Consider the following 72,089-nt stretch of genomic DNA (forward strand, 5'->3'; position numbering starts at 1 on the left):
TTGAATTTCTGTAAAAAATTTTAGGGGCAGAGCCAAGATGGCAGCTGGAAAGCAGGGACTAGCATGAGCTCCACGCCGAGTCCCTCCAAAAACCTATAAAAAATGGCTCTGAACCAATTCTAGAACCGCAGAACCCACAAAACACCAGAGGGAAGCAGGGCTCCAGCCCAGGACAGCCTGGATGGTGTCTGGGTGAGGTCTATCCCACACAGAGCTGGGAGCTGGGAGCTGGGTGCTGGGAGCAGAGCAGAGCCCAGCATGAGCGGCTGGGACCAACCAGACCAGGAGTCAGGCAGAGTGGGCCCTAGTGCCGTGAATCAGTGAGCTGCGGCAGTTACCAGACTTCTGAACCCACAAACGCCAAAGACAGCAGAGAAGGTTAGTGGGAAAAGCTGTGGGAGTAGAAAGAGTTCTCAGTTCGGCCACCATCCCCGGGGCAGCGGAGGCGGGGCAGCTACAGCTGGAGTTGCTTCTGGCCCCAGGCCCACCTGGTGGGAGGAATTAAGTGGTGGGTCAGAGCAGGAGTGCACGGCCTGCTGAAGATCTAAGCCCAGCCCAGGTTGGGGGTTCTTGGGGAAGGAGGAGTGCTGGTGTGGCAGAGCTGGCGCATCCCCCCCAAATGTGGAACATAGAACTCTTTAGTCTACAAGCAATCATACCCCACTGAAAAACTCAAGGGTCAAGTTAGTTGGCTGGGAATATGGCCAGGCAGCAAAAACACACCCAGATTCAGTCTCAGACTTTGGATTCTTTCTTTGGTGACAAAGAAGACCAAAACATACAGCCTAAAGAAGTCAACAAAGTGCAAGAGCCTACACCAAAAGCCTCCAAGAAAAACATGAACTGGTCCCAGGCAATGGAAGAGCTCAAAAAGGATTTGGAAAAGGAAGTTAGAGAAGTAGAGGAAAAATTGGGAAGAGAAATGAGAAGGACGTGAAAAAACTATGAAAAACAAGTCAATGACTTGCTAAAGGAGACCCAAAAAAATACTGAAAAATACACTGAAGAAAACAACAGCTTAAAGAATAGACTAAACTCAAATGGCAAAAGAGCTCCAAAAAGCCAATGAGAAGAAGAATTCCTTGAAAGGCAGAATTAGCCAAATGGAAAAGGAGGACCAACGGACCATTGAAGAAAATACTACCTTAAAAATTAGATTGGAGCAAGTGGAAACTAGTGACTTTATGAGAAATCAGGATATTATAAAACAGAACCAAAGGAATGAAAAAATGGAAGACAATGTGAAATATCTCATTGGAAAAACCACTGACCTGGAAAATAGATCCAGGAGAGATAATTTAAAAATTATTGGACTACCTGAAAGCCATGATCAAAAAAAGAGCCTAGATATCATCTTTCAAGAAATTCTCAAGGAGAACTTCCCTGATATTCTAGAGCCACAGGGCAAAATAGAAATTGAAAGAATTTATCAATCGCCTCCTCAAATAGATCCCAAAAAGAAATCTCCTAGATCCCAAATTCCAGAGCTCCCAGATCACGGAGAAAATACTGCAAGCAGCCAGAAAGAAACAATTTGAGTATTGTGGAAACCCAATCAGAATAACCCAAGATCTGGCAGCTTCTACATTAAGAGATCGAAGGGCTTAGAATACAATATTCCAGAGGTCAATGGAGCTAGGATTAAAACCTAGGATCACCTACCCAGCAAAACTGAGTATCATACTCCAAGGAAAAAATATGGATTTTCAATAAAATAGAGGACTTTCAAGCTTTCTCAGCAAAAAGACCAGAGCTGAATAGAAAATTTGATTTTCAAACACAAGAATCAAGAGAAGCATGAAAAGGTAAACAAGAAAGAGAAATCATAAGGAACATACTAAAGTTGAACTGTTTTGTTTACATTCCTACATAGAAAGATTATGTGTATGATTCATGAGACCTCATTATCATAGTAGCTAAAAGGAATATGCATATACATATGTGTATGTATATATATATATATATATACATATATATATATATATATAAGTGAATGTGCATGTATGTAGAGAGAGAGAGAGAGAGAGAGAGAAAGAGAGAGAGAGAGCGGACACAGGGTGACTTGAAGTTGAAGGGAAGATATCTAAAAGAAATAAAATCAAGTAATCAAATTAAGGGATGAGAGAGGAATATATTGAGAGAGGGAGATAGGGAGAGATAGAATGGGGTGGATTATCTCGCATAAAGGTGGCAAGAGGAAGCAGTTCTGTGGGAGGAGGGGAGAGGGCAGGTGAGGGGGGAATGAGTGAATCTTGCTCTCATCAAATTTGGCCTGAGGAGGGAATACCATACAAACTCAATTGGGTATCTTACCCCACAGGAAAGAAGAGGGAAGAAGATAAAAAAAGGGGGGGATGATGGAGGGGAGGGCAGATGGGGGTGGAGGTAATCAAAAACAAACACTGTTGAAAGGGGACAGGGTCAAGGGAGAAAATTCAATAAAGGGGGAATGGGTTGGGAAGGAACAAAATATAGTTAGTCTTTCACAACATGAGTATTGTGGAAGGGTTATACATAATGATACACATGTGGCCTATGTTGAATTGCTTGACTTCTTAGGGAGGGTGGGTGGGAATGGAAGAGGGGAGAGAATTTGGAACTCAAAGTTTTAAAAACAGATGTTTAAAAACAAAAAAAAAAGTTTTTGCATGCAACTAGAAAATAAGATACACAGGCAATAGGGCATAGAAATTTATCTTGCCCTACAAGAAAGGAAGGGGAAAGGAGATGGGAGGGGAGTGGGGTGACAGAAGGGAGGGCTGAATGGGGAACAGGGCAACCAGAATATACGTCATCTTGGAGTGGGGGGGAGGGTAGAAATGGGGAGAAAATTTGAAATTCAAACTCTTGTGAAAATCAATGCTGAAAACTAAATATGTTAAATAAATAAATTTAAATTAAAAAAATATAAGACAAAATCATTCATTTTATCTCTTTTGAACCTCTTCATCTCTTGTTTAGTCATGAACTCTTTTCCTATTCATATATCTGACAGTTATTTTTTTCCATGAACCCCTAATTTGTTTTTGATATCACCCTTTATGTCTAAATCATGTACCCATTTTGAGCTTATCTAGACATATAGATAAGTAAAAGCTTAAAAGTCAGTGTCCAGGGTCACAAGGGCAGGTGTTTAAGTTCTGATCTGAGGAGGAGAATAAGGACATAGTGCAAGTAGCATGGCTTCTCCCCACCTCCATCTCTTCCTTCCTTGTTTCTTTCCTTCCTTCCTCCCTTCTTCCTCCCTCCCTTTTTCACGTCCTCTTCCTTCCCTTCTCCCTTCCTCCTTTTCTCTCTCTCCCTTCCTTCCATCCATCCATCTGTCCCTCTTTTTCCCTTTTTTTCACTCTATTTCAGACATTTGTATACATACCATAAATATTTCAATTGAAGACACCACCAGCCCTTCAATCACAAGGCTCAAAACTGCAGAATCATATTTTATTTTTCCCTTTCTCTTTCAGTTTCCCACACATGTAATCAGTTGCTAAGCTTTGTCAATTTTCCCTCCCTGGCATCTCTCACATCAATCCCCCTCTCTCCACTCACTTTACTGTTTCTGTAGTTCATGCTCTCACCACTCTTTGTCCTAGACTATTATAGGATCCTCCTGATTCATCTCCCTACTTTTAGTCTCTCCATCTCCACTCCACCTTCCACACAGCTTCCAAAATAATCTTCCTAAATAAGGAACAGGTGTGACCATGGACCTTCCCTGCTCAAAAAAATTCACTTGGTCCCTAATGCTGATCAGATAAAATTCAGTCTCTTTGTGTTTAAGACCTTCCACAGAAGGGTTCCAACTTACCTTTTCAGCCCTATGTTACCTTCCTCCCCTTTATGCTTTCTAAATTTCAGGCAGGCTAGATGACTAGCTTTTCTCCAAATTTGACATCCTCCTTTCAGCCATTAATTCACACAGACTGTCTCTGATGCCTGAAATGATAAGGATGATGATGATGATAAAATTAGATACCATTCATGCAGCACTTTGAGGTTTTCAAGGCATTTGATATGTGTGATCCCATTTGATCCTTAAAACAATCCTGGGGGAAGAGGAGGGAGGAGGAAGGGGGAAAAAGAACAAAGTAAAAAGTGTACAGCGGAGAACAAAAGAAAACCTACAAGAAAGCAAAAATGGACAGTTCTTAACATAACACATAGTATTTAATATATAGGCTTTTTTGAAATAGAAATTTATTGCTATATTTTTTGAATCATCTCTTACCTTCTGCTATGCACAAAACATTTTTTCTTATTTTATGTTTAGTTTTAATGTTTATAATATGTTTCTCTTTATTTTCTTATTATGTATTTAAGTTTTAATTTAAAAAAAATTTTTTTAAAGTCCTGTGATGTAAGCACAAGTAAGATCCACATTTTATGGATAAGAAAACTGAGGCTGAGATGTGAAGTGAATTTTCCAGTAACACAGCAAAGTAGGTGTCTAGGGCCCAATTTGTATTGAAGAATTCTTGATTCCACAGCCAACTTAGTATCTACTATCACACCAAGATTCTTAGATTAATGCGCTCTTTACTTCCTCTTCCCATTTCAGAATTCTCCTAAATATACAGGTGTGATGGCATTGGGACTAGAGTGCTGGATCCAGAATCAGGGTTCAAATTCAATGTCAGAGATTAACAAGTTATATGAAAATAGATAAATTTCTCAAATTATCTAAACTTCAGCTCATCTGTAAAATGGGCGTAATATATCCTCAAATATTTCTAGAATGTGTTGTTTGAATCTTTATTTCCCCTCATAACTCTCAATCTTGTAGTGTGTGTGTGTGTGCGCGCGCGCGCGCGCGCGTGTGTGTGTGTGTGTGTGTGTATGTGTGTATTTCTGTTTACATGCTGTATCTCACCCCCAGGATAATGTAAAGTCCTTGAAAGCCAGGGCTGTGTGTGATCATCCTTCATCTTTGTATTCCCCTCAATACCTAGTACAGTTTCTGGTACATAAGAGTTTGTTTTTTTAGGGGTGAGGTGGAGAATGTAACCAAAACCTTTTTTTTTCCCAATTAACAAACATTTATTTTCTCTCTCCCACACACATTGAGAAAGAACAAAAAAAAAAAAAACCTTTCATACACAGTAGGCTTTTCATTAACGTTTGTCAGACTGAATTGATTTGTCTGTATCCCCCTTGACCGCATTCTAGTGTCACTGCCTTGAAAATAGAGACTATCCATCCCATACGTCATTCAGCAGCTAGCAAGATATCTTACATAAGGTAAATTCTTTGTACATATTTATTGAAATGAATTCAATTGGGTTTTTTTGTGTGCACAGTATGGTATTGAGCACTTTTGGCAATAAAAGAGAAATTGTAACTCACATTTATGTAGCATCTTAATATTTTCAACATGAATTCTTTGAAGTTGCTCTCTACAGATAAAGAAACTAAGGTTCAGGCTGTTTAAGTGACTGGTTTAAGGTTAAATAGCTGGTGGGTATTGGACCTAAATTCAAACTCAGATCTTCTGTGGTTCAGAATGCCACGTTGCTTCTCAATATGACCAACCGAAAAAAACATGTTATTGGGAATCAGAAGACACCAGGTCTAGACACCAGTTCTGCCTCTAACAAACCATATGATCCTCAGATTGCAAGTCCTTTTGGCTCTCTGTGTTTTTTCATCTCTAAAATGATGAATATCTCTAATGTTCCTTCTAGCTCCAAAATGTATGTTTCAAAATCTCTCTCACTGTCCCTCTGGAAGCTAACAACCTAGTTGAGAGGACAAACACACCTGCACACAAACAAGAAATCACTAGAAAAGAGTCACAATGCTACATATGAATAAATGCAAACGAATAGATTGTCTCCATAAATGCAAAAGGTATTAGAGGTCAAAAAAGAGCTCCCTTCCTCCTCTCTTCACAAATACACACATATGCAAGCATATCTGATATAATAAATAGTTCTATGTCGCTAGGGAACACAGGCTATCATAGCTTTAGGAATGATAGGGATTTGAGAGATTAGTTAATCCCATCTCCTCCCCCCACACCTTTTATATATACATACATACATATATATATATATATACACACACACATATATATGTGTGTGTATGTGTATATATGTGTATATACACACACACACACACACATATATATATATGAAGTGACCTGTCCACAGATACACAGCTGAAGTATTATGGCTAGGACTAGAATTCAGATCAGGAAATTTCTGAGCCAGTGACATTCCAACTAGTCTTGCTGACCAAAAAATAAATAAATTAAATTTAAAAATCCCAATCCCTAGTCAAATGCAGCAGAAATACCTCCCTAAATGGATTTCTCCCTGTTTTGTTTTTTCTTGGCAATCATATACCCTCCTGAAATTTCATGGAGATTAAAAATATTATAGTCCCCATTTTAGGGATGCGGATGCTGAGATCCAGGAAGGGAAGGTGCATTCTTTAATTTTTAACAGACTACGAACTAAGGTTATCAGTCTCCTGGTGACCTCTGCTAAGGCCTCATTGTATCTCTGTATAGAATTTGTGTGGGATAGTAGGAAATAATGATGTTCGTGTGCGTATGTGTTGTGTGTATGTGTATGTGGAAATACATGTGTTTCTGCCATGTGTTCCATAGGAATCCCTGCCTGAGGACAGACCCATTTGTTGTTACCATGATGAAATCACTGATCAACTGAATACTCTTTTCAGTCCAAGGCTGAAGGCCTTTGTGGGAGAAGAGGGGATGCTGTGCTCAGAGCTGGAGGAGCTGACCCCAAAGACCCTGCCAGCTGTGTCCATCCAGCTTGCTCCTCCAATCGACCTGAGCTCTGGGGAACCACTCGGATGTTTAGTCACCGTATCCCATGGCAATCTGTTTGGGAAAACAGCTTCTGCAAGTGCTGAGGGCTGTGTCTGCTTTAGAAAGCTGCTGCCATCTAGGGATGAAGAGATGCTGCTTCCCCTCACGCTGGCTGTCATTAATGACTGCTGCCCAGGGAGAAGATGCTCTGCTTCTTCTCCCCCTTGCCCCCAACAGCAGTTTCACAAGGTCGCACACGCACACATACACACACACACATACACACACCTTCATACTGGCTGAAATCAATAATGGCACCAGGTTGTTAAATATCTGCCAATCTCTAAGTAAGGGGCGGGGGGAAGGAAAGGGAAGATATCAGAAAGAGGGGAAGGGAGAAGGAGAGAAAAGAGAAAGAGACAGGAGAAAGCAAGACAAAGAGTGACATAGATACATGAAGAGAGGAGTGGGGAGAGAAAGTGTCTATCAGAGGGATGAGAATGGGTTTTGATAATGTGTTGTGTGTGTTTATTGAACCTTTTCGCTGTCATCATGCTGGCCTCCATACACTAGCTTAATGAGATCAGCTGTATCTAGCTACTTTATTATCCATCCCAGCTCCTTCTTCAGAACCACCCCCCCCACACACACACACCTTTAGTATGCTTTATATAAGGAATCAGGAATGAAGGAGCGTAGGGAAGACATATGGAGTTAACTCTGTGGCATTATATAGTAAAGCATCCCTTTCTAGTACAAACGAACAATGCTGCTTTCAGAAAAGGGAAGGGGAGAGGGCTGGGGGGTGGAGTGGGGAAGGTGGGCACAGCAGTGTGGAAGGGGTCCTGCTGATAACCATGGGGCCCTGCTGGGAAATTTCAAATCAAATTCTTTCTGAAAGGAAGTGTTATTAAAAGTAACTTTAATCCTTCCAGCCAGACGGCTCGTAAAAGCATACAATTAAGTCAAACAAATGACAAGCGCATTCTCTCTCCTACCTGTTTCCCCCTTCTGAGAGTAATTACTACAGGCTAGTCTTGTCTCATTTTGTGCAAATAGAGGTAGAGTGTTCCATGGAGGTGCCAGCTTCCCTCCCCTCCTCTCTTCTTCCCCTCCCCCCTCCTCTCCTCTTGTCGACTCTCTTTTCCTCTCCTCTCTTAGACTCCCTTTTCTTCTGTTCCCCTAGACGATCCTTTCTTCTTCTCCTCTCGACTCTCCTCTCCTTTCTCTTCCCCTCCCTTTCCTATCCCATCCCGATTCCCTTCAGCACGCCAACTAACAGGCCTGCACATCCAGCCAAGAACAAAGGGGTGAATTTCAATATTTCCTCTTTGTGCAAGGTTAATTGAAAATCAAAAAGTCACTTTTCAAATGTCATATTAAAACCGCCACTGCATCAATTTCCTTTCGGCTCCCATCTCCTCACAGAGAGAAAAAAGTGTTTGGGGGGACAGGGGGAGGGAGGGAGGGCTACTGAAAGGGAGAGGGGAGAAAAAGAAGTAAGGAAATTAAAAAAAATCAGAGAAATACACACAGTTGTTTGATTGCAGATATGCTAGTGTGCAGTGGAAAATTGTTTCCCAGAGTGTCCTCAGTCAAAGGCATCCTTTGTATTTGATGTTATGGTGCTTGATTTTTTCAGGGATGGATTGTGTCCTAAATCTGCTGCAGATTCGATCCTCAGATTTTAAGTAATGGATCTCAATGTGAGTGTTAAGACGTCTTTAGATTATAAGCTCACACATGGGTAGGAACCGGGCCTTGTATAAATAACTTCAATTTTTTTTGCCCAGACTGTCAGTGAAATGGAAAGGGGAACAATCTTTCTGTGATTTCAATAGAAACGAAAGATCCATCTAGATAGTTGATTCTCCCAAACCCTCTATTTCCTCTTTACCACATTTTGGCTTTGAAATATCTGGTATCTTCTTTCTGTTCTCTAGCTAGAGAAAGGAGTATGCTCCATGCAAACTATAACACTAAATAGATGGTACTGGATGGTGAAGACTGTCAGAGTTCATTAAGATATACAGGCAGAAGCAAGGGGACTTCACGATTTAGCAAGCTGTGTATGTCAAATTTCCCTGGCTGCTATTGCTGGATGACAATAGCCACTGGTTCAAATTCTAGTCATGCTGAGACTGATCCTAAAGGGTTTTTCCTTGGGGCTCTGTCAGACTCAGGTAAGAAGAATTGTGGATATGAGTCTACGTCCACAAAACACCCAAACAACCAGGAGATCTATTTAGAAAGAAAAAAAGTCAGTCAAATTATTTTGTTGGTTGTTGACTAAACAATCAGATGATTTTTTCTGCATTATTTGATACCCTAGCCCACTTCCATAGAAAGAACAATCGGTATTAACCCAGATGCCCTACTTCACCGGCCCCTTCAGAGATGGCAGGGATTGAATGGAAAGGATGCCCTGCTTTCACTCCTCACCCCTAAAACTGATCTTCCTAAGAGGCAAAGGGAATCTCATGAGCCAGAAAACTTAAGGTGAAATCTCTATCTGGCATTCAATGTTCTTTTTCTTTAGTAGGAGACTTTGATCATGATCCCAGGCCTCCCATCGGCCTTTCTCTGTTCCATTCCTCTGGGGTACTCATGCTGGGTGGTGCTATATGCATTATCACTAGAAGACAGCTTCTGATGCCTGGTGTTCCTTCCACTTTTTTTTTTATTCAAAAACATTTTCTTATTTATTTATTCATTCATTCATTTACTTATTGAGAAGCAGAGAAGCAAGAGAAGCAGAAGGAGCCACCTTAACCCATTAACTATTTATTAGAAAGCTAAATTTCTTGAAAACCAGATGGGCTGTTCCTTAGTAAAATATCACTGTCAGCTAACATTTTAAAGCTTGCAATTTATGTTGAATGAGCTAATTGCAATTTAATTCAAAGGACTCAGGTACTTTCCTGACCCGTTCAAGCTCTACCTAAGGCTACAAAATTGTCACATGTCTCTGGTTGGTAAAGTATATAAGATAATTGTACCTTGTATTTTAGATATCTATGGAAATTAGCACCTCCTCATGAAAATATTTTGATACCATAACCTCTTAATCTCAGGACTGCTGTTGTTAATATAGTCTTTTATGTGAAAATCTTAGTCTAACATGCCATTTGGTAACCTTATGACCTCAAAGGTCATCCCAGTGGAATATAAACTCCAAAAAGTACTGCCAAGCTAGAAAGGCTTTAAATATGATGAGCCTGGCAATAGATGGACAGTGTCTACTCTTCAAGGATTAATCTAATGAAGCTCAGGGAGAATCATCATGCTTAAAGTACAGGCACTGGGTGATAATCTACCCATGTCCCTACCTTGGTGACCCACGAAATGGATCAAAATACAAAATGATCCTCAGTCTGGTGTGCCCCCTTCCATTTTCTCACGACTAGAGGCAGATTGAAGAAAAGGTGTTGGTGTTGAGAATCACAGAGTAATTAATTCTATTGCCTTCCTGCTCTTGATAATTTCAAATTTATCCTATATATAACCTGTTCATATATAGTTGTTTCCATGTTGATTTCCCCATTAGACTGTGAGCTCCTTGAAATCAGGTACTGTCTTTTAAAATCCTTTGTATTCCCAATGTTTAGCATGGTGCCTGCCATAGAATAGGTGCTTAAGTGTCTATTGACTGCCTGAGTTCTTAAACAATTGGATATTCAACTAATTTAATCCCTATGATATTCAATCATTGTGAAATGTTCCATAAATTCATGTTGAAGGAACTCTATTGCATATTTACTCTACTAGGCCTTAGAGGGCTGGACTTATAGTAAGGAAGATCTAAGTTTAATTATTACTTCAGATATTTAACTGTGTCAGACCCTGGGCAAGTTGCTTAACTTTTCTAAGCCTCAGTTTTCTTACTTGTTGTTGGAAAATATTTTATTATATTGTTCAGAAAACCTTATTATTATATTGCTTGACCTTAGCTTTATGTGGCTAGAAAAATATCTAACCAAAAACTTTTAGTAGAAGTGAGGCTGACCTCAGAGATGCTTTGGGGAATGCTTAGATCCCACCTGGGTTATGTTTTGGGTCCTCCCACTAGTGTTTTGGGTTCTCCACATCTGAATGTCTATATTTACCTGCTTCTATATATTTCAAACTTCCCTGCTCTGGAAACAGCCTACTGCCTACCAACTAGCTTGCCTGCCCCAACGGCCTGAGCTTTTCTAAGGAAGTTAAGATGTTAATTATTGGTAAATTTGTACTTTACTAATAAATTGATCATGCTCGAAGCTTTGTGCCTCAGTTTACCTTAATTTTGAATGTAACACAGCCAATCAGGAAATGTCCTTACACCATCATCTGAACTCTATATAAGGTAAACTCTCAAAGACTCAGGGAAGGAAGCCATATGTTTTTCTGGCTCTCTCCTTTGCCAAATTACCTAGTAAAATTCTTTCTAAAACTATTTCAGGTTTTTAGGTTTGTTCTCATGTCTAACACTGCAAAATGGATATAATAGCATCTATTTCACAGGTATGTTGTAAAGATCAAATGAGATAATGTATGTAAAGTGCCCTTTAAACCTTAAAGTGCTATAGAAATGCTTGGTATTATTATTATTAACATTGTTGTTACATCCTTCCTATTAATGAATTGAAAACAAAGGAAATTACATGTACCTCCTGGGCAGATAGCCCACCAGTGTTATTTGGAGAAGACAATAAGAGTGAGTTTCAAAGTGTATTCCAAAAACTTCCCAAAAACTTCATTTCCTGGGACATTTGGTCATCTTGTCTGTTAGTCCACATAATTTCCAAAAGGAGTGTCACAAGATGATTGTGGTTTATATACAAATAGCTATTGCAGAAATTGAAGACATAAAAATCCCATAAAGAGCTTTTAAAAAAGATTTTCTGAGGTAAGTCAATATATGCCACGATAATTGGTATCATAGACAGAGGATATGGGCAAAAGGAGTTCAATTGTTCTCCCTAGACTATGGGTACTGGTTCACACAGCTGTCTGCTAGTGCTAATAATACCTTGCTTGACTTGCTTATGTAGGATGAATAAATACTTATTCTTTTGTTAGAGTATGGGTGGCAGCAGAGAACAAGAGAAGGAAAGATGTTGTGGTTAGATTGAAATTGAGAAAAGAAATATGAATGAGAAGGGGAGAGAAAATAGTACCTTAAAGTGGAAATGAGAAGTAGAACCCTAACACACGGTAACCTCAAAGTAAAAGTTGTCATAGGGCACAAAGGGGGAAAATAAACCTGTTAGAAAAATATTTGCTGGGACCTAGAAATAAAAAAGGCTAAAGACATATGCAGACCATATAGATAAATTAATTCCAGTTCCTTCCCTTGATTATTTCAAATTTATTCTATATATCCTGTTATACAAAGTTCGATATAAGTATCATGCTTATATATCACGAACAATTTCTTTAAGATGGGTCAGAAGGTGATGGATATGAGGAGCACTGAATGCAATTTTTAAAATAAATTAAAATAGATTATCTTTTAACAGAAAGGAAAAAACTAGTCACAAACCTGAAACTCATTGCAGAATAGAATTTGCTCTTTGTCTATAACAATATTGGTAACTGGTTAGAAAGGAGGTCAAAATCAATACCATATTAGAAGAAAAGATAAAGGCCAACAGAAGACACTGACTTCAATGACAAGAGCTCAAGCTCTCTCTACTTAAAGAACCCACCAACTCAAAACAAAAGAAGCAAAAAACAAAACAAAAAAACCAAAGTAAAGACATTGGATTTCTATCATAATTTTTCAGCAATTTTTAATAAATATAAAACAATCAAAACAATATAGAGACAGAAAAATTCAAGAAACTGCTGAAGACGTGATAGGCAAGGGCAATATTTGTTGCTCACATGCAAAACATAAAGATCAAGGAGAATTATGGAATAAGAAAAGCAGTATCTCCTCACAAAATACTGAAATGAATCTGAAAGGAACATAAGCTTGCTCTCAGAAGCTCAGCACTAATAGTGAAAAAAGGAGAGTCAGATGGCCCTGAAAGGACATAGGCCTGCATAAGAGCATAGGACATAGCCTCAGGTTTTATGCTGGTCAGCTGAGAGACTGTAACAATAAGGGAAGATTCATGACCTTGAAGACAACCATGAACATACCTGTATAGTTTGCAATCACAAAGTATAAGAAATTCTCTAGGTAGAAGGTAGAGGAAATAATAACATTTATTTAGACACCAGAGGATCAAACCCCAAGACCAATAACTACAATTTGACATAATAGTAATTGTATTCCAGAACCAATAAGTCCACCTCAATGTAACAACAAGGAAATCATAACACAGCATTACAGCAAGGAACTAAGTCATCCTGTAATTTTCCCCCCTGCTGGGGCCTTCCCATAAACACTCATGAATCCCAACTCTCTGCTTGCCTTCTCTGTCTCCACCCTCAGTAATATGGTCTCTGCAGCTCCCTGGTTTCCACTCTCTGCTCTGCACTCTCTCTGCAGGTCTGTCCACTTAGAGTTCTTACTCCTTCTCCTTGGGCTGAATTCTGAATTCTAACCTTACAATGGCTACCTTCTGGGTGTATGTGTGTATCTATATATCTATATCTATCTATCTATATAGATATAGATAGATAGATAGATAGATAGATAGATAGATAGATATACCATAATATATATCTATATATATACACATTCTTTTTAGGGCCTAAGCACTTCATGCCCAATCAGCGAGGCCTGGGCTTAGTGCCTAGTAAGTAACCTCTAATCAAACTTCCTTTAACTGGCCCCACCTGATGGAAAAGGTCTTTAATCACTGATTGGCATCACAAGGTGTAGGCCTGCCTCTAATCAAGCTTCCCTTAACTGGCCCCACCTGAGGCCTGTTGAATAGGAGGGAAAGATCTTTAAACACTGATTGGCATCACGGAGACCAGCCTGAGATCAGTGAGTGAAAAAGCCTGGAAGAATATATTTTCTGGTTGTTGTGTGGAATTATAATTGTGGGTTGAAAAAAATATAGTATCGTTGCAAAGTGAATTTGTGGTGAAAGCATTTCAGTGGTTGTATTCAGGAAAATGAGAGAGTGAGTCAGTGTGTGCCCATGTAAATGTGGAATTGGAAAATATTTGATGTAAAAGAGTCTACGTGTGAGGGGGAGGGTAGGAACGTGGCTTGGTCTTAATGTACCTTTCTATACAGATCTTTATCAGCAAAAACTGCTATGATAAAAAGTTAAAAGGCCAGATTCTATCCTATTCAGTATAGCTGAATCATGACTTTCTGAAGTCCTCCTAGTTACATTCCAGGAAGAGATTTGAGAGGGAGAAAGGGTAACCTAATCACACAATATTCCCAACAGTAGTATAACAGTAGTATCAGAATTAGTTATGGAGATAGATCCTCACCTGTCATTTTGAATAGATGAATTGCAGTAGTGTAGAGTTTAGGGCATCAATCCTGGGAGTTCCATATACATACTGTTTATCTCTTGGAGAGAAAAGGTTTCCAGGACAGTTCATACTACTTTTCCTGATCCAATCTACAAAATATAGCAATCATGTCCCTACCAATTTTCCAAGGGAAGTAGTAGAATATCCTGGTGTGTCTGAAACAGTGCCTCCTAAACCTACTATTTAGGCTATACGCCTTGCTTACAGGCCAAAGTATAGACCCAAATGGCTTCCATTGTTGGCAAAATGGGAACTGTTGCTTTGGAATGGGAAGTATCCCTGATGGAGGAAGCTTGAGAGCCCATTGTTAGAATGCTAGTAGCATTAAGTATAAGAAAAAATAAAAAGAATATACATAATATAATATGTATATATATATAACATGCATACACACACATACATATATATAAACTCTGTGTGTGTGTGTGTGCATGTGTGTACAAATTTACAAATTCTTTGCCACACACTTTGCCCCTAACAACTTGATGGACATTTTCAACTACTCAGACAATGACCTGAAATACCAGAACATGAAAACAGGAGCACCCATAGAATGGAGGTCTTTAGACAAGAAATAAAGTCCCAACCATATGCACCTAAGGACTATCTGAAAAAAGCATGTGCCTCAGTGTTGATAATAAAGGACATACTATGACCTATACTTATAGTATGGAACTTTCCCTCATCCAACCCTCTGGTGTTGTTGGTTTGGGGCTTAAGACTGGAAAGAGAAACCTGGGAAGTGGCAGTAGAGAATGCAGAGACAACCACTAGGAATGAGACAGAAACCTCACATAACCAGATCTTGCTACACTGATTCCTTCTAACCCATGCTTCAGTGTGGGAGTCTCGAGCATATGGTACACTGTAAGCAGCACTTGCACTTGCTGTAAAATGACCTTGGACAAAACTTTTTTCTGAGACTGCATTTAGAGTAGTGGGGCAAAAATATTTTCCTCCACTTTGTTCCAACACAGTAGTATGGTCCCAAATTCCAAGGTGACCAGAGGGGAGTTCTAAGTTCTAAGAGGGGAGTTGCAAGTTCTAAGAATGAGGAGCAGAGGCTGGGGATGGGTGGGTGGGTAGGCAAGGTATGGATGACATCTAAACCTTGAGGAAAGAACTAAGGGAGAATATCTTGAGATCCAAGATGGAGAACCCAGGGGACTGGCCTTTATAGTTAAGCTTCCACTGTGGGAGAGCCTAGCAAGATCATAGGATAGTTGATTTAGGGCTGAAAGGTTCTCAGACGCCCTCTAGTCAAATGTCTTCATTTTTCAGATGCAGTAACTGAGGTCCAGGCAGTGTAAGTGATTACACCACAGTCCCACAGCTAATAAATGTCAGAGGCAGGATATGAACTTAGGTTTTCTGAAGTACAGATACGGTGTACTTACTACATTTCCACATCTTCTTACAGAGATGGCTGAGAAGAGTGAGTTCACCTGAGCAGAATTAAGTCTTCCATGAGAAGAGCAGTATGAAGCAACAACAGGAAGAAATTAGGTAATTTATTAGTCCTAAAAGCACTTAAAAAAAGCAGTCATCACTTTTTTTTTTCCCTAGACAACCAAGTAGGACCTAGACAGTTTTTTCTCTGAGGCCTCCAAGAGTTGGTCCCTGACACTCTTCCCAGGAGAGAAGGCGGTGAGACTGGTGTTTGGGGGTGGGAGGAAAGAATGCCATTTCAGTGTAGAGTATGGTGTCACATGTGAGACAGGTCACTCCATTGCTCAGCTGGATTAGCTCCTTGCAGTGTGTGGTTTCTCTGTTGGACCAGCTAATCTGCTTGCTGGCCTGGGTCAACTGACATCTCAGCAGCTGCACTGGCTCCTCATCATGCCCAGCAACTTCTGGATGAGGTTAGGCGGGTCACTCTGTGGATGGAGAGCAGCTGCCAAGGAGACCAAGATATAGCTGGGCTGCTGGGATCAGCCTGGGAAAGGAAGGTTGTTCAGCCCCTGAGCTCTTCTGTGAGTACAGCATTCTGATGGATCAAGCTGATCTGCAGAGCATAGTGGGTTTGGTCTTTGATTAGTTATAATATGTTTAGTTCTGTCTGATTCTTCACAACCCCGTAGACCATACTGTCCATGGGGTTTTCTTGGCAAAGATACATTGCCATTTCCTTCTCCAGTGGATTAAGGCAAACAAAGGTTAAATGACTTGCCCAAGGTCATGCAGCTAGTAAGTGAGACTGCATTTGAATTCAGGTCTTCCTGATTGGAAGATCTATCCTTTGAGCCACTTACCCACCCCTTTTGATTAGTAGCTATAGTCTTTTCCTCCTTCAGACACTGACTTGCCTATGTGGTACTATACTCATTCATCTAAAAAGTTACTGTACTATTTTCAGAAGGACTGCATAGCTGGGTCAAAGACCCTTAGCCTGGGACCAGGAGAGGCCTCTTCCCTTGATACCCTCAGAACCTCAACTCCCATGTTGTTTGTCATCTCCAGACAAATCATAAATCATGGGAGAGTACTTGCCTCTCTAATTCAACAATCTTTCATGGCTCACAATTCCCTTCTCCAAGTAAGCTTTTCCATCATGCCTTAGTCCGATCAGTTTCAATTCATCCTGCTTAACCTCCCATAACTTCAATAAAGGTATGAATACAGTCTGTGTCCTGAAGACAACTTCATAGTCTCACTAGCCTTTTCATATGTAATTGATATATTCATGCCTCCCTAACCCTTTCAAGGTGGGGAATGTATCTATTTTGCATCTAAAGGGCTTTTCTGTCCTTTAGCCAATCAGACCCCAAGTCTCACTGAGCAACCCTTGTCACATCCTCTCCTCAGAGAATAATTTGTAGTCCCTGCAAATCCTTGGAGAGGAACAAGGGCATCTGTGAGTGTACAACATATTAAAATTTCACACAGTTGCCTAGGTTCTATGCAAACTATTATGTACCTTAAGCATGAGATTCACCATATATAATCAAAATAGTTATGCTACATACATGTATATAAGCCATATGTATACTACCATATAATGCATATATGTATGTATATATTTGCAAATTAAACAGTTACCAAACTATATTGGTAAAGGCAGTTTTTTTCAGTGGTATTTCCCTATCCCAATAATTCAAAGGTCTGGCTATAGAAACATATCTTTCTATATCTGTATCATCTGTGTCTATAGATAGATATAGATATGTACCTTTTGTACATTTATATTTATGTATACACACACTCATAAACATATATTTGTGTATGTGTGGGTAGGTGGGAGACAGCTCCCTTTTACCCACTTCTCTTGGACACCTGGAATTCTATTACTTCTGAGAATGGGATTTTTTTTGGGGGGGCATATTTTAGCCATGGGGGTAAGAAGGAAGAGGAGGAGGAGGAAGAGGAAGAAGAGAAAGAAGGAGAGAAAGAAGAAGGGGAGGAGGAAGAAGAAGAAGAGAAAGAAGGAGAGGAAGAAGAAGAGGAGGAGGAAGAGGAAGAGGGGGAGGAGGAAGAAGAAGAACAACAAGAACAAGAAGAACAAGAAGATCCCTTTACTGCAGTGAGTACCTTGGGATCACTGAATGTTGTGAATAATTTCCAAATTAGAATCCAGGTTGATCTCCAATTCATATTAAATCTGATCTCAGATCAGTCTGTGGTGATGTGCTGAAGATATACAAAATGAACATACAAAATGCATTATATGCATGCTGAATGTCTAATGCCTATTGTTTCATATGCATATATCACCTCGTACCCATCTATCTCCCCATGTGCATGCATGTATATCCAGTGTGTGAATGCATACACGTGGGTATAGGTATTCAACAGACATTGCACATGAGCAATGACCTGAGCCAAGATTTTCATAGAAATGGGAAATCAGCCTGGATTTCATTTAGAAATTGCTCAGCATTTTCTCGTCTTCACCTGGAACTTTAGGGCCAAGAAATGGTCTGTGGTTACAATGAATATGTGTAAACTGTTCCTACCAGCCCCATATGTGTGTCAAAATTCTGATATTTATTTTAGTTTAGTGATATATGTGAATTAACTGGGCAGGGAGGGCGGGGAGTGGAGGGAGTGGTACAGCAAGGTGGAGAAAGTAATAGAATGAGATCGGTTAAGCAGCCCAGCATAGAAATAAAGATTCTAGGCTAGAAGGAGCCTCAAAGACAACTCCATCCCACTTTTTCGTTTTATAGTTGAAGAAACCAGGGTACAGATAAGTAGACTGATTTGCCTGTGATCTCATGTCTGGTTAGGACATTAGAGCTACATGGGATCAAAGAGATCATTGGTCAGTCTAACACTCATTTCACCAATGACAAAGAGCAGCTCAGTGGCTTACCTTGGATTCAGGTCTTCTAACTGATGAGAGGCAGCACAGCCTTGTTGTTGTTCAGCTGTTTCAGTCATGTCTGACTCTATGTGACCCCATTTGGGATTTTCTTGGCAAAGATACCGTACTGGTTTGCCTTTCCTTTTCCAACTCATTTTACAGATGAGTAACTGAGACAAACAGGGTTAATGACTTACCCAGGGTCACACAGCTAGTAAGTGTCTGAGGCTGGATTTGAATTCATGAAGAAAACTCTTGCTGATTCCAATCCTAGTGTTTTATCCACTGTGCCACCTAGTTACCCCTAAGTTTCCTTTTCTATGAAGTCAGGGGGTTAAAGTAGATGGTCATTGCCTTTGCTTCCAGCCTGAAATCTATCATCCTATGAGCACTAAGTCCAATGCTCCTTTGACTAAATCATTCTTAGTTGAATTCAGCTGTGCCTCTTAGTACTAAGTCTTAGCAGGCCATAATAACAACCTTTTAAATCCATGGCCTTTAAACACTGTCACATTTAAGATATATGCTTACTTGTGCTTAGTGTTTTTTAGAGCACTCAAAGCATATTAAAGAAATAACATGCTAGCCTGATTCTTTGTGTTCACAAGCTCCTTAAAATGTCGGTGCTTATAGTTTGGACTAATACTCAGAATATGATGCAGCAAATATTTGAGTTCTGGCTACGTCACTAACTAGCTTTATGATCTTGAACAAGTCACACTAAGAGTTTCTGCGTATTCATCTCTAAAAATATAAAAAATAATTACCTGCTCTACCTAGTCTCTCTCTCTCTCCCTTCCTCTTTTTCCCTTTCCCTTTCCTTTACTCTCTTCCTATTGCAAATAAATTTTGAGATATTTAAAATGTGTATTTAATCCATCCAAGTTGGTAGTCTCAAGTGTCAAAGCGTCTGCTTAATGCTGAGTTAATGCTTGGTCGTGCCAAAGCTTGAAGCTTTCAACGCAGACCCGAAACCAGCTGCAACACATCACTAAAGCTGAGGCTCTGGCTCCAGAGACTGCTGACTGGATTGAGTAAATGCATCATTTTTTAAAGCTTTGTCAGTATAGTCGAAAGTCTGTGTTGAGTGTGAATGGGGATTCTTTAAAAAAAAATTAAAAGATAAAGAAAAAGAAGGAGCTGAAACCATTTCAAAAGCATGATCCAGGAATGCTGTCTGATTTCACTGCCCCAGAAGGAGGCCATTTCATTTCCGGCAGTTTCAGCTTCTGATCTACCTTGATTTCTCTCCATCTTCCTCTCCTCTATACCTACTTGGGATAATTAAACACAGGAGAGGATTTTTTTTAAACTTGATGGAATTCATTCATCCATTTATTCTTTTAACAAATTTCTTTTAGTGCCTACTATGTTCAAGGCATTATGTAAGCACTGGATATACAAAGGTAAAACGGACAGTCACTGTTCTCAAAAGTATTAGTCTGCCCTATGTTTTCAGCCGTCCTGATAACCATAGAATATGAAAATTAGGAAGGACCTTAGAGTTAATTTAGCCTAGGCTTCCTGCCCAAGAAAGACTTCTACATTCATCCAGTCCTTGCTTGAACATATAACCACAAGAAGGTATTGCTGGCCATTTGCCTGATTCTATTGAATAATGAGTACCATTTTGGGGGAATCTCATGTTCATTTTTACATGCTCCACTTAACATCAGAGGGTACTAAGGAAAACAAACAAACAAAAGCCAAACAAAGCAAAACAAAATTTTAAAAAAGACCTCTATCTTTCTCAGAGGACCAACTATCTCAGTCTTGTAACTCCACCCTTTTTTGGAGATGGTAGTTCATCTCCTTAGTGTTGAAGTATGGTCTGGATAGATTTTTCCAATTAATCTCTTAGCTCAGGAAAACTCCATCCTTTGTTTCAATGAAATCATACTAGCATAGCACAGAGCATAATAGCATTGATCATGCAAGCATGATTTAACTGTAACTAGTTTTTACTCATACCCATGGAAGTAAAGTTAATAAAATTCAATATGTTAAAATAATTACCCTGACAGTTGCATATCTAAGGCTCCTTCCAGACCTAGACAGCCCTTAATGAATCAAACCTAGAGCATACTTGCTGTATTTGTACTTGCATCTTCCTGATAGCTGTTTCTACCTCAAACTAACGGGTGGTCCAGTGCTTCTCTATTGTCAGATTCCTGATGGGCAAAAGACCATGCAGTTAATGGAAATCAGAACTTGATATCATGGGTTCTTCTTTTGCTACTTTTCCTTTCTATCATTTTGCCCCTGATTTGGACATTCATTCTTCCCTTCTGAATGCATCCTAGGACGGTTGACTCATTAGCTAGGTGTATACTGAAAAGAACATTCCACCCTGATCATCACAAGTGGTGATGGAATAACAGAGTGAACTCCAAGATAGGGTCAGGCATGTAGAGAGATTTCTCTCACACCTTCTATTATTTCCCCCTTGTCCTTAAATCCTCCATGATTTACTGCTTGATCTATGTCACTTCCTTTTCTGTCTCTGGCCTCTTTCTGTGTCCTTTCTCAGTAGATAAAACTTTATAGTTCACCCCTCCATCCCTATCCTTGTCCTCTCCTCACAAGTTCAAGCCATGTTCCCATCCCATTAGTCAGGGTAAATTGGGATGGAGGTGGAAGTGGTGATAGGGAGGGAAGAGTGATGAGGATGAAGGGTTCTATAAACACTTCCAATAATAGGTTGCTTACTACTCACAAGGTTATTTCATTCTTTGGGGGTGGAGGGAGGGACAATATTGTTTAAAAAACTGTTTCTGGGGCAGCTGGATAGAGGAGCAATGGTTAGAGCACTGGCCCTGGAGTCAGGAGGACCTGAGTTCAAATCCAGACTCAGACACTTGACACTTATTAGCTGTGTGACCTTGGGCAAGTGACCCAACACTGATTGCCTTGCCAGAAAACAACGGAAAAATAACCGTTTGTTATGTTGAGCTCAAATTAGCCTCCTTGTAAATTATAACTTTCCTCTAGCGGATCTTAACCTACCTTCTGAAGCTGTATCAAATAAGTCTAATTGCTCTTTCAAGTAAACTCTAAAATTGGGATCCACAAACCTTTTCCCCAGAATTTCTCCCTCCCCTGACTTCCCTATTTCTCTTATTTCTCATTCCTATGTTATTTTCCCAATAACCTATGCTCATAACCTCAGAATTTTCTTTAATTCTCTCAGTATCCAAGTCTTTTCAATTCTATCCTCAAAATTGCCAATATTTATCTCCTCTCTTCAGCTCTCTTTGCCAAAAAGACTTTGAGCCTGGACTACTGCAATTGTCTTAATCCAGTTTCTGGTTCCAAATACTGCCTCTAGATACAGCTCTCTATCTCTCTTTTTTTTAAATACTGTGATAGCCTCATTTTCCTATTAAAAATTTAAAAAAGCTTTAACAGCCTCCTTTTGTTATTGATGGAGTACTAATTCCTTAGCTCATCTTTCCAGACTCTTTACAACCTGACTCCCAGATTCCTTTTCCTGCCTTATTTCATGCTACTAGTCTTTGATTACTCTTTGATTACTCAACATTCAAGCCAAATCTGAAATTTCCTATTCCTAAACATGTCTTATTTTTTCCTATCTGCCATTCCTTACATCTTATTCCCTGTCCTCAGAAATGACCTCCACTTCTATTGAAACCCTTCCTATGCTTCATGGGGCAACTGAGATGTCATCTCCTCCTCCATGTAGACTTTCCTGACCCCTCTAATTGGATATGATCTATCTCTCCTTTGAGCTCCCACAGCATTCTCTTTGTAGTTCAAGTCATGCATATTCACATACTTTTGTATTATTATTATTAACTTTCTAGGAGCAGAAACTATGTTTTATTAAGGTTTGTTATCCTCCTTAGTACTTAGCACAGCAGTTTTCACTTAATAAATGTTGAATCGAAGGAGAACAATCTTATAGCATTTCAAATGTTTGAAGATAACTATCGTGTTATAATGCCTTTCTTCTTCCCAGTTCCTTCAACCTGTCCAATCAATATATAATTTCCAAATCCTTTGTAGAGCATATAGTAGGTGCTTAACAAATGCTTTGACTGATGATGGAGATGCCCCCTGGCAACCACTCCTGCCTGTGTTATAAGCCACTGCTACTGAAGACCAAGAAAAGGAAGTTCTCCCCACCAAGGTCCTTGATGTCCTTATTCAGTCATTTTTCAGTCATGTCTGACTCTTTGTGACCCTATTTGGGATATTCTTTGCCAAGATACTGGAGTGGTTTGCCATTTCCTTCTCCAGCTCATTTTACAGTTGAGGAAACTGAGGCAAACAGGGTTAAGTGACTTGCCCAAGATCACACAGCTAGTAAGTGTCCTAGGCCATATTTGAACTCAGAGAGATGAGTCTTCTTGACTTCAGGCTGGGTACTCTATCCACTGTGCCACCTGGCTGCCTCATCAAAGTCCAGTGGTTCAACATCAGAAACTGATGTTTTATCATGGGACAATAATTAAAGAAGAGTCATTAGCATTTGCTTTGCTGCTGTACCCTAAGGACCATGAGACCTTTCCATTTGACTTGTAGCTGAAACCTTCCCTATGTTTGTCTCTCCAGAAGGTCAGCTGCTTTGAATCAAGGACAGTCTTACTTTTCCGTTTGTATACCTACTACTTAGCACTTAGTAAGTACTTAATGAATACATTTTTCATTCATTCATGCTTCATTCAGAGCCTTTATTACTCAATTAACTTTCTATGAAATAACAGATCTTTGAATTTGGGAATGTGTGCATGGAGGCAAATTTTAAACCGTGTAGACTCTAACCTCTTAGGAGGGGAATAAGAGAGCTCATCCTGGGTCTGATAACCAACTAGATGTACCTTCTTGACCAAGGCCATGTCAGTCACTCCTCAGGTTTGTATTTCAGGTTTTTCATGGGGATATGAGGTGGAAAGGAAAATCCAGGGTGTCCCCAAAGCCTTAGAGTAGTCTTCAGCTTTTACAGCTAAAAACTTAACTAAAACTTTGGAGTACCTTGTATAAGGCAAGAATCTCCCATGAGGGGAAAGCCCTTCGTGCTGCTCCCCAAGATGCTGGCCAATAAGGAACAGAGATAACTCCCTTTCCAAACATAGTATTTTCATTCTTTTCAGTAGCATTAAATTTTAAAATAAAAAATAAAAAGGAAAAGAAACAACAAACCTCTGAGATTAAATAATGATTTTCTCATTTTTATACCCTATACTTCTTATTTTATAGTACCAATATAGATAGCAGATGAAATAACTCCAGAGCAGCCTTCTCCAGGGGAATACAATTCTCCTGACTATCACAGGAATATAATTAACACTACCACTACTATTAATCAACAATTATACAGTATATTGATTGTGCTCTTCCCATCTTCCATCTTGTCCAAAATATGTAACTGGTGGTATATAAATTACCCTCATCCTGTCCTCTTTGCTCGACATAAACCTTTACAGTCAAGCTACTCCCTCCTAGTAGCTTTGTCACAAATGCCCATTTAAATCATAACAAGTTCTGTGTGTGTAACAAAGTGAGAGATGCCTCAAGATATGAACTCTCTGCATAGGAGGCTGAGGTCTGGGGGGAGGAGAGCGCAGAGACATCAAAAAGGAAATGAGAGGCCTTTGCATCGTTCTTTTGGGCTTTGCTCAGCTTGTTTATCCCTTCTAGCAGAAATAAGAAAGTAGGAAATGCCTGCTCTTTAATAGAAAGGGAAGATGAAGTTTGGGACAATTGCAGATTTTCAAAAAGCTTCCAGAGACAGAGCAGAGCAAGTAGAGAGCTGAGGTTAAAAATGAGAAATCCTCGGCAGTGGGGCCAGCCTTCATGACTGCCAAGGATCATGTTTTCTATTAACAGCACAAGGTGAACCAGGGATCATTGGAGTTCTAGGCTAATTTATAATTTACTTGGTACAACACACAGGAGACAGCCTGTTGGGGAGATGGTGCTCAAACTCCTTGGTAATCAAACATGGGGTGTTTTGGTTTTTATAATACCAATGATGTAGATGCTGATATAGGCAACGTTTTTCTAGTGTTTTAAATTTCTCAAGGAGCTTTTATATGTTGCAGTAAAATTATATAGCTTATATTATACTTCTGACTTGATTAACACACTGCTATATTTTCATCTCATTTGATTCTTCCAACAAGCCTTTGAGATAGATAGAGGAGGTATCATATCCGTTTTATAGGTGAGAAACCTATAGTGATTGTCCGTGCTGGGACTTGAACCTGGTTCCTCTCACTCATTCATATAGAGGGAAGTGGCATGGAGATCTGGCAGTCACTCCACTGTCCAGATAGTTTGCCCATAAAATTAAAAGAATCAAAAATTTACATAGAAGCCTGAAGTAAAAGTTTTTTATAGTGTTCCAATTAATCTGTTAATAATCAAATCTCCACCTCACTCCACATCACAAAGAAGAAACAAAAATGGAGGTTACTGGCCTCATAGTCCTATGAAGCAATACCCTAGTCCTAGCACAGCCACTGATCCCTAACTCTTAGAACTATAAGGCACTTTAGATATCAACTAGTTCAAAATCTCACTTCACAAAAGACAAAACTATGTCTCTGATTAGTGAAGTCAATTCCTCAATATCCAGTGGTGTGGTTGTAAATGTTTAACAACCAGATCTTTAAAAAAAAAACACACACACAATATACTTTTTCATTTAATAGTATTTTTTCCAATTATATATAAAGATAATTTTCAACATTCATTTTTGTAAAAATTTGAGTTCCAAATTTGCCTATTTCCAAGATGAAAATGTTCAAACTGAAAATTTAACAATTGACTCTCTCAAGTTTGTTTGAACTGGCTCTGGCACATCCCTGAATATCAAGCAGTTATTATGCGGCAGAGTCAAAAACACATTCCCAGATTCTCCATGTCCAAATCAAGTACTTATTATATTTTTAGTACATTATAGTCTTATTCTATCTCACTCTGAGTGATTCCGTTCTCACTAAAAGGTCCTGTAGCCTTTCCATGGGAGATGACAAAACAAGAAAGAACAAGCTGAAATAGTGGCAAGAGAAAAGGCAGACAAAACAATTAAGCAGAATGTATATTCCTTGAGGACAGAATGTGTTTCATTTGTGTGTGTGTGTGTGTGTGTGTGTGTGTGTGTGTGTATACTTTGATCTTCAGCTCTTAGTATTCTGTGCCCTCATCCTTTATTAACCGAGGTGAGAGAATGGGGTGGAGAGTCTGGATAATGGCAAGGATTATTAAACACTAGGGTAAGTTATCAAATGAACACAATACTCAGGGGAGTTTGGCAGATATGAATGAAACCTGAGAACAGTATCTTGAGTGCTGTGGGTACTGACAAAATTTCCAGATGTCATATCTCTAGAGCTAGGCAGCAGGACCTTTTTATGATCAAAGTAAAAATTGGCTCTGTTACGCATGATGAGCTTGTAGAATGGGTTGACTTTACATATGACAATATGGAATTTGTGTGATGATAAGGAAGTCATTGGTTAAGAAACAATATGGTGGTGGGAACCATCCAAATGCAGAAGATCCCCTAGGGCATAAGTTTTCTTCTAGAAAAAACTGAAGGTAGGCTGATTTCTGGTCCTCCAAAACAATAACCTCTCTGTTCTGACCAATAGTTGTATCCAGGACTTGGCATTCTGATCCAGGTCTGAAAGAAGATACAGTTCATTCACAAAATAACATCTCAGAACAGAGGATAACAAAATACTCATTACTGGTTGTCTTGGATTATATTTAAGTGGTCCTAGAGCCTTTTCTATACTTCAATTCTATTCAATTTATTGATCATTTACTAATCATCTGTGTTCAAGCCACTCCATTAGGCAGTGGAATTAGAATGGCAAAACAAACAGTTTCTGAACTTGGGGACCTTATGTTCTGCTGAGGGGACACAACTTCAAAGGCCTTTATCACTCTCCTTCACTTGACTAAACTTCAAAGTCCTGTCAGTCCAGTCTTTACTACCTTAAGCTCAGCAAAACCCTTCATCCTTTTGTAGGCAAGCATGCTAATTATTCCCTCAGTCCCAGAATCTCATTCCTAGGCCTGAATCTTCCTTCCAAGCTGTTTGGTATATAAAGAAATATCATTCAGCTTGTAGAGCCATCCCTTTTTCTCAATTTCAGCAAATACTACTATTATCTTTCCCTCATCTTTCCTTTTGGTTGGAAGAAATGAGATGGCTTCTTCTTGCATACCCTATCGAGATAGAAATCTTCCACATAGCTACACCTCTGAACTTATCCTTAATGTAATTTAACCTTAACATACACACCACAACTAAAGTTGATTAATATCTAAATGATAGACCTATGAAATAGAAAAGGTTTAAATAATGTTTCTGTGAACATTAAAATTCCAAAAGTTCCTTTTCTTTCTTTTTTAAGGAATTTCTGTCTTGATTTATCCAGCCCTAACTTCTTTCCTGAACTCCAGTCTCTCATTTCCAACTGCCTATTAGATGCCTGAATGGGATGTTCCACAGATTTTTTTTTTTTTGGAGGAGGGAGGCAAGGCAATCGGGATTAAGTGACTTGCCCAAGGTCACATAGCTGGTAAGTGTCAAGTGTCTGAGGCCACATTTGAACTCAGGTCCTGACTCCAGGGCTGGTGCTCTATTCACTGCACCACCTAGTTGCCCCTTCACAGATATTTTAAATGCAACTACCCAAAATTTAGGGCAGCTAGGTGGTACAGTGGATAGAATATTGGTTCTGTAGTCAAAAGGTCACAGAGAGTTGGACGAGACTGAACAACATCCCCAACTTATTTTTCCTCAAAAATGTTCCACTTCTTAAGTTTCCTATTATTACTGAGGGCAGCACTAACCTCTTGGTCACCCAGCCTCTCAATACAGGGTGATCTTTGACTTCTCACTCTACACACACACACACACACACACACACACACACACTCATTCACATGCACTCGCCCCACCCCTCTCCTTATCCAATCTGTTACCAACTCCTGTAGATTCTACCTTCAAGCTATATGCTATTATTCTATATGATATATAATATATATATATATTATATATATAATATACAAACACATATACATGTGTGTGTATATATATATATATACATATATGTATATATATATATATATATATATATTCTACCTGTATGCTCCCCTTTCTCCTCTGACACCACTCTGGTATAGGTCCTCATCACTTCACATCTAGATTATTTCAATAGCTTCTTAATTGGTTTACTTGCCCAGTCCAGTCCATATTACACTCAGCTGTCAGGTTAATTTTTCCTAAAACTCAAGTTATTCCATGTATTCCATGTCACCACCTATTCAATAAACCCCAATGCCCCCCTATCACCTCCAGGATCAAATATAAAAGATTCTGTTTGATTTTTGAAGCCCTTCCTAACTTGCCCTCTCCCTGCTTTTCCAGTCTTCTTACACTTTGCTATCCTACACGTACTCAATATTCCAGCAACACTGGCCTCCTTGAAGCTTCTCCAACAAGACCTTTCATCCTCGGACACTTGCACTATCACTAGCTATCTTCTCCCCTTCCCCCCAAACCTGGAATGCTGTCACTCCTCAGTCCCAAATCCTGCTTTTTTTTTCTACAATTTTAGCTGAAATCCCACTCTCCACGGGAAGCCCTTCCCAAACCCCCTTAATCCTAGAACCTTCCCTCTAACATTACCTCCTATACATAACCTGTTTGTACGTGGTGTAACAACAATGTTGCTAGCAGCTGTTGTAGGGGTGAAAGACTGATAACACCAGCACACAGGAGAGCTGCTAGCACATGTTCTTTGATCTGCTTTTCTAAGGAAAGCAACTTAAAGGGGTTTACAATCTCACTTTAATCGAACATGCATATATCATTCACTTAGTTCAGGGGGAAAAGCCAGCACCCTGAACTTCAGAGAAAATACAAGCAGAAGTTACAAACGGAGACAATGTAAACAGATCAACATTTCTGTCTAACCAAATCACAATACATAGTTACCACGGAAGCACCAACATCTGGATTTTCAAAGCAGGGGGAGCTGCTTCAACGGCTTACCCAGTCTTGTCACGAACACTCTTTCAATGAATGTGCCCCCAAAGGCAAAAACACCATCCTCAGAACTCTTACATTCTGCTTAGGGCTCTGAGGCCTCAGAGCCTACTTAGCAAAAAGGTATGGGGCCTGGGGCCTCCCACCTAGTTAGTGAAAGGGTGTGGCCTGACTGTAATCAGGCCTCCCTTTGTTGGCCCCACCTGAGGTCTATTGAGGGGGTGGGAAGTCTTTAATCCCTGATTGGCATCACAAAGGTGTGGGCCTGCCTCTAATCAGGCCTCCTGTGGTTGATCCCATCTGAGGCCTATTCAATGGGCGGGGAAAGATCTTTCACTTACAGATTGGTCTTACTTGTAGTTGTCTGCATATTGCTTCCTGCATTAGACTGGAAGCTCCTTGAGGCATAGAACCTTGTTTTCCCTTCCTTTGTGTTCCCAGGGATTATCATAGTGCCCAGAATGCAGTAAACTCTTAATAAATGCTTGATTTTTAACCAGTTGTGTGATCCTGGGCAAGTCACTTAAGTCAATTTCCTCATCTGTAAAATGAACTGGAGAAGAAAATGGCAAACCACTCCAGTATCTTTGTGAAGAAAATCCCAAATGAGGTCACAGAGAGTTAAACAGGACTGAAATGACTTAACAACAACACTAAGTAACATAATCAAGGATATTGTCACCCATTCTTAAAACCTTTGTTCAGGAATATAAAACTGACATTTAAACCATTATTTTAAGTCCTTTAAGAATGGACATTTCTAGTTTGTTCTGAATCTATGAGTTGCAGACCATCTCCAGTGAGCTTTTGTAGTTATTTGATTTCTGCTCTCTTCCCTGGCTTTCACAATGTGTAGGAAGGTTATCGGGAGGAATAAGTTGTACTGTCATATGACACCACTCTCCTCCCACTATGCCTTCCTGCTAAATCCCTAGTTATCCAAATTCTAACTTCAAGGCCACTTCCCTTTATTATGAAATCTTCCCTTATTATGCCAGTCCATAATGACATTCTCCCACCCAGTTCTCACAAAGCACATTGTGTTTCTTTTATACATTTATTCAGAAAAGAAGAGGTAACAGTCCTGCTCCATTCTGCCTTGGGCCAATTATACCTACAGCATCATATTTAATTCTGGAGCATCAAATTATCCATCTGAACAGTATACAAAGGAAGGTGGATTGATAGCGAGGAGTCATAAGACCATGCTATAGGAGGAATGGTCAGGAGAAGCAGTACCGTTTAGCCTGGATTGATGGTAAGCATGATAATTTTCTTTGTGTATTTTAAGGGTTGTCATTTTTAACAATTTTTGTTTTGTTTTTTGCCCCAGACAGCAGAAACAATTCATGAAAATTACAAAAAGACAGATTTTGGCAGGATGTAAGAGGGGAAAATCTTTCTAACAATTAGAACTATCCTAAAACGAAATGGATTGTTTCAGCAAATGGTGTGTTCCCCTTCAGTAGAGATCTTCCATAGAATCTGGACTACCATTTGCTGGATATGATAGAGAGGGAACTTTTGTCAAGTATGGATTAGACTAGAGGATCTCTGTATTATTATCTCTGGATATAGCCCATCTAGACCAGAAACTCCATAAAGATTGGGACCATTGCTTGTCAAAACTTTGTATACCCATCAGGGCCCATCTAAGGTCTCTGGACGTAGAAGATTCTTAATACTGGTTTAAAATGAATTAGATTGAATCTTACCTTGTTAATTTTATTTCTGACTCTTTCTTCACAAGCATCATGCCTTCCAGACAAACTAGTTTCTGCTCCATGTTCCATTCATCTTTCAAAACCTAGTTCAAGTTTCTCCTTCTCCATATAATTCCCTCCCATGTGCAGTGATCTCTCCTTTCCCTTATCTCCCAAAGCTCGTATAAGCCATTCCAGATTTAATACTTGAATACACACTTAATTCACTAGTTTTTGTACTTGTTCACCAAAAAACAAACAACAAATATTAGAAACTAGATGGCAGGATCATATAACACTATTTTCTATTTCCTGTAGTAACTAGCAGAAGACTGAACAACTGAGGGTTTACTTAGTTTTTAGTTAATTAATTATCATGTATAATACGTAGACTTGTACTAGGCACTAAGAGCAATGCAAGGAAATATAAGGTACGATGAGGAATATAATAAAGTGGAATAAAGTAAAATAAAAGAGTTGGACAAAATGACCTCTAAGATCTCTTCTAGTTCTAAATCTATAAAGCTGTCAAGTTCTGTTCTCCAAGAACATGTCATAATGGGATCATAGAGTAGTGGAAAGCTCTCCAGACTTCAAACCTGATGACCTGAGTTCAAATTTCTCATCTTCCATATCCTAGCTGTGTGACCTTGAGTAAATCACCTAACTGACTCTCATAGCCCTATCCATAAAATGGAAATAACAGTTATTACTTATATTAATTTTTAATATAATTTAAACTATTAATTTAATTAATATTGTAATTATATATTTATATAATTATGTAATACAATAATTAATAATGATTGATAATTAATTTTATTATGTATTATATTATATGTACTTATACTGACTACCTCCTAGGGTTGTTATAAGGAAAGGTCTCTGCATACTTTAAAGCACCAGGGAAATGTTGGCTATTGTAATTTTGTTGGAAAAACAAGCCATAGGCATATGAAATAATTCAGTAATAATGAAAAGCGATATATGATTGAATATCAAAATGGGTAGGGCAAATAGTAATTGCTAAAGGGGCCCTGCAAAGAGAGAAGTATGGTCAGGGAAGGCTTCATGTAGGAGGCTAGAGTTGAGCTGGACTGTAAAGTTTGGATAGCATATCTAGAGTTGAGATGAAGGAGACAAGGCAGGACATGTTATTCATGGGGAATATTATCAACTGAGGCTTAGAGAGGGAATAATAGGAATATGAGGTTAGTAGAACATAAGTTCCTTAAAGGTAAGAGTTGTCCTACTTTTGTATTGGTAGCCCAGGCAATAGCACAGTGCCCTCCACATAGTAAGCATTTAATCAGTTCTTGCAGAATTAAATTGAAGGGACCATGGCATTTGAGAAAAAAAAAAACAACAAACTCGATGACTGGTTGACTGATCCACTGATTCTGTAGCTACTGCTTCAAGTGGGAAACTGTTGCAAAGTTACTGATACTGGTTCATTTGGGGCTCAAATGAGTAGCAGCCAAGAAGTTTTCCATTAAGTTGTTGAAGCCATGACAGTGTGACTCTTACTTCCCCAAGCTACCTATTAACAGCTTAACCTAGAGGCAATTAGGTGGCAAAGTAGAGAGAATGGAGTGAGGAAGACCTGAGTGGAAATTCCTCCTTAAAAGCTATACACACAATAATGTGAAATATACATATGCACATATTTGTATACATTCATGTATGCATGTACTTTTGCATACATACAATACTTATAACAATGGAAGTATGTTGAACACAAATAGGTGGGCAAATCCATATGAAATATGTGTACATCACATAAAAACATGTCACCTATATGTCACATAAATTAATATGCTACATATATTTATATATATAAACACATGCATAAATAGGCATATACTGGCATACTTATATGCACATATATCTGTATATGTATATGCAATCTTCTGTGAAGGAACAATAGCTCAGCTCTCTCCCCTGTAGCTTTTAGAACACTATTATGTAGAATGAACAAAAGAGAATTGTTGCTATGCATTCATTTGTAAATCAAGCCATACAGAATATATTTGGGTTATTTTTTAAAATAATTGTAAATAAGCAATGCTGTTGGAGTTACCTTTATTAACATGGGTCCCAGGACTATTCCTGCGTTTATTTTCTGGGGCACAGCCAATACTGCCAGTTCCTTGGAGGCAGCCATTGGAGGCAAACAGAGCGATGTGTGGCTGAGGGCAATGGGCGGGTTTCCAAGGGCTTTGCATCACTGCTCCATCTCACTGGAACTTCTGTAACAGAGAGAATTAGATGTTATTGAAATGGTTCTGAAAAGGTGGTGGGGGGAACGTCTCCTCAAAGGGCCTGAGTGTGGGGTGGAGGAGGACTATGTAAGAAATGATTAAAAGATCCATTGAGGCCCATGGTCATGGAAGTAGTAAGTGGCCACTGGATGCATAAGGCACCCCAGAGCCAGGTGTGCAAAGAAGATAGGGCCACAAGGGAGGCTTCGTACAGCTGCTCTTGAGAGAACTGAAGCAAGGCAATGGAATTCAGGCCCAGAGGAAGAAAACTCTAAGGAGAAGCTAAAGCAAACATTCAAACTCTGTGTGTGTATATGTGTATGTGTATGTGTATGTATGTATGTGTGGTGTGTGTGCGTGTGCGTGTGTGTGTGTGTGTGTGTGTGTGAAAGAGAGAGAGAGAGAGAGAGAGAGAGAGAACCCCTGGCTGAGCAAACACAGCAGCTGCCAATGTCCAGGTCTTATGTTCATGCCAAAAATGGAATGGTCAACTTACTCGAGAACAACATGAGAACTTCCTCACTAGAGGAAGTTATGGTGTATCAGGACTTGATTTCAGGTCCCCGTTCTATCCCTAATGAGGTATGTGAACTTGGGAAAAACTGTTCCTCTCTCTGAGGATGTTTCTTTCTTTTTTTTAATCTAATAAATGAGGGAGTTTGGCTAATAAATCTCTAAAAGCCCCTTTTTATGATTCTACAGGATGGTATAGATAGGTTGGGATTTTGGAAAATGGCTAGTGGGTGTTATGTCTAATGTCGGGTAACTAGCCTTTCCAGATTGACCGAGACAGTTCTGTGTTTTGATAATCTTCACTGGGTGGTGAGATACCCAGGGAAATTTCCCAGGCAGGGCAGTTTCTAAGACAGGTACCCCTAAAAATCAATTGGAAAATCCCCATTACGGTTCTGTGAATTAACAAGTCTAAGCTAAACTGATGATTGGGCAGTTCATAAAGTCTTCTAGAGTATTTAGAAACCATTTCCCTAGAGCACAAAATTGGATGTTTAAGTAATGAGGATGATGATGATAATTACAAATCATTTAAATATTACTTTAAGGTCTATGGAAAGCATTCAAAAGATTATCTAATCCAGGGTATCTTATATTATTTTTGTAGATGAGTGCATCATGGAACCCTTTAGAAAATTGATGAAGTCTATGAACCCCTTTTCAAATTTTTTTAAAATCCATAATTGAAGAAAATTCTAAGTTTCATTTAGAGGTTAATAAAAATGATTTTTTCCCATTCAAGTTCATGGAACCCCTGAATTCTATCCATGTATAAACCCATAGAGGTTTATACACTCCATGTTAATGATCTCCTGATCTAATCCAACCACTTTGTTTTACAGATGAGGAAAGTGAAGACCAGAGAGGTGAAAACCACCACCAAGGTCACACCAGTATTAAATAGCAGAGATAGTATTTGAACCAAATTTGGTGATGCCAAATCTCTTATGTTTGCCCCTATACTACAACTTTCCTCACTACAAATGCTTGTCTCACAGTGACATTGTGAGGTAGATGGTACGACACCATCATTACCATTTCACAGATGAGGAAACTGACATTTAGACTTGTATAACTTACATAGGATCATACAGCTAGTAAGTGTCAGACACAGGATTCAAACTTAGATCCTTTGACTTTATATCTTGTACACTTCCCAGTAAAACACTCTGTCTCTTAGGAAAAGGTCTTTCTAAGTACATGGGCATGAAGCTGCTTTGATTTAGGAATACATGTATAATATAGACCTGTGGGGCTAAGAAGCTTCCATAGCTGGGATTCCTTGGTCCTCCTGGGAGTCTCTCTTTCTTTCATTGCAGCTTTAGGACTTAATTATGGGCTATTGAGAAAGAATAGGATTCAGCTTGTAAAAATTCCTTTGCACAAGCTCTATCTTCCCTTTGTCTGGCTCTCTGGTCAAAAATATTTTGACTTTAGTCCATGATAAAGGTCATCACATTACCCTTTCAGGATTAAAACTCAAAGTAACCTATAAGCCATCTAGATGATCAAAACCAAGTCTGTTCTGGCCAGCACAAGAGAATAGAGATCAGGACTGTGCTTATGATTTCATTAGTAGAGGGAAATCCCACATGAGGAAACGTCCTGTATCAATTCAGGCCAACCAGGAATTCTAGTTTGAAAGCTGGAATTGAATAAAATGTCAGGATCTTAGGTAGTAACAGCCAATTTGTGATTATACATACTGGGCAAAGGCTATTTGTTGTACATTGGTTGGTCTTTTTTTCTCCATCCATAAGAAATAAACGCAGTCACTATCAAAAGTGCCAGCCCCAAGTTTGAAGTCCATTGACACAGAAAACACTGAGTAAGTCCAGTGAGGCCGGACCCTAGTTCTTAAGGTGGGGAGGCTGGAGAGGAGCTAGTATAATTTTATTCCCTAAGACCAAACCTTTTCACAATCCTTTCACATATATTTAAGAGCAGAGGACATTAAGAGAAAGCAATATAACAAGCAAAACAGTGAAAAGTAGAATTTTGTCCACTCAGACACAAGATAAAGGATAGACTATAATATAAGATTCAAAGATGGGGGGACTGTATCTTAAACTTCTTCTTCCCCTTAAGATCCCCAGTCTACAGTTGAGTAGAATAGCTTGGCAATAAATATTGGTTGATTGAATGAACCAAATTAAAACAATCCAAAATTAATTAACAATTTTACTTCCTTCAATCCACTTCTGTGTCAAAACAACAAAAATACAAGGTTGAGAAATACAATGCTGATCAGTTTTGCTTTATTACAGAGAAAAATTCAATTCACTAAGTATATTTATATTAGTTACCTACCATGTGACAGAGATTGTGCTAGATATAAGGGACATAAAGACAAAACATAAATAGTTCCTCCCTTCAAGAAGCTTTCATTCTCCTGTACCTGTGAACAAATTTCAATATGAAATACATGCAAAGCAATATAATATAATTTCAAGAGCACAAGAATCTCTCCCTCCTCAAAGTCGTTCTTCCTTTCAGCTTCCAAATTGTTCCTGCGTAAGTACAGGTCTGACCACGTCACTTTCATGATCAAGAAGCTTCAAAAGTTCCCTATTGACTGTAAGGTAAAATTCAAATTACTCTATTTGACACTCGAAAACCTTTCATCTACCTTTCTAGAAACCTTGGCCTCAAGGAGGTTACACTGTAATATACTGGTCCTATCAATTATAGCCTTAAATGTTAAATCATAACACATTAACAAAAAAAATCTAATTTAAAAATTTTAGTAGAATATAGACATAGTTTTGTAGAGACAAGTCATTGACAGAGGAAGTGAAAAGGAAATTTAGGTAAAGTTGTGTATAGCTCCCCAAGGAGCAAGCAACCCCAATGGGACAGCAAGTTCATTGTCACTACCTTCCACACTGGTATTTTGAGGAGGACCTCAGGGACCAACGGTATCCACAAGACCTTTCTTCACAAATAAACCAAAATCATGTGGTACGACTTTCCTTCCATGGGTCTAGGACTGGTTCTGGTGCTAATCATGTTTCTAATATAACAATGTCAAACCATTTACTTCAGAAACGAATGTATAATCAGTCTCTCTATCATTGGTACTGCACCAGTGAGAATCCTCCTATTCATTCCAGTGAGCTCCTTTGTTTTGGCAACGGCAAAAATTACCTGGTGGGGCATTGGTTTCAATGGGTCTGGAAGAGAACAGATCCTGGTCTGAGCTTCACGAATCTGAATGGCAGAGCAGACTAAAAGTTTCAGACATCCACAAAATACTGAGAGGTAAAATGTTAATATAGTTGCAACTTAAGCTGGACTTGATCCAACAGGACTTCAGGAAACTCTGACTCTGAGTTGGTCCACAAGCAAGTCACATACAGAGTTCACCATGAATGTGGAACAGGTGAAGAAAACTCATCAGGGAGTCAAGGTGAGGAAAACCCAGGAGTTTGGTGGATTTTACTTTTTAAAAAGTAACCTATTAAAAATGAAAACAAGGTAGGGCCTTTGATCTGGACTTGAAGCTCCAGAGAGCTAATATCAGAAATGGGATTCGAATTACATAGTTTGAGAATACAGAGTTTGTGACCAAATTCATAATCCAAATGTGTTTTTTTTTTCCTCCTTGCTCAGCCCAGTGCACTTAAATCCACAAATCAGTTTCCTTTATGTTACGACAGATTTTACATTAAGCCATTCAAGTCTCCCAAATTATATCATTAAATCAGTTACATAAAAACAATAACTAAGCCATTGACATTAACTTTCTTTATAACCAAAGTAAAGGGGAAAGAACTGAAGCTTGAATAACTCTCAAATTTACACCTATGTCGTTGCATGTTAAACTGTCCTTTTCTTTCACTATATTTGTCCTATTTTAATTCAAAAATTAAAGTTGACTGTCTAATATTTCTATACCCATAAGTTTAGGCAACTCAACATAAAAGGAAAAAGGCTTTATTTATCATCATCTAGGAGGCTATTGTGTGGCTGTATTTTGTTTTCATTAGTAAATTATACCCAATACCCAATGATCCATGAATGTGGGGCTGCCAACCCCATCTAAGCATGCTTCTGTCTGCCACAGTTCCACTGCTTCCCTTTAGGGAAATCCCAAAGGTGGTATAGACCTACACTGCTGAAGCTCAGATAGAGGAATACAAATATATTCTCAGAACTGGAAGGGCCCCTGTATCCTAACCCATACTTGAGCAAGAATTCACTATCTAGATTCAGGGAAAAAAATTCGGTGAAAAAATGGAAACACTCACAGATAAGGTAGAATTATCACAAAACGCACTCAAGAAGACATCATCAGGGCAGTAAGGTGGCTCAGTGAGTAGATCACGGGCCCTGGAGTCAGGAGGACCTGAGTTCAAATGTGGCCTCATACACTTGACACACTTACTAGCTGTGTGACCTTGGGCAAGTCACTTAACCCCAACTGCCCTGCCTTCCCTCCTCCAAAAAAAAAAAAAAAGAAGAAGAAGACATCACCTACTGCTAAAGACGCAAAAGGCTGAAGTGGAAAGAGCATTACAGTCAGTGTCAAAGACTTGAGTACAAATTCTGACTGTACTACTTATATGACCATTGAAGTCAGTCTAAGTCAGCAAGCATTTATTAGTTATTTACTGTATTTAGCACCTACTATACTAAATAGTAGGTCTACAAAAACCAAACAAAAACAGTACCTGCCCTCAAAGAGCTCACATTCTAATAGGAAAGAGAAAACAATTATGTACATACCACTTGGATGGAAAGTCATGTGAGAAGGGAAGGCATTAGCAGTCCTGGAGTAGGTGGGAGCTGAGCTAAGTTTGGAAGAAGGTCTGGGATGAAGGGGTAGAGCATTCCAGGCACAAAGAACAGGCATGGCAAAGAAACAGAGAAAAGCTATGAAGTTAGCCAGTATTGCTGGATTTTAGCCTGTGTGGAGGAAAGAAAAATGTGAGAAGCCCACAAAGGTAGGAATGGCCTGAGAATTTTGAATGACAAATAAAATAGTTTAAATTTGCTCCCAGAGCTAATAAAGAATCGCTAGGGCTCATGAGGGTGGGGAGTTAGGGGGAAGAGGAATGACAGTCTGATGAAAATCATCTTGGCAAGGGAGGAGTAGGATAGAGTGGAGTGGAGTGGAGACTTGAGACAGGAAGACCAGTTAGAAAAGATTTCAGCAGTTAAGATGAGAGATGATGAGGACCTCGAAGTAGTGATGTGATTTTGTGAGTGGAGAAAAGGGCATGCATACAAGAGATGTTTCAAAGTTAGGAATGACAAAATTTAACCACAGATTGGATACATGAGGTTAAGTGAGGGTGAGGAGGCAGGGATGACAGAGGATGAAAGCCTAGGCAACTGAGAAGACAGCACTGCTTTGCAGAACAGTAGGGAATTTGCAAAAAGAGGATTTTAGTGGAAAGATTAGCTTTGAGGTCCACTTAAGCCAGGAGTTCTTAATTTTTCTAAGTCATGGACCTCTTTGTTAGTATGGTGAAGCCTATGGACATCTTTGTAGAATAAAGGTTTATTTTTGCTTTTAATGAATAAAATAAAATATATAAAATTATAAGGTAAACCTATTACATATATGTATATGTATGTATATGTGTGTGCGTGTATATATATATGTGTATATATATATGTGTATATATATATATATATATATATATATATACACACACATATTTTACTATCCAGGTTTAAGGAGCCCCCAGAATATATCCACAGATCCCTTGGGGTTAAGAACCCCTACACTAAGTCTTATGATCCAAAACAAGTGCATCTGTGGTCTTGAAACTTCCTGTGATGGAGAACTCACTACCAATTACAAGAGTCTAAGCCATTTTTCCTTAGGTAAAGATAAAATTTCATTAAAAATTCAATTTGATAAACATTTATTAAGCAACTAGTGTAAAACGCTGTACTAGATTACGAGATATCATGGTGAAAATAAAATAGTCCTTCCTTTCAATTTCTCAAAAAGCTTACACACAAATGCAGGAAGGGAGGGGGCTGGGAGTAGGACACCTTGCGTATACATATGAGTAAATACAATTTAATCCAAAATAATTTAAAGGTCTAGTCTAGGCAACAACAATTGAGTTTTGTTCTTTGAACTCATTTTCAATCTCTCCCTCTCTACTGGCTCATTTCTTGCTGCCTAAAAACATGCCTATCTCTCCCCAATCCTGAAAAAAAAAACCCTCAGTTGATCCTCCTATCCCTGCTTACTATTGTCCTATTCCTCTTCTTTCCTTTGTAGATAAACTCCTCAAAAAGGCCTAATACAATAGGTGTCTTCACTTTCTCTTCTCTTTCTCTCTTCTTAACCCCTCAGAATCTGGCTCCTGACCTTATCATTCCATGGGAACTGCTCTCTCCAAAGTTATTAATGATCTCTTAGTTGCCAAATCCATTGGCTTTTCCTCAATGCCTCATTTTGGACTTCTCTGCAGCCCTGGAAACACTATTGATCACCCTTTCCTCCTTGATATTCTTTTTTTCTCTAGGTTTTTTGGAGGACCATTAAGTTTTCCTTTTATCACTCTTAGAAGTTTCTTCTCTTTCTCCTTTGCTGGATCCTCCTCCAGATCATGTCTTCTCACCACAAGTGTCCTTCAGGGTTCTCTAGGACCCTTACTTCTCTGTCTAAACTACTTCATTTGGTGATCTTATCAGTTCCCAAGGATTTAATTACCATCTCTACATTCCTAAATCTACCTTTGCTGCCTCAATCTCTCTGCTGACCTCCAATACAGCATTTCCAACTACTTTTCAGACATCTTGAATTAGATGTCCAATGGACATCTTAAGCTTAAAATAGAACTTATTATCTTTCTCCCTAAACCCTTCCCCCTCCTAGTTTCCCTATTACTGTAGAAAGCACCACCACTCTCCTAGTCCCTCAGGCTTAAAAGCTAAGAGTTATTCTGGACTCTTCACTATCTCTCACCCCCTCTTATACCAGCTGTTGCCAAGGCTTGTCAATTTAACCTTTGCAAAATCTCTTGGATATGCCCCCAATTCTCTGCTAAAACTGGCACCACTCTAATGCAGGCCCTTATTACCTCATGCCTGGATTATTGCAATAACATGCTGGTGGGATCTGTCTGCCTCAAGTCTCTCCCTACTCTAATCCATTCTCCATTCAGCCACTAAAGTGATTTTCATAAAACACAAATCTGATCATGTCTCACACACACACACACACACACACACACACACACACACTGCCACTCAATACATTGCAGTGACTTCCTATTACTTCCAGGTGCAAATACAAAATGTCCTATTTGACATTCAAAGCCCTTCATAACCTAGCTCCCTCCTATCTTTTTACATTTACAATCTTCTTATACCTTACTACCCAACACATACCCTTTGATATAGTGACAGTGCCCTCTTAGCTATTCCAAGAGTAAGACACTCCATCTCTCAGTTCTGGGCATTCTCTCTGGCTGTCCCCCGTACCTGGAACGCTCTGCTTCCTCCACTCTGACTACTGACCTCCTTGGCTTCCTGTAAGTCCCAACTAAAATCTCAGCTTCTACAGGAAGCCTTCCCAATCCTTCTTAATTGTAGTGCCTTCCCTGTGTTAATTATCTCCTATTTATCCTGTATATAGCTTTCTTTGTATCTATTCATTTCGCTTGTTGTCTCACCTATTACATTATAAGCTTCATGAAGGCAGGAATTGTCTTTTGCTTCTTTATGTAACCCCAGTGCTTAACACAATTCCTGGCACATAACAGGCACTTAATTAATGTTTATTGTATTAAACTGAATTGAAATTGAAAACTGATAAGGATTCTATGAGTTGGAAGTGATGAGGTAGTGCATTCCAAATATGCAACTAGTGGCACAGAGGATAGAGTACCGGGCCTGGAGTCAGGAAGACTCCTCTTCCTGAATTCAAATTTTGCTTCAGACATTTACTAGCTGTGTGATCCTAAACAAGTCACTTAACTCAGTTTGCCTCAGTTTCCTCATCTGTAAAATAAACTGGTGAAGGAAAAGGCAAACCACTGCAGTATTTTGGCCAGGAAAACCCCAAATGGGGTCATGAAGAGTTGAACACAACTGAAAATGACCAAACAACAGCAGCAACAAAAAATTCCAAATAGAGGGGGGCCATTTGTGCAAAGGCGTGAGAGCAGGAGATGGAAGGTCCTGTATATGGATAACCTAGCAGGCAGTTTGACAAAACCAGAGGGTACCAAAGAGAAATAACAGCAAAGAAGACTGGAAAGGTAGGTGGAGAATAGATTATGAAATGCTTTTACATATCAGGCTGAGTCATTTGTATGTTATGCTAGAGGCAATTGAGAGCTATTCAGAGATGTAAGGAAGCTCAGAAAGATCCTGGATATAAAGTACATTGCAAATTTTAAAGTGTTATATAAATGTTAGTTGTTATTATTATTATTAGCCTCCAGTCACCAAGCCTCCAGTCTGGTGATGACTTCATTCCCAGAGCCTTCTACTGCATTCCTGCTGAGTTCAAGCGATGTTTATAGAGCAATACAGGGGGGTGCTGATAAATGTTTAATCATGAGGCTTTATAGGGGAAAAAAGTATGCAACACACACTTTTAAGTCTAATATGTGTTAGCAACACTTTCTTAAGTTTACACAATTATAAAAAATAATAAACCAAGCACCAATTTGCAGTGCTTGCTTCAGGTGCAAATGCTTATACCGTCAATTAGTCAATAAATATTTATTAAATGCCTACTATGTGTCACATTGGACTCGGCTATAGGGATATAAAAAGAAGCAAAAGATGGTCCTTGCCCTTAAGGAGCTCACTATATAATGAGGGAGAGAGCAAGTAAACAAATATGTACAAACAAGTTACATACAGGAAGAATTGAAAGTAATTAAGAGAAGGAAGAAACTAGAATTGAAGGGGATTGAGGAATATTTCCTTTAGAAGTTGAGATTTTAGTTGGAACTTGAAGGAAGCCAGGGAAGCCCATAGATGGAAATGAGAATGGATATTATTCCAGGCAGGACAGACAGAAAAAATAGGAAAGTTAATTTAGAAATCATCTCTCACAAGCCAGTTAGGGCTGGCTTCAGCATACCTCTGGAACTATCAAAGATTTGTGTTTAGTGGGATGTCATGGACATATTGGTACTTACAAAATACCAATTTGAGATCTTCGTGCAGCATGGATTTAAGGAATCATTGGAGGTTAATGAATTAATTAAGTGGCTAGGGTAGAAGTAATATACTAACTGTTGCTCCCATGTATATTAGCATAGTTTTTCCTGTACTACTTCATTTGGCAATCTCATTAGCTCCCATGGATTTAGTTACCCTCCCTATGCTAATAATTCTCAAATCTAGCAATATGCCCCAAGCTCTCTGATGGCCTCCAATCTCACATCTCCAGCTGCCTTTCAGATACCTCAAAGTATATGTTAATAGTCTTTACCTGCTACACATAGAAGAGTCATCCTGGATTCCTCTCTATCCCTCAACACAACCCCACTCCACCCCCACCCCCATATTTAATCTATTGCTGAGGCCTGTCAATTTTACCTTTGCAACATCTCCCATATATGCCCCTTTATCTCGTTTGACACTGTCTCCATTCTAGTTCAGACCCTCATCATCTCACCCATCAGTAATGACTGTAATAGTCTGCTTGTAGGTCTGCCTGCCTCAAGTCTCTCCCTGCTCCAATTCATCCTCCATTCAGTCACTAAAGAGATTTTCCTAAAGCATGAGTAGTGAGTAGAGGACTACACTAGAAGTTTTCAGTCTGGTTCTATCATGAGACCTTAAAAGAACTTCCCCGTTTTGAACCTCAAATGTCTTTGTGTGTGAAATGAAGAGCTTGAACTAGGGAGATGATCATTAAAACTCCATTGAATTCTAAAATCTGTAATTCAAATTCATTTTATTAACTGCTTCCAGATTAATCATTCCAATGCCTAGCTATGCATTAGAGAGGCAACTTTGTGTGACAGACAGAGAACAGGCTTCAGAGGCATGAAATCCATGTTCAAGACTTGCCTCTGACAAACAATGACTATGTGACCCTGAACAAGTCACTAAGAATTTCAATATGCCCAGTGAATCTTTAAGACTCTAAGTTGTAGAGAAGGTGTTGCTCTGTAATGGTAGAAGAGATTTCCTTACTGGGAGTTCTTCTTGCCAATGAAATCACAGGTCCAGACCAAAATAAAAAATATCAAAATATAAGCACAATGGATCAATAACGTCTCCCGATTGTCTATCCAATAATGTTGAGTACTTAACCTGGTGTTCAACACTATCTACGCTCTACCTCCAACTTTCTTTTCCATCCCTAGCTCAGAGCCTGGCACATAGTAGGCACTTAATAAATACTTATTTAATTGAATCTCACATTATTCCTCTTTTTTATATCCAGAGCTTTAGCCAGGCCTGACTATACCCTATATCCTCAACATCTAGTTTCTCTCCTCTAGGTGGTTTCTATTTCCCAGAACACTCTCTCTAACCCATCCTTCATATCCTACTCATCCTTTGAGTTCAAATGTCCATTGCTCCATGAATCCTTCTCCAATAACTTCATTCAAAAGTGATTTTTCTCTTCTCTGAATTCTCTTACTGCTTTTTATGCCTTTGTTGTATTGGAGAATGGGACAATTGGAAAGTTTAGAAATCATTGGATTATCATCAAAAGATTTATCATAGTTTTAGAGCCAAAAAAAACCTTGCAGGTAGATCTACCTCAAGTCCCTAATTTTGCCAATGAGCAAACAGGGCCCAAGAGGTTGTGACTTATTCCAGGCAATAAGTGGCAGAGGTGTATGGTGTATTCAGAAGGACTAGCACATCTGGTGTGAGGGCTTGCTGAGACCTTTCAAGGGCTGCTTATCCACCTTTGGTGTCCACCTGCCACCCAACTCTCACTTGTGACTCCAAGAAGCTGTAGCATGTACAGTGGCCACACCCCAGTAAAACCATCTCAGCAGACACACTAAACAAGGTTGAGGGTAACCAATGGGCCTCAAACTGGTCAACGAGTTAAGGGGATGTCTACCCCAAGGATGTGAAGATTTTCCCCAGCAGGATAGGCATGTGAGAACAATTTGTCCCAAAGGTCATAAAAGTGGCTGCAGCAGGCACTGTGGAGAGCATAGAGCTTGGTCAGCTATTAAAGACACCAAGGTTGTCCGTTGCATCCTGGGCCATCTCAGTCATCCTGACTTTTTTCTTGCCACTGGACTTTGATGACTCAGGAAAAGAGAATGAGGCTGATGAATTTGAGCAGCTCTGCCTCACTTGAATCCAATTCATGCATGAGTCAAGACACTACCTGTGATGTCACTGGTCTCCTTTAAAAACAAAGGATGAGTAATAAGTGACAAAGATTGAACAGAAGGGCAGGTTCTTTAATTTCAGATCTAGGTCTTTTTTTCTACTTCAGAACACCTTGTGTTATGTAGGTCCCCCAACCCTAAGCACAAATACAGTTTTATGTCCCATATAATCCATTCTAAAGCCCTATTTTTGTTGCATACCACCCCAGACCTAGCCAAACAATATGCTTTTGAAAGCTTTGCCTGCCTGAAATTTTTCTGCTGTTTTCTTACATCTTCAACCAAAGACATCAAGGTTTGCTAAGATTTAAGCATATTGGCCTAAAGCAAGACAACTTGCCTTTTTCAAGAAAGTTCCAGGATTGGTCCTCTTGCGAAAACACCTGCTTCTCTGTTGAAGTCACTGTGTATCTCAAGGCCACCAGTGAACAGATTGTTTTCCTGTTCATTTCAAGGGGGGAATAAAGGAACATAACAACTGAGTAAACCTTCCTCTCTACTTTAAGCTTCCTGACCTTTATTAAAATAACAAAACAGTTATTCAAAGGACACTAGGATGAATTAAAGGTAACTTTCTCTTTGCTTCCATTCAAGGAAGGAATAACAAGGCTACCATTTTTTTTGCAGAACTGTTATGAGATAATGTTTACAAAGTACTCAGTACTTCTCAGGAGACAAGGGTGTTAGGCTGTGATTTTTTTTTAATGTCTGAATATCATGAAACTTGATTTTAACAATGAAGATATGGAATGAGTAGACACAGAATCAGTATATGAGTTAACATCTGCCTTGAAATGATACCATGGAGTACAGCAGAAAAGCATTAACTTGTTGGCCAGAAACTCCTTCTGGCTCTACCACAAAAGTAGCTACATGACCTAAGGTAAGTCACTAAGTGTTTCTGAGTCTCAATGTCCTCATGTGTCAAAGAAGAACACTGGACTAAGTGCTATCAAAGATCCCTTTGAGCGCCAACATTCTATTACTCTGTGACTCTTTAGGCCTTTCTGCCCTCTTCTTAATCATGCCAGGCACACCTCATACTTTTATGCTTCATCTCCCAACCCCATGGGAAAAAAGTAGAATTTCCTGAGGGCAATGTGACAGAGTATGCTTTTTATATTTGTTTTGGATTATGTGATGTAGTTTTAAAATAATTTTTATTAGTATCTTTTAACATTACTTAAATTTCTCCCTTTCTCTTTCCCCTTACTAGAGATCCATTCCCTATTAAAATAACAATAACACAAAAGATGCTTAAAGGGGGAAAAAAGAGAAATGAAAGAAGGGGAAAATCTAAAAAAAATTATATATTTTTAAAAACCTGAAAAATATGTATATATATATACACATACATACTGATGTAATATATAAGTATTTTTTCTCCTGTACACCTTCCACATCTACCAATAATTAGGGGAAGTGTCTTCTCATACTTCTTCTCCGGGGCTATTTCCTTTGTAATTTAGAATTATGTATTATATAGCTTTGATGTTATATAGATATAGAAAAATATAAATATGGATATATAAATAGACACACACATATTATGTGTGTGTATATATATATATATATATATATATATATATATATATATATATATATATATATAAATGCACATACACACACACACACACACACACATATAAAAGTACCTTGGGAAAAGTTCCATCCCTCCCTTAGGAACAGTGAGGGATGAGTCATCAAAGGGACCTTGGGGAGGTATCCAAGACTGGTAACCTAGGTTTTCTTGATCATTCAGTGATCAAGGACATTTTAGTTATTTCTGTTCTGCAAATTTGCTGTAAGCTAGTGGCAGCTTTTAGATAGGGAACAGGAACAGAGTGGGCAAATCTTTAATTGATTTTATTTTTTAACATAAAAAGTTCAGTAAAAAATGGATAAAGCAAAATGATTTTAAGCAGTAAAATCAATCTTATCACCATAGCACAAGGCCAGCTAGAAACCAAGAAGCAGCCTGCTCTGGAATATTTATAGGACATCAGATTAAAACTTTCTGGAGATCTCAAAGTATTACTACTGTGTTTTTGTAATCTTTGTAGCCTCAGGCTAAAAGCAAAACCAACACAAAATGCAAAATTAAAAAAATCAAAACCCAGAAAAAGAAAAAAAACAAAGCCATAGCCACATATAAAATATAATTCAGGTGCTCAATACTGGGGGATATCACAGACAAGTTGGAGATGTCCCTGTTTGAAACTAAGGACTAGGTCCAGGTTATGAAAAGGTATTCTTTCCCATCACCTATAGATAGCCTTATTCCACCTACTCTAAAAGCATGCTACAGTAGATAGAGCACCAGCCCTGGAGTCAGAAGGACCTGAGTTCAAATCCAGCCTTAGATATGCATTAGTTGTGTGACCCTGAGCAAGTTACTTAATTCTAATTACCAAAAAAGCATACTCCTATTGCTTTTTTTGTTTCATTTGATGTCTTTTTGCTTTGTTTTGTTTTCTTTTATTTTTTAGGACTTATAAGTTTCAAGCTTAAAGAGCTATCAGTAACTTCAAAGCTGACAAGATCTAGGAAAAGTGTTGAAAGGGCCCATAGTACATTTTTCTGTCTCTGAGTTGAATTTTCCTCTTTCTGCCTCAATTCTAAACCATTCTTGCTGCCCTATTAATTTGTAACAAGTCCATTTCTTCTTTGAGTTTGTAAAGAGTCCCAAATTTCCACAAGTATTTCTTTATTCACTCAATTGCTTTGTATTTCACATGCTTGGTAGCCTCCAAGTCTTTGGCAAATAGTCCAGCTCCTCATTCATGATGCTGGGGACCAGCTATGTACTAGAGGTCTTCCATTGCTGTCCTCTCACTTATTCCTCAGCCATAGGCTATCGGGCTTTCAATACCATTCAACCGAAACTACTGTGTCCAAGTTACCAATAATCTCTTCACTGCTGGATCTGATGGTCTTTTCTTAGTCCTTCTTGAGCTCAGTGCTATATTACACAGTGTTGACCACTATCTCCACCTAGTTACTCTCTCTCTCCTCTAAGGGTTGTCATGAAACTTGCCTCTCCTCATTCTCCTCCTACCAATATGATTACTTCTTCTCAATGTCCTTTGTTGAATTATCATCCATATTACATCCCTAATTATTGGTACCTCTAAATGCTCCATCCTGGGCCCTCTTCTCCTTTCTTTCTTCATCTCAACTACTCCGTGGTGATGGAGACACTTTGATTAGTGATAAGGTCATGATCCTGGAGAGATGCGCAAAATACTTCCATAGCATTCTCAACACACCAACATCAACCAATGTTGAAGCCACTGACTGTATATTTCAGGTTGACATCATTACCTCCATAGCGGAATTTCCAACTGAAGAAGAAGAATTAGCTTCTCTCCTGTGGCAAAGTACCTGGTATGGATTCTATTCCAGCTGAGATTTACAAGGCAGAGGGTCTACTGCTCATAGAAATGCTTACTGAAATCTTTTGAGTTATATGTCAAGAGGTGGTAATCCCACAGGAGTTCAAGGATGCCTCCATTGTCCATCTCCATAAAGGAAAGAGAAACAGGTTGTCCTGTTTAATTGGATCATCTGCTACTTGTACTAATTTTGGCTTGACAATTAATACCAAGAAAACAGAAGTTCTCCACCAGCCAGCACCTGACCATCAATACATGGAACTATTGGTTATAGCAGATGAAAAGATTTTGAATGTTGTGGATAAGTTCACTTACCTTGGGCAGTATACTTGCCAGGGATTTGCACACAGATGATGAGGTTGATACACACATTGCTGAACTAGTTCAGTGTCTGGGAGGCTCCAAAAGAAAGTGTGAGAGAGAAGTATTAGGCTGCCTACCCAACTGAAGGTCTACAGAGCCATTGTGCTGACCTCATTGTTATAGGCCTGTGAAACCTGGATAGTATAGCAGTGCCATAACAAGAACTAACTCTCTTCCATTTGAATTGTCTTAGGAAGATTCTGAAGATCATTTGGAAAGATAAGGTAACATACACTGAGGTCCTTTCTCAAGCTGAACTGCCAAGCATTCCAACTCTAATACAGAGTACAGCTTCAATGGGGCTGGTCACATTGTTCAAATGCCAAACATACATTTGCCTAAAAGTCTATTTTACAGAGAACTCACACAAGGGAAGTGCTCACACAGAGGTCAAAAGAAGAGATGCAAGGACACCCAAGGTTTCTCTGAAGAAGTTTGGAATCAATTGTGAGACATGGGAGACACTGGCACAGGACCACCCAGCATGGTGTGACCACATAAAAGAAGTTGTTGTGCTCTATAAGCAAAGCAGAATTGCAGTAACTCAAAAGAAATGTGAGATACACAAATTTAGAAGCATCTCCACTCCAAATATTCGGGTGGACTATTTGTGCCAAACTCGTGGTAAAGCCTTCCAAGCTAGTATTTGTCTGATCAGCCACAGTAAGACACACTGCAACTTGACCCCAACATAGCAATGTCATTTTGGTCCTCTCCAAGCACAAAAGAGAACAACCATATTCTCTATCCTCTCTGTATTATGAGATGATGACCTCATCAGGTCTCAAACATTTCGTTACCATTCTATGCAGAAAATTCACAGATTTATATATGCATTCCCAGTGTTTTTCCTGAGAGTCAGTCCTGCATTAACAGTGGCTTCTTGGACTTTCAAACTAGATGACATAGAGATATGTCAAATTCAATACATCCAAAACAGAACCTTACCCCCAAACCCTTCCCTATTCCAAGTTTCCCTATTTCTGTCAAAGGCACCATCATTCTTCAGTTTCTGGGTTTTTTGACTTTGGCATTACCCTCAATTCCTTGCCCTCGCATCAGTTATCAAATCTTGCCATTTCTACTTTCACAAAATCTCATTTGCTACTCTTTCTGTTTACACAGGTCATCATCACCACTTTCCAAAACTATTGCCATAGACTCCTAATTGATCTCCCCGCTTAAAACCTCTCCCTACTCCACTTCATTCTCCACACATCTGGGGAAGTGATTTTCACTAAATGGAAATCTGTCCAGGTCACTTTCCTACTCAACGAACAAGCCGCAGTCCTTCTAGGAATAAAACTCCTTTTTTTCAGACTTTTAAAGACCATCCAACCTGATGCCAATACATCTCTCCATATATGTGAAACAGAGAATGACAATTTGGGTCTATTGTAACGTACAGGAAGAGGAGAATTTTTTTAATACTCATAGCATCCTATATTTACAGTCATAAGGCAACTTTGAAGTCATAGGCATTGAAATAGAAGTAATATGCTTTCAGTGGCGGAAGATGCTGATGTAATACAGACAGGCTCCAGGGAAAGTTGGTTCTTGCAATGAAGGACACTAAAGGGACTAAGCCAAGATGGTAGCTTAGAACAACAGCTTAACATGCTTAAGTTCAGTGAAGGGTAAAACGAGCCTTAATTACTCACTAGTGAATGTGATTCAGACCAACCAAACAAGACAGAGAGAAATAAGCCAAGGGCAAGAATAGGATTCTAAGGGGCCTACAAAAGTAGAGACCTCCAAAACAGGTACAAGAGATTCCTGAAGGGAGAGGATTCTTGAGGGCAGGGGGGCTAGTAGGATCTTGCCTTCTGTGTGTTGGGGACAAATGCAAGGAGAGATCCTGAAGTATATAGATTAAGCAGAATCCAGATTCTAAAGAAATTATCCCGGGTCTCCCCTAAAAGGAAAAAAGGATGTAATGTCCCAAGCAAACCTACAAGTGGTGCCAACTCAAACCTATTTTTAAATTGAAATTTTAATTATTTAGCATCAAAACCAATCTGCAAGCTGTCAGTAAAATTCTTACCTGTTTCCAGCTCCATCCATCTTCCATAGACCATCCTTGCTGGTTTTTGTCTTCCTAAGTTATCATAATCTTTGAGCTGAAAGAAACCTCAGGGATCATCTGCCTATATCAGAATAGGAATCCATTCTGCAATAATGCTGACAAATGGTCAACTAACTTCCACTTGAATAAATCAATTAAAACATTTATTAAGTACAGACTATTTGTCAGACTCTTTGCTAAGTCCTAGGAATACAAATGGGCAACTTGGTGGCACAGTGGACAGAGTTCTGGGCCTTGAGTTAGGAAGACTTGGTGAACCTGGACAGATCACTTAATCACTTTCAACTTCAGTTCATTCATTTGTAAGATAGTCATAATAGTAGTAGCACAAAGGGTTACTTTTGTGAGAATCAAATGAGATAAATGTATATAAAGCACTTTTCAAATTTTAAAGTACTATATAAACACTATTATTATTTTTAATTGTTTTTGTTTTTGTATCTATATGTGTTGTTGTTCAGTCATTTCATTAGTGTCTGACCCTTCATGACCCCATTTGGCATTTTCTTGGTAAAGACACTGAAGTGGTTTATCATTTCCTTCTCCATCTCATTTTACAGATGAGAAAACTGAGGCAAACTGAGTTAAGTGACTTGCCCAGGTTCACATGGTAAATATCTGAGGACAGATTTGAACTGAGGTCTCTAGGCCAGGCCCAGCACTCTATCCAAAGCAACATCTATATATGTTAAGAACTAATTCATTTTTTTTTTGCTTATCATATCGCACTCTAGAATCATCCTATTTGTGTATACTACATCCACCAGACATCTTTTCATATGAAACCTTAGTAAGCAAACCTCCCCAAACTAACATTTAAGCAACTTGTTTTAAGTTTAGTTCAGTTTTGTTGTTTTGAGAAACAGGATAATACAGCAGAAAACATGCTGGATTTAGAGTGTAAGAAGCTGGGTTGGACTCCTGACTTTGAAACCTACGTATATCCATATGACCTCTGAAAAATCACTTAACCTTTTCTGAGCCTCAGTTTCTCTATCTGTAAAATCATGTTACATGGACTAGATCATGCCTGAGGTACCTTTCAGCTCTAAATCTATGATTCCACTTGCAAGACTTTACATTTAACCCTATTAAATTTCATGATATTAGATGGAGTCTATTGTTCTAGCGTGTCAAGACATTTCTGGATACTCTTTCTGACCTTCAATGCTCTAAATGTTAGCTTTTTTATTTTTATCTCCAAATTTGATTTTACATATATATGCCTTCATTATGATAATAGCTACTATTTATGTGGCATGGTTAATTACAAAAAGTATTCCTATACATTATCTCATCTGATTATCCCAATGATCCTATGAGGTATGTAGGTCAGACATTTCTAAGATCATTTCAAGACAAAGAAAATGAGCCAAAGACAAGTGGCCTGATGTCATACTAGTTAAAACTAGTAGTGACAGCATTTGAGCCTAAGTGTTCTGACTCATAGTCCATTGCTTTTCCCACTATATCATAGATGCCTTTTGATCTAGGTCACTAATGAAAATGTTAAAGAGAATGGCGTGAAGGACATAGCTTTCAGCATTCCAGAAGAGGCCTTCTTCCATGTTGACATGATTTCATTGCACAATCATTTTTTGGGTCTATTTGTTTAACCAATTGTAAATTCACTTAAAGTCATTGAGATCTGGTCTATATCATTCCACTTTGTCCATAAGGAGATTACAAGAAAATTTATCAAATATCTTACTGAAATACAGTATGCTATGTCCAGAATACCTCCTTCATGTATCAATCCAGTAAGCCTGTAATGAAATGGATGTGGGTCTACCTGACATGACTTATATCAACCATCTTGATGTCTAACAATAATTAATATTTTCATTTATAAATACTTATAATCCATCCCATTAAAATTTATTCTGGACTGTTGCCAAAATTTGAAATAAAAGTCATTAAACTATGTAGCTTGAAGAATCTACCTTCGTTATTTTTCTGAAACTCAGAATATTTGCCCATCTCTAATGCTGTGACTTCTCTTCCTTTTTTCATGATTTTTCAAAGATCAAAGAGAGAAACTTAGTAATCACATGCACAAGTTCTTTTGCCACGTGGGAAATTTTTTTATATAAGGCTAGCTTCTCTCATTGGCAACATTTTTTGTTCTGAACTTCCAAAACAAGTATAAAATAAGAGCTAAATAGTTCTTTCTCCATGCTCCTCTGTCATCATCCCATCTACCCAAAACAATAATTCAATTCTTTGATTTCATTTTTGCCTTCATCATAGCTAAAATATATGGTTTTGTTGGAGTTCATCACCATTGTCACCTCATCATTAATAACGTTAATTTGCTTCCATCTTCTGTGAATATGTATTTTGGTAATTAGTTCCCTCTACAGCCACATCAATCTATCACTTTATTTATTCCTACTATGTAACAGGCTCTGTACTCGGTTCTGGGCATAAAAAAGTAAAATGTCCCCTCTTTGCAAGGAGCTTACATTCTTATTAGAGACAACTTCACACACATTATGTCATAAATATAACATTAATAAGTACAAATGCATATGAAGTATTTAAGTATTGAAAGGACTGGCACTAATAATTAGGAGGATGGTCTGGAGTGGGGAGACCAATTAGGAGGATTTGGCACCACAATGCTCTTCATCAGAATTGCTTGTCTTCAGTATTTTAGCTTTAAGAGTTTCCCACCCCTCTTGGATGCTATACAATCCTAAATCATGAAATTCTAGCTACCTTTTCTTTGAATTTTTTGATGTTTACTCCTCCCCATTCCATGATGTACATCCAAACCCCAACACTACTTTATTTTCCTTACTATGTCATCAGATTGTTTGGTTGTTTTTGTTGTTGTTAGTTAGTTACTTGAATATTCCCATGACATGATTTAAATTCATTCGTTTTGTGTTACAAATGGACAGTAAAATCTATATGACGTTTCTATCTTGTACGTTATTGTACATACTTCAAAGTACTTAATAAATGCTCTTTATGCTTATCTAAATGAATAAAAGAAGATATTTGGGTAGAAAGTTATTATACTTAATTCCATTAGAAAAAAATTGCAGAATCACAGAATCTGAGTTGGAAGGGATCTCAAAGGTTATCTAATCCAACAAGTAGATGCACAGGAATTCTCTCTACAACATCTGCCCTCCCTCCAACAAGTGGTCCTTTGTCCTTCCCTTGAAAACTTCAAGTAATGGGACACCAACTACTTCTAGAAGAAGCCCATTTCACTTTTGTATGGCTCTAAATGTGGGAAGTGTGTGTTTGTGTGTGTGTGTGTGTGTGTGTGTGTGTGTGTGTGTGTGTGAACACACATTTTCTTCCCCTTTCATCAAGACTAAGTCTATCTCTGTGTACTTTCTACCCAGTGCTACTAGTTCTGCCTCTGGGCACCAAGTGAAGTAAACCCAATCCCTCTTCTACACAGAAGCTTTTGAAATGCTTGAAGATAGCTTGCAGGTCTCATTGTTCCAAGTCTTTTCTTTTCCAGGTTAAGCATCTGTTCTTTCAACTGATCCTCTTATGGCATGAACTTGAGACCTTTCATTAGTCTGGATGCCCTCCTCTGAATGCTCTCCAACTTAGCCAATGCCCTTCCTAAGATGTGACATCATGAGCTAAACACAATACTTAGTGAGTCTGAGCAGAGAGTCCACAGTGGGACTACCACGTCCATAATTGTATATAACTAAGGCTTTCTTAATTCAGCTTAAAATGGCATTACTTTTCTTGGTTGCCATATCACACTGTTGATGCAATCCACTAAATTTGTCAGATTTTATTGCTTGGAAATGCTTCCCAGTTTTGGTCTGTGAAGTTGATTTTTTGAACCAAAATGCAAGACTTTACATATGTTCCCAGCAAATGCAACCTAACTAAACTCAGCTCAATATGATGGCCTGTTTAAATACACTTAGATGTGGATACCACCATCCAAAAGATTAGCTCTATCTCCTACTTTTGTATAATCTATCGATTTGATATTTAGGTGCTGAATAACTTTAGCCAACTCATTGATAAAAATAATAAATGACATAGGAGAGACATTGAGGGCATAAGATGTTCTTTTTTTATTTTTGCTTTGTTATTTATTTATTTAATATTTTTAGTTTTCAGCATTGATTTTCACAAGAGTTTGAATTACAAATTTTCTCCCCATTTCTACCCTCCCCCCTACTCCAAGATGGCATATATTCTGATTGCCCTGTTCCCCAGTCAGCCCTCCCTTCTGTCACCACATTTCCCCCCATCCCCTTTTCCATTACTTTCTTGTAAGGCAAGATAGATTTCTATGTGCCATTGCCTGTATATCTTATTTCCTAGTTGCATGCAAAAACTTTTTTTTGAACATCTGCTTTTAAAACTTTGAGTTCCAAATTTTCTGCCCTCTTCCCTTCCCACCCACCCTCCCTAAGAAGGCAAGCACTTCAACAAAGGCCACATATGTATCATTATGGAAAACCCTTCCACAACACTCATATTGTGAAAGACTAACTATATTTTGCTCCTTCCTATCCTAGCTCCTTCATTCAATTTTCTCCCTTGATCCTGTCCTTTTTGAAAGTATTTGCTTTTGATTACCTCCTCCCCCTATTTGCCCTCCCTTCTATGTTTCCCCTTTTTTTCTCCTTCCTCCTTCTTTCCTGTGGGATAAGATACCCAGTTGAGTGTGTATGTTATTCCCTCCTCAGGTCAAATCTGATGAGAGCAAGATTCACTCATTCCCCCTCACCTGCCTCCTCTTCCCTTTGAAGGAACTGCTTTTTCTTCCCACTTTGATGTGAGATAATTTACCCCATTCTATCTCTCCCTTTCTTCCTCTCTCAATATATTCCTGTCTCATCCCTTAATTTTATTTTGTTTTTTAGATATTATCCCTTCATATTCAACTCATCCTGTGCCTTCTGCCTATGTGTGTGTATATATATATATATATATATATATATATATACACACGCATATATATATACATATATACACACACACACACACACACACACATATATATATATATATATATATATATATATATATATATATATATATATATATATATATATATGTATATATATATATGTATATAAATTCCCTTCAGCTACCCTAGTATTGAGGTCTCATGAATTAAACAACATCATTTTTCCCTGTGGGAATGGAAACAAAACAGTTTACCTTTAGTAAGTCCCTTATGATTTCTCTTTCTTGTTTACCTTTTCATGATTCTCTTGATTCTTGGATTTGAAAGTCAAATTTTCTATTCAGCTCTGGCCTTTTCACTGAGAAAGCTTGAAAGTCCTCTATTTTATTGAAAATCCATATTTTGCCTTGGAGCATGATAGTTTTGCTGGGTAGGTGATTCTTGGTTTTAATCCTAGCTCCATTGACCTCCAGAATATCATATTCCAAGCCCTTCGATACCTTAATGTAGAAGCTGCTAGATCTTGTGTTATCCTGGTTATGTTTCCACAATACTCAAATTGTTTCCTTCTGGCTGCTTGCAGTATTTTCTCTTTGACCTAGGAGCTCTGGAATTTGGCGACAATATTCCTAGGAGTTTTCTTTTTGGGATCTTTTTCAGGAGGCGATTGGTGGATTCTCTCAATGTCTATTTTACCCTCTGGCTCTAGAATATCAGGGCAGTTCTTCCTGATAATTTCTTGAAAGATGATATCTAGGCTCTTTTTTTGATCATGGCTTTTAGGTAGTCCAATAATTTTTAAATCATCTTTCCTGGATCTATTCTCCAGGTCAGTGGTTTTTCCAATGAGATATTTCACATTGTCTTTCATTTTCTCATTCCTTTGGTTCTGTTTTATACCATCTTGATTTCTCATGAAGTCACTAGCTTCCACTTGCTCCAATCTAATTTTTAAGGTAGTATTTTCTTCAATGGTCTTTTGGACCTCCTCTTTCATTTGGCTAATTCTGCCTTTCAAGGCATTCTTCTCCTCATTGGCTTTTTGGAGCTCCTTCACCATTTGGGTTAGTCTATTTTTAAGGTGTTATTTCCTTCAGTATTGTTTTGGGTCTCCTTTAGCAAGTCATTGACTTGTTTTCCATGACTTTCTTGCATCAGTCTCATTTCTCTTTCCAAATTTTCCTCTACTTTTCTAACGTGCTTTTCCAAATCCTTTTTGAGCTCTTCCATGGCCTGAGACCAATTCATGTTTTTCTTGGAGGCTTTTGGTGTAGGCTCTTTGACTTTGTTGACTTCTTCTGACTGTATGTTTTGATCTTCTTTGTCAGCAAAAAAGATTCCAAAGTCTGAGTTTGAGTCTGAGTTCATTTTCACTGCCTGTTCATGTTCCCAGCCAACTACTTGACCCTTGAGCTTTTTGTCAGGGTATGACTGCTTGTAGAGTAGAGAGTACTTTGTCCCAAGCTTGAAAAGCTGTGCTGTTGTTTTCAGAGCTATTTCTACACAGCAACCCCTGCCGTGCCAGCGCTCCTCCTCCCCCAATAACCACCAACCCAGACTGCTACTCAGATCTAAGCAGGCTTTGCACTCCTGCTCTAATCTGCCACTTAATTCCTCCCACCAGGTGGGCCTGGGGCCAGAAGCAACGGCAGCTGTAGTTCTGTAACTGTATCACCTCTGCTGCCCCCAGGGCAGTGGCCAAATTGCAAACTCCTTTCACTCTGTCCCCACAGCTTTTTCCCACTAACCTGCTCTGTTGTCTTTGGTATTTGTGGGTTGAGAAGTCTGATAACTGCCCCATCTCACTGATTCAGGGCTCTAGGGCCTGTTCCACCTGGATCGCAGTCTGGTTGGTCCAGGTGCAGCCCACGCTGGGCTCTGCTCTGCCCGGCTCCCAGGTCCATGCTCAACAGACCTTATCCATCGACCATCCAGGCTGTCCTGGGCTGGAGCCCTGCTTCCCTCTGCTATTTCGTGGGTTCTGCAGTTCTAGAATTTGTTCAGAGCCATTTTTATATAGGTGTTTGGAGGGTCCTGGGGGGAGAGTTTTAGGTGAGTCCCTGCTTTCCAGCTGCCATCTTGCCTCCGCCCCCCCCCCCATAAGATGTTCTTTAAAGTTAATTTTGTAATTTATCAATTTTGTTTTGAGACAATTACTTCACAATAAATACCCTCCCCATGATACTTTCAAAACAGTTAAGCAAAAAAAAAAATTCTAAAATATTGAATCCTTGGTACAGTGAAAAGAGAAATCACTACTTCTGGAGTAAGAGTTCCTAGGTTGAAGTTCTGCCTCTGAATATCGTGTGATCTTGAGCAAGTCACTTAATTTACCTTAAGCTCAGTTTCCTCAGATGTAAACTGAAGGGGTTATACTATGTTCCCAACTGTTCACAAACCTTATCCCATTATCTTATCACTTCCTTGTCTCTGCTCTCTCTAATTCTCTATATTTCTTAGTCTCTCTCTGTGTCTCTGTCTTTGGGTCTCTATCTCTGACTGTCCCTGTGTCTCTGTCTATCTGTCTCTGTTTCTCCACGCCTGCCCCCCACGCCCTCTCTGTCTCTCTCTTGGTCTGTCTCTCTCATTTCATTGCCCAATGAAGATAACAGTGAAGCTCACATTCTTATTTGTCACCACCCTCCTCCCTTTGTGTCACATTCTCTTTTAGTCTGAATGCTATACCTGTGCGAAACTCCTTCCCACTAAATATTATTCTAGGGTTGAATCCCCATCGATGTGTTTTACACATAAGTATTTCTCTTTCTTCAGTGCTTAGCTCTAATTCTCAGCTCTACTAACCATGCATTAGTGTGCCTGTCTTTCCACAATACTTTCAAAATTGATTCTACCCTTCCCAAGTGATAAATTGTTTAAGGATTTGGACAGGCAGTTTTCAGAAGAAGAAATCAAAGCTATCAATAGTCCTATGAAAAATGAGCAAAATCTCTAATAGTTAGAAGCATACAAATTAAAACAACTCTGAGCTATGACTTCACATTTATTAGCTTGAACAAGATGACAAAAATGGAAAACGAGAAATGCTGGAGGAGATGTGGGACAATAGGGACACTAATGCACTGTTGGTTAGGGCTATGAACTTTTCCAACCATTCTGGACATCATGGGATAGCTAGGTGGCTCAGTGGACAGAGCACTGGGTTTGGAATCAAGAAGACTCATCTTCATGAGTTCAGATTCAGTCACAGACATTTACTAGCTGAGTGAACCTGGGCAAGTCACTCAACACTGTTTGCCTCAGTTTCTCGTCTGTGAAATGAGCTGGAAAAGGAAATGCAAATACTCTGGTATCTCTACCAAGAAAACCCCAAAATGGGATCACAAAGAATTGGACACAAATGAAACAAATAAAAAACAACCAGCCATAAAACTGTGCATAACCTTTGATCCAGAAATATTGTTACTAAGTCTATACACCAATGAGATCAAACAAAGAGGAAAAAAGACTTATGTAATGCAAAAAAAATATTTATAGTAGCTCTTTTTGTGGTGTCAAAGAATTGGAAATTGAGGGGATGCCCATCAATTGGGGAATGGCTGAACAAATTATGATTTATGAATGTGCAGTAAAATTGTGCTGTTAAAAATACTAATGTGCTGTAAAGAATGATAAAGGTGATAGTTTCAGAAAAGCCTGGGAAGACTGATGCATCGATGCAAAGAGAAGTGAGCAGAACCAGAATATTGTACACAGTAACAGCAATATTGTAAAGATGATGAACTGTGAAAGACTTAGTAACTCTTATAAATACAATGCACTATCACAACCTCAAGACTCTTGTTGAAAAATGCTCTCCACCTCCAGATAGAGAACTGATGGACTCAGAGTGTAGATTGAAGTATATTTTTCCAGCTTTTTTTTTCAGAACATGGCTAAAATAGAAATAGGTTTCACATGACTTTACATGTACAATGCATATCTTTTCTCTTGCCTTCTCAATGGGTGGAGGTGGGGGAAGGGAGGAAGAAAATTTGGAACTGAAAATAAAAATTAAATTAAAAAAAAACATTAAAATAAACCAAAATTGACTACCCATCTTTTGAAATCTTTGATAATCTATTGGTTTTGTAATGAAACTTTGGGGTTGTTTTGATTTGCATTTTTCTTATTTGCTAGTGATTTAGAGTATTCTTTCATGTAGTTAAGTGTAATTTTCCTTTGGACAATGTTTTTTGTTCATGTCTTTTAAATTCTTATCCATTGCAGAATGGTTTTTGGTCTCACAAATTTCTGTTAATTGCCTATTGTATATCAAACCTTTGTCAGAGATATTGTAAACAAAGATTTTTCCCAACTAAGCAACTTCCTTTCTCATTCTAGTTGTATTAATTTTGTTTGTGCTAACCTTTCAATTTCATGTAGTCAAAAAATTTATTTTTTTAATAATTGGTTTTGTTCTTTATTTTGATAAGAATGAATCTTCTACCTTTAGTTGTAAAAGTTGTATGATTGAATAATTTCATATTTTATGATATGATCAATAATATTCAGGTCACATAACTGGTTTAAATTTATTATGGAATATGGTGTAAGATGCTAGTAAGAGCTATGATCATAAACTTCCATGATTCCAAAGGTATGATCATAAGCATCCATACAATGATGAAACATTTTATCAATCTCCTGACCAAGAACATATTTTTGTTTGAAACATGTTTTTTGTATATAGACAATGAGGGAATTTGCTTTGCTTGACTGAATATTTGTTACTAATAATTTGTTTTTTTTCTCTTTTGTCCCCCATCCAATGGAGTGTGGAGAGGGAGGGGGGAAATAGACTTCTGTTGATTACCAAAAAAAAACACACACGCACACAAAACATTGAAAATAGAGAGATTGGGGAGGCTACAGGTGAAGAATGTTACACACATCTTCAGATGAGATCTCTGTAGTAGTCATTTTGCTTAATTGGCTTGCTTTGTAATGAGACAGAGCTCTGAGAGTATAAGAATAATCTAGAAATGTTTTTATAATGTGAAAACAAAACATCAATAAAAACAAAAAAAAATTGAAAAAGCCAAGGTTTCCCAACTCTTTTTGTGTCATAGCCATTTGTCAGTCTGAGTGGGCAAATGGACTCTTTCTTAGAATAATGCTCTCATGCACATAAAAATATATAGGATTGCCAAGGATGTCAAAGTTCATAGAAAATAAGGGTGTAGTTTTATTTTTCTATTTAAACTCACAGATCTCCTGTAGTTTTTGGGTGAAGAACCCCCAGTTTAAATCTCATTTCAGTTAGTCTATTTCCCAGTTTGCCTACTAGTTCTCAACAAATAGGGAGTTCCTTCCTAGATAATTTATGTTTTGGGGTTTATTGAGCACTGAGTAGTTGAGTTATTTTATTTCTGTCCTAGTTATTTACAGAAAAATTTCATTTTGTTTTGTTTTGTTTTGTTTTGAATCCTACTGTTCACTTCTGATGCTAGACTACAATCTATGTAGAGGAAGAATAGCTGAAAAATCTAAGAAAATTTAACTTATGCCAGGGGGAAAAAAGATTTGGGGTGGGAAAAACGAATGGCAATTGTCAAAAATTTGAAAAACTAACAGTGGAAAAAAGAACAAATCTGTTCCAAGTGGCTATTAAGTAACAGCCAATGGGTGGCAGTTATTGTGAGATAACTTTCAGTTCATTTTAAGGACAATTAAAAATATAATCAGAGATACCTAAAAATGGAAGGCCCTTTCAAGTTAGAGAGTTCTCAATTGTTGGAAATGTTCAAGTAGAAGAAATATTTTATCAGATATGATGAAAAGTGAATATCTATATTAGTTACTGGGTTGAACCATCACCAGGATCAGGTATATGGCCCAATGAACGGCCACTCATTTTCATCCTTTGTTCCCATTAGCCGGTTTTCCCCAGCAGTTATACAGGCACTGATTATTTCCTTCCTTTTTGCTTTCCCTCGGTTATATGTTAACTCACATGGAGGGAGGTTAGAAAGAATTCAAGCATGATGAAGCAGTGCCTTCCTGATGACTAGGCCTCACTCCTTCAATCTACCACCCAGGAGAGTGTGACACTTTTTACAGAAAGAAATGGCTTTGGGAGGGGGTGTCCAGAAAGGGATATATTACAATCATTGAAACAGCAGTTTAGAGTTGTGACTTGGATCACAGAACTGGCTTAACGGCATTGGATCAAAAAGGAAGTCCCACAAACTTTCTTCTAAAATTTAAAGCCATCTGAGCCTTTTCTGCTTTGAAAAATATCAGGGGGTGTGGGCTGCAATAAAATTTTCATTTTCTGTGAAGCCTGAAGTTCTGCCTAAGACAGAAAGGAGAGCAAAAGAGGAAAAGTGTAGCATGAACATCTATTCCAAATGACTTACCCTCTCCAGCAATTTTCTATTGCAGGTCAGGGCCAAAGAGTTCTCCCACCTAGTGAGGAGAATTGATCTTGGGACACTACAGATTCAGGATCTTATCTCTGTGGACTCCTAATCAATTCCTCAGACATTCTTGCAGTGCTTCTCATCTGCCTATCATTGTACTAGGCATTAAAATAAACCTATGGAGAGAATTATTATCTAGTTTTAAGCATAAATGGCAGTATATATTTTCCCCAGACTACAACATGATGGTAATACAGGTGCCCCACCCCCCCAATTGCTCACTTTAAACCCTAATTAACAAGGTCTACTAGATCAGGTTCTTACCTATTGTTTAGTTGAGTGTGGAAACCTGAGGTAGCATGATTGAGTAGAAAAAAAAATGGATCCTGAGTCAGCAGACCTGCATTTTCGTCTTAACCCTGCCTTCTGCTAGCTGTGTAATCTTAGGCAAATCACTCAGAGTTGTTGAAATGTAGTATTCTAGAAATCTTAGAAATCTGGGAATCTAGCCCAAAAGGACCTTGGTCTAGGTCCAAAATGAGGGGCCTCATCCCCTCATTTTAACAGAGAAGGTACTAAGACCCAGAGAGGAGTAAAATGCCCAATGTCATAGCAGTAATAAGTACAAGTGGTTGAATTTGAACCCCAATTCTTCAAAACCGACCCTTCTTTTTTTTTCTTTTTTTATTATTTTTTTATTTTTATTTTTAGTTTACAACACACGGTTCTACATAATTTTGAGTTCCAGATTTTCTCCCCTCCCTCTCTGCTCCCTCCCCACTCCCTCCCCAAGATGGCATGGAATCTCATATAACTACCACGTATAACTTCGCATTGAATTAATTTATACACTAGTCAAGTTGTGGAGAAGAATTATGACCAATGGAATGAATCATGAGAAAGAAGAAACAGAAACAAAAAAACAAAAACAAAAACAAAAACAAAAGAGAAGAAAAAATGGGGAAAATAAAGCGAGCATGAAGTGTGCCTCAATCTGCATTCAAACTTCATAGTTCTTTCTCTGGATGTAGATAGCATTCTCCATTGTGAGTCCTTTGGAGTTGTCTTTGTACCTCGTGTGGCTGAGAAGAGCGAAGTCTGTCAGGGTTGGTCCTCACGGAATCCATATATCTGTGGTTGTGTATAATGTTCTCCTGGCTCTGCTCCGCTCACTCAGCATTATGTCATGTAGGTTTTTTCCAGGTTGTTATGAAGTCCGAATCATCCCCATTTCTTATGGCACAACAGTATTCCATTACCTTCATATACCACAGCTTGTTCAGCCATTCCCCAATTGATGGACATCCCTTTGATTTCCAATTCTTGGCTACCACAAAAAGAGCTGCTATAAATATTTTTGTACATATGGGTCCTTTTCCCGCTTGTGTGATTTCTTTGGGATACAACTCTAGAAGTGGTATTGCTGGGTCAAAAAACTAAACCTTCTTGAAACTGTATTATGACTGCCTTCCCCTCGTTCCCCCTCCAGTCCATGTGCTTTCTTCAAAATGATCTTATTATATAGGTAGAATAAAAAAAAATCTATTAAATCGAATATATACTAAGGAAATGTGATATAGGTCATACAATGAGCAAAAGATTGAGGGACTGATTTATAAGGTATTTAAAATAGGGGAAGATACCAGGGTCAGGGATAAAAATCATCAGACCTGATTGATAGCAACCACAGGTGACCTAGAGAAGATCAATGGCTAGCAGCCTATATGACTGATCTCCTGTCTATGTAGATTTCTATGAGGGTCTTCTATACATGAATTGAGGGCATACTCAGTAAAGATATTAATAGAGAACAAACCCCTTTTCACCTATGATATTCAACAACAGACCACATCTTTATTCAATTGACTGAAAGTTATAGGGATTATAAGATTCCATTGTGTTCATTTGCTGAATATGAAAAGCATTCTATTCAGCACAACAAAGCAAGCTCTTACATAACAAGGTGTTGCTGATCTTTAAATCAAGATCATTCTAGATTCCTTGGAAGATATGAAAACAGAAATAATCCTAGTTGGTGGCTTTCTGATAACAAACATCAGTCAAAGCATAATACAGGGAGAGATGCATGCTTGTCAAAAGTATTCACTCTTAAGATGGCTGCTGGAAAGCAAGCACTTGCTTAAGCTCTCCCCCAAATCCCTCCAAACACATGAACACATGGCTCTGAACAAATTCTAGAGCTGCAGAACCCACGAAATACCAGAGGGAAACAGGTCTCCAGCCCAGGAGGGCCTGAATGGTTGCTGGGAAGGGTCTATCACATGGTGCTGGGAGCGGAGCGCCGCCTAATGTGGGCCATACCAGGACAGACCAGACCTGGAGTCAGCCGGACAGAACAGTCCTTAGGGCCATGAATCTTTGAGCTGTGGCAGTTACCACACTTCTCAACCCACAAAAGCTAAAGGGCAGTTAGTGGGAAACTGCAGGATCAGGGTGAGAGAGGTCCAGCCCCATACCTGTGGGTGGCAGAAGTGGTACAGCAGTGGCTCCTGAGGATGCTTCCAGAGCTCCAGTGTCAGCTGCTTCCTGAGTCCCTGGCTCATGCAGTGTGGGGAATCTAGAAGGAGAGCAGAGCAGGAGTGCAAGGAGCATTTTGTGGACACAGAAGCAGTTTCTCTTGGTGACAGTGGGGTAGAAGTACCTCTGAAAACAGCAGCACTTGGACCCTAAAGTTTGGGACAAAGTACTCTTTACTCTACAAGCAGTCATACCCTGACAAAAAGCTCAAGAGTCAAGTAGTTGGCTGGGAACATGAACAGTCAGCGAAAATGAACTCAGACTCAAACTCAAACTCTTGATTCCTTTTCTGGTAACAAAGAAGATCAGAACATACAGCCAGAAGAAGTCAACAAAGTCAAAGAATCTACATCAAAAGCCTCCAAGAAAAATTGGAATTGGTCTCAGGCCATAGAAGAGGTCAAAAAGGATTTGGAAATGCAAGTTAGAGAAGTAGAGGAAAAATTGGGAAGAGAAATGAGAGAGATGCAAGAAAACCATGAAAAACAACTTAATGACTTGCTAAAGGAGACCCCAAAAATACCGAAGAAACTAACAGCTTAAAAAATAGACTAACTCAAATGGCAAAAGAGCTCCAAAAAGTTAATGAGGAGAAGAATGCCTTGAAAGGCAGAATTAGCCAAATGGAAAAGGAGTTCCAAAAGACCACTGCAGAAAATACCACCTTAAAATTAGATTGGAGCAAGTGGAAGCTAGTGACTTTATGAGAAATCAAGATATTATAAAACAGAACCAAAGGAATGAAAAAAAATGGAAGACAATGTGAAATATCTCATTGGAAAAACCACTGACCTGGAGAATAGATCCAGGAGGGATAATTTTAAAATTATTGGACTACCTGAAAGCCATGATCAAAAAAAGAGCCTGGGGGGGTGGAGCCAAGATGGCCACATGAAGGCAGCGTCTTACCGGAGCTCTCTCACAAGGTCTGTCAGATTCCTATAAAAAAGTGAATTTGAGCAGATTTGAGAGAGTCAGAAACCACGAGCAGTCTGCGTGGGGCAAATTTCCGAGCCAGGAGAGTCTGAAAGGCCGGAGGAACGAACCTGCAGGCTCGGAGAGTGCTCGGTGCGGAGCTGCTCCAGACCAAGGCGGAAGCGGCTGGCCGGGAGATCCACGTGGGAGACGGGCTGAGAGAAAGCTGGGCGCCCGAAACCGGCGGAGATCCCCAGGACTCCCAACACAGGATGGCAGTCTGTGGAAGCGACGAGAGGCAGCGCAACGCCACCAGCCGTGAAAACACCCAGTCCTGACGCTTGCAAAACCCAGGAACTCGGCTTCTTGAACTTCCGGAAGACTCAATGGCCAGGTAAAAGGCTCTAATCCCTCCCCCCCTCACCCAGAGAATTCCTCTGGAAAAAAAAAAAAGAGAACTGAAACAGAGGAGATACTAGAAGCTCATTAGTCCCAGAGGGGCAGAGTTGGCAGGGGTCAACGCCAGGAGCCCAGACGTAACCTTGCTCCCCCAGGGGAAGCGCCAGTCATCAGCTCAAACAACAAACAACTGAGACCATTGCTGAAAAGCAGGTGCTGGAGAGCACCCACAGGGAGTGAGATGCCAGGGAGCCAGACCCCTCCCCCACACCTCAGGAAACTGAAGGTTATAATTCTAAACTCACAACCCCCAGAATAAGAAAGCTGGGACAGAGAGCCCAAAGATAGAAATTCATTGTAACGCCAGGAAAAGGGAAAACATCAAACATGAAGAAGAATACAAAAAAACCGAGGAAAATAGATTCTTTTTATGGAGACAGGCAGGATCAAAATATCGATATGGAGGTGGACGGCAATGACACAGTAGATACATCAGATACCTCAAAAGCTAATATGAACTGGTCTCCAGCCCAAAAAGCACTGCTGGAAGAGCTAAAGGAGGATTTTAAAAACCAAATTAGGGAGCTAAAAGAAAATATGGATAAAAGGGAGAAAAAATCCACTGATGAAATCAAGTCCCTAAAGAATAAAATTGGTGAAATGGCTAGGGAGATTCAGAATCTAGAGAGAGAAAAGGACACCCTGAGAGATGAAATCAACCAATTGAAAATGGAGGCTCAAAAGCAAAATGTAAACACTAACTCATTTAAAATTAGACTTGAGCAAGTGGAAGCTAATGAATCTATGAGGCATCAAGACGTAATAAAACAAAACGTAAAGACTGAAAAAATAGAAAAAAATGTGAAATATCTGATTGGCAAAACAACTGACCTGGAAAATAGATCCAGGAGAGACAATCTGAGAGTTATTGGTCTACCAGAAATCCACGATGAAAAAAGGAGCCTTGACAGTATCTTCGATGAAATTATCAAGGACAACTGCCCAGAGGTCCTAGAACCAGAGGGCAAAATAGTCATTGAAAGAATTCACTGATCACCCCCTGAAAGAGATCCCAAACTGAAAACACCAAGAAATATTATAGCCAAATTTCAGAGCTATAAACTCAAGGAGAAAATACTGCAAGCAGCCAAAAAGAAGCAATTCAAATATCGTGGAACTACAGTCAGGATCACGCAGGATCTCTCAGCTTCCACATTAAAAGACAGGAGAAATTGGAATATGATATTCCGAAGGGCAAAGGAGCTGGGACTACAACCAAGGATCAACTACCCAGCAAAACTAAGCATAATTTTCCAGGCAAGGCGATGGACATTCAATGAAATAAGGGAATTCCAGACCTTCCTGATGAAAAGGACAGAACTCAATGGAAAATTTGATCTCCAAATACAAAACTCAAGAGAGACATAAAAAGGTAACCAGGGGGAAAATCCCCACAAACCTCATTAACTAATAAGCTTAGGTTGTTTACGTCTTTATGTGGGATTATATCATCTTATGTATGTTTTTTATGTATATATATATATATATATATATATATATATATATATATATATATATATATATACATACTTATACATATTTATGTCATTCTTGTGAATGGTACAACTATTATGACAAATGAAAGGGATATACATAGGTTGTGAATGCCTGTATAAATTAACTGATGTAAAGATATAAAATATAAATAAGAGATATAAAGGGAGGGCTATGAGGGAAGTGGTAAGGAGGTAGTAGAAAAGGGTAAATTACACCAAAGGAAGTGGCAAAAAAACATATTATAGTAGAGGGAAAGAAGGGAGGGAGAAGAGCAGTATTTGAGCTTTACTGTCATCTGATCTAGTTCAAGAAGGGAATAACATACTCTGATAAGTTTAAAAATCTAACTTGTCCTACGGGAAGTGGGAGGGTAAGGGGGGAAAAAGGGAGGGGGGAAGGCAGAAGGAAGAGGAGAAGTAGCAAGTGGGTAACGGTAAGATAAGGGAGGGGAATAAAGAGGGAGGGTTAACTGAGGAAAGCAGCGGTCAAAAGCAAAACTTTGTTGAGGAGGAGAAAAGGAAAGGGAGAAATAAAAGCATAAACAGGGGGAATTAGGATGGAGAAAAAGACACAGATAGAAATCATAACCCTGAACGTGCAGGGGATGAACATTCTCACAAAACAGAAGCAGATAGCAGAATGGATTAAAAACCATAATCCTACAATATGCTGTTTACAAGAAACGCATCTGAAACAGGGGGATACACATAGGGTTAAGGTAAAAGGCAGGAGTAAAATATATGGTGCCTCAGCTAAAGTAAAAAAAGCAGGTGTACCAATCCTAATCTCAGACAAAGCAAAAGTAAAGATAGATTTAATTAAAAGAGATAAGGAAGGACATTATATCCTGCTAAAAGGCACCATAAACAATGAAGCAATATCATTGCTTAACATATATGCACCAAGTGGTAAGGTATACAAATTCTTAGAGGAGAGGTTAAGGGAGTTACAGGAAGAAATAGACAGCAAAACTATAATATTGGGAGACCTCAACCTCCCCCTTTCTGAACTTGATAAATCTAACCTTTAAATAAATAAGAAAAAAGTTAAGGAGGTAAACAGAATTTTAGAAAAGGCAGATATGATAGACCTCTGGAGAAAACTGAATGGGGATAAAAAGGAATATACTTTCTTCTCAAAAGTACATGGCACATACTCAAAAATTGACCATGTACTAGGGCATAAAAACCTCACAATCCAGTGCAGAAAAGCAGAAGTAGTCAATGAATCCTTTTCAGATCATGATGCAATAAGAATCATTTTTAATAAAGTACCGTGTAAAAATAAGATAAAAACTAATTGGAAACTAAATAATTTAATTCTAAAGAGTGAGTGGGCCAAAGAACAAATCAGAGAAACAATTAATAATTTCATTCAAGAGAATGACAATAATGAAACAACATACCAAAACTTATGGGATGCAGCAAAAGCAGTTCTTAGGGGAAGTTTTATATCTCTAAATGCCTACATGAATAAAATAGGGAAAGAGGAGATCAATGATCTGGGCATACAGCTGAAAAAGCTAGAAAAAGAGCAAATTGAAAACCCCCAATTAAATACCAAATTAGAAATACTGAAAATCAAAGGAGAGAATAATAAAATTGAAACCAAGAAAACTATTGAATTAATAAATAAAACAAAGAGCTGGTTTTATTAAAAAACCAATAAAATTGACAAACCTTTGGCCAATTTGATTAAAAAAAGGAAAGAAGAAAATCAAATTACCAGTATAAAAAATGAAAAGGGTGAGGTCACCTCTAATGAAGAGGAAATCAAAACAATAATTAGGAATTATTTTGCCCAACTGTATGCCCATAAATTTGACAACCTTAGAGATATGGATGAATATCTACAAAAACATAAACTGCCCAGACTAACAGAGAAGGAAGTGAAATTTCTTAATGACCCCATATCAGAAAAAGAAATTGAGCAGGCCATCAACGAACTCCCTAGGAAAAAATCTCCAGGGCCAGATGGTTTTACATGTGAATTCTATCAAACATTTAAAGAACAACTAATTCCAATACTTTGTAGATTATTTGGGAAAATAGGTGAAGAAGGAGTCCTACCAAATTCTTTTTATGACACAAATATGGTACTAATACCCAAACCAGGTAGAGTTAAAACAGAGAAAGAAAATTATAGACCAATTTCTCTAATGAATATTGATGCAAAAATTTTAAATAAAATATTAGCAAAAAGATTGCAGCAACTCATTATGAGAATAATACACTATGACCAGGTAGGATTTATTCCAGGAATGCAAGGCTGGTTCAGTATTAGGAAAACTATTAGCATAATTGACCATATCAACAACAAGACTAGCAGAAACCATATGATCATCTCAATAGATGCAGAAAAAGCCTTTGACAAAGTACAACACCCATTCCTATTAAAAACACTAGAAAGCATAGGAATAAGTGGAACCTTCCTCAAAATTATAAATAGCATCTACCTAAAACCATCGACAAGCATTATTTGTAATGGGGATAAACTAGATGCATTCCCAATAAGATCAGGGGTGAAACAAGGATGTCCATTATCACCCCTATTATTCAATTTGGTACTAGAAACATTAGCTGTAGCAATAAGAGAAGAAAAAGAAATTGAAGGAATTAGAATAGGAAAAGAAGAAACTAAATTATCACTTTTTGCAGATGATATGATGATTTATCTAGAGAATCCTAGAGAATCAAGTAAAAAACTACTTGAAATAATAAACAACTTTAGCAAAGTTGCAGGATATAAAATAAACCCACATAAATCCTCAGCATTCCTATACATTACTGACAAAGCCCAACAGCAAGAGATAGAAAGAGAAATTCCATTCAAAGTTACTGAAGGCACTATAAAATATTTGGGAGTCTATTTGCCAGGACAAACCTAGGGCCTATATGAACATAACTATGAAACACTTTTCACGCGAATAAAATCAGATCTAAATAAATGGAGAAATATCAGTTGCTCATGGATAGGCTGAGCTAATATAATAAAAATGACAATTCTACCTAAATTAATCTATCTATTCAGTGCCATACCAATCGAACTACCAAATTTTTTTTTTTTACTGAGCTGGACAAAATAATAACAAAATTCATTTGGAAAAACAAGAGGTCTAGAGTATCTAGGATATTAATGAAAAGACATGCTAGAGATGGTGGCTTAGCCACACCAGATATTAAACTGTACTACACAGCAGCAGTCATCAAAACTGCCTGGTACTGGTTAAGAAACAGGGGTGTGGATCAGTGGAATAGGATAGGTACACAAGTAGGTGAAATCAAAAAGTTTAGCAATCTACTCTTTGATAAACCCAAAGAGGCCAGTTTCTGGGCTAATAATTCACTATTTCACAAAAACTGTTGGGAAAATTGGAAAATGGTAGGACAAAAACTGGGCATAGACCAATATCTTACACCATATACCAAAATAAAGTCAAAATGGGTTCATGATTTAGGAGTAAAAGTTGATACTCTAAGTAATTTGGGAAAGCAAGGAATAGTTTACTTATCAGATTTGTGGAAAAGTAAAGAATTCATGACCCAACAAGAGATAGAGAGCATTACAAAATGCAAAATGGATAATTTTGATTATGTCAAATTGAAATGTTTTTGTACAAAAAAAGCCAGTGCAACAAGAATTAGGAGGGAAGCAGAAAATTGGGAGAAAATCTTTGCAACTAGTATCTCTGAGAAAGGCCTCATCTCTAAAATATACAGGGAGCTGAGCCAAATATATAGGAATACAAGCCATTCCCCAATTGAGAAATGGTCAAAGGATATGAACAGGCAGTTTTCAGAGGAAGAAATTAAAGCTATCTACAGGCATATGGAAAAATGCTCTGGATCGCTGCTGATTAGAGAAATGCAAATCAAAACAACTCTTAGATACCACATCTCTCCTGTCAGATTGGCTAAAATAACAAATCAGGAGAATGATAAATGCTGGAAAGGATGTGGGGAAATTGGAACATTGTTGTATTGCTGGTGGAGTTGTGAGCTGATCCAGCGATTTTGGAGGGCGGTTTGGAACTATGCCCAAAGGGCTATAGAAATGTTCATACCCTTTGACCCAGCAATACCACTTCTAGGGTTGTATCCCAAAGAAATCACACAAGCGGGAAAAGGACCCATATGTACAAGAATGTTTATAGCAGCTCTCTTTGTGGTAGCCAAGAATTGGAAATCAAAGGGATGCCCATCAATTGGGGAATGGCTGAACAAGCTGTGGTATATGAAGGTGATGGAATACTATTGTGCCATAAGAAATGGGGATGATGCAGACTTCACAACAACCTGGAAAAACCTACACGACATAATGCTGAGTGAGCGGAGCAGAGCCAGGAGAACGTTGTGCACAGTCACAGATATATGGATTCCGTGAGGACCAACCCTGACATACTGCGCTTTTCTCAGCAACCTAAGGGGCAAGGACAACTCCAGGGGACTCACGATGGAGAATGCTATCTTCATCGAGACAAAGAACTGCGAAGTTTGAATACAGACTGAGGCACACTACATGCTCGCCTTTTCTGCTTCTCTTTTGTTTTTGTTTTTTGGTTTTTTTTTTTTTTGGTTCTGTTTCTTCTTTCTCATGATTCATTCCACTGGTCAAAATTCTTCTCCATGACTTGACTAGTGCATAAATTAATTCAATGCGAAGTTATACATGACAGTTATATGAGACTTCATGCCGTCTTGGAGAGGGAGGGGGGAGGGAGGGGAGAAAAACTGGAACTCAAAACTATGTAGAACCGTGTGTGGTAAACTAAAAATAAATAAAGAAATTTATAAAAAAAAAAGAGCCTAGACATCATCTTTCAAGAAATTATCAAGGAGAACTGCCCTGGTATTCTAGAGCCAGAGGGTAAAATAGAAATTGAAAGAATCCACTGATCACCTCTTAAAAAAGATCCCAAAAAGAAAATTCCTAGGAATTTGGTGGCCAAATTCCAGAGAGTCCAGGTCAAGGAGAAAATACTGCAAGCAGCCAGAAAGAAACAATTTGAGTATTGTGGAAACACAATCAGGATAATACAAGATCTAGCAGCTTCTACATTAAGGGATTGAAAGGCTTGGAATATGATATTCTGGAGGTCAAAGGAGTTGAGATTAAAATCAAGAATCACCTACCCAGAAAAACTGAGTATGATGCTCCAAGGCAAAATATGGACTTTCAATAAAATAGAGGACTTTCAAGCTTTCTCAGTGAAAAGACCAGAGCTGAATAGAAAATTTGACTTTCAAACA

The sequence above is a fragment of the Trichosurus vulpecula genome, chromosome 1 (assembly GCF_011100635.1).
Source record: "Trichosurus vulpecula isolate mTriVul1 chromosome 1, mTriVul1.pri, whole genome shotgun sequence".
In the NCBI taxonomy this organism is placed as follows: domain Eukaryota; kingdom Metazoa; phylum Chordata; class Mammalia; order Diprotodontia; family Phalangeridae; genus Trichosurus; species Trichosurus vulpecula.